The following is a 72089-nucleotide window of genomic DNA, read 5'->3' on the forward strand; positions in this document are numbered from 1 at the left end:
ATTTTCTTTTTCGAGGATTTTTATCCTTGGAACCGACTGGCCTTCCACGCTTCAGACGTTTAATGACATCATGAGTATCTTCCATTTGTTTCTTTGGAATTTCAATTCGAGCAGGGGCATTTGCAACATGTATATATGATTTAGTTACCCCTTTTGTGTCTGCAAATGCATCTGGTATTTGATTTTCTATTCTTTGCAAGTGTACAATTTGTTGTACATCTTTTTCACATTGTTTTATTCTTGGATCCAGATGTAACAATGATGATACATACCATGTAATTTCCTTTTCGGTATGTTTTTGTTCTCCCCCTAACATTGGGAAGATTTCCTCATTAAAATGACAATCAGCAAAACGTGCTGTGAACACGTCGCCTGTTTGAGGTTCAAGATATCGAATGATTGATGGACTATCATAACCGATATAAATTCCAACCTTTCTTTGAGGTCCCATTTTCTTTCGTTGTGGTGGTGCAATAGGCACATACACCATACATCCAAAAATTCTCAGATGAGAAATGTCTGGTTCTTTACCAAATGCAAGCTGCAATGGGGAGTATTTATGATATGCACTTGGTCTGATGTGAATTAATGAAGCAGCATGTAAAATTGCATGTCCCCATATAGAAATAGGGAGCTTTGTTTTCATAATCATTGGTCTAGCAATCATTTGCAGACGTTTAATCAATGATTCAGCCAATCCATTCTGTGTATGTACATGAGCAACAGGATGCTCAACAATGATTCCCATAGACATACAATAATCATTGAAAGTCTGGGAAGTAAATTCACCAGCATTATCCAGTCTAATTTTCTTGATTGTATAATCGGGAAATTGATTCCTCAATTTTATTATTTGAGCAAGTAATCTTGCAAATGCAACATTTCGAGTTGACAATAAACATACATGTGACCATCTGCTGGAGGCATCAATCAATACCATAAAGTATCTGAATGGTCCACATGGTGGATGGATTGGTCCACAAATATCACCCTGAATACGTTCAAGAAACATTGGTGATTCAGTTTGGATTTTGACTGGGGATGGTCTTATAATAAGTTTTCCAAGAGAACATGCTTTGCATTGAAAATTATTATTCTGAAAGATCTTCTGGTCTTTCAGTGGATGACCATGTGTATTTTCTATAATTCTTCGCATCATTGTTGAACCAGGATGTCCCAATCGATCACGCCAATTGGTTAATATCGAAAATTATCAACTACCATGTTTGATTCAATGGGACTTATATTTGTATAATGTAATCCAGTAGGGAGCATTGATAGTTTTTCAATCACATATTTCTTTCCTGATTTATATGTGATAAGGCACATATATTTCTCATTCCCTTCATTCATTGTTTGAGTATCATACCCATGAGAATATATATCATTAAAACTCAACAAATTTTTTTTCGATTGTGGTGAATATAAAGCATCATTGATCAAAAATTTTGTACCATTAGGTAACAAAAATTGTGATTTACCACATCCTTTAATCAAGTCTACAGGACCTGATATTGTATTCACCATTGTTTTTGTTGGTTTTAGTTCCAAGAAATATCTTTTATCTTGGAGGATAGTGTGCTTTGTACCACTATCGGGTATGCAAATTTCAGCTTTGCTCATAGCATTTTCCATATTTGAACTTCAAAAAAAATATGCAATGAAATAAAATTACTGGCAATATATATTAAATATAACACATATCAAAATTATACAATAAAACATTATTCTATGAATACATGAAAAATAAATTATTGTACATTTATATTCTACCATTATATTGTTCATTTTCAGAGAAATCGTTGAGAAAATCTGCACCATCAATATTGTTCATTTATATCCCACCAACATATTGATCATTTCCAGAGAAATCATTCATAAAATCACCAGCATCAAAATGAGTTGAATCACTCAAAAGGTCACTGCGTTTAGTGAAGTTGGTCTCCTTTTCTTTCCCTTTTAATGATTCTTTATAAAGTTTACAAAGATGCTCAGGGGCTCGACAAACTTTGGACCAATGTCCTGGAGTACCACATCTGTAACAAGAACTTTGATATCTTTTTGAGTGATTCTCATTAATACTTGTATTCTCATGATGCCTTTTCTGTGGATAGTTTGGGACGCTCTTTTGAGATGAGTTATAAAAATAACTATCTCTATTATTTTCAAAACCACGGCCTCGACCATGAACACGGCCTCGACCACGACCACGACCACGGCTAATTCCACGTCCACGTCCACGACCTCGACCTCGACCAAAATCTTGTCTATGAATTTAATTTTGGTTCCGAGGTTTAAATTCATTTTTACTTACAGCATTTACTTCGGGAAATGCTGTTGATCCAGTGGATCGGGACTGATGATTTCTCATTAATAGCTCATTGTTCTTTTCCGCCACAAGAAGACAGGCGATGAGCTCAGAATATCTCGCAAATCCACGTACTCTATATTGTTGCTGTAGAGTAATATTTGATGCATGAAATGTGGAAAATGTTTTTCAAGCATCTCAGATTCTGTGACCTCATGTCCACAAAATTTTAATTGCGAGATTATTCTATACATCGCTGAATTGTAATTACTGACTTTTTTTAAAATCTTGGAATCTCAGTGTATTCCATTCATCCCGGGCGGTCGGAAGTATAACTTCCCTTATATGTTCAAATCTTTCTTTTAATCCCTTCCACAAAGCCATGGGATTTTTTTCAGTCAGATATTCACATTTCAATCCATCGTCGAGATGTCGACGCAAAAATATCATGGCTCTTGCCTTTTCTTGTGACGTGCATATGCCATTTTCTTTAATGGTCTCGCTTAGACCCAATGACTCAAGATGCATTTCTACATCTAGAGTCCATGGTATATAATTCTTTCCCGTGATGTCGAGCGCAATAAATTCGAGCTTTGTTAAATTTGACATGGTGGTACTAAAAAAAATTACGATGCATTTTATTAGTTAATAAATATTGCAATACAAAGTAACGGATAAACAACAAGTACAAGTATTTGTAAAAATAAAGAAAACGCACGAGGAGGATATTCTCCGATAAATACAAGACTCGTGAGTATGATAACCAAAATAATTAAAAATATCCTTGAGAAAGCCATCTTCTTTTTTTTTTCGAAAAATTTGATGATGAATAATTTTTAGAGAAGAAGAGAAAGTTGGAGTGATTGAATGTGTTTGTGAGATCATATTTATAGGGCAAAAACTAGCCGTTTTTTACCATTTATGACCGTTGGTGTACAAAAAAATAAAGGTATGTATTTGTATAATTTTATGGTAATAATATGGTATATATAATATTAGACATGTTTAAATAATTATGTATATCATATCATAATATTATAATGAGTGTCATAATTTATTTTGTTTAAAAACCTTATAGGCTTTTATACTTGTCGTATCCCTTACCGGGAGTGTGGGATGTCGTCTTAACATCCTCCCAGGATTTATAACAAGTTTATGAAAAATTTATTTTTATTATTTATAATAATAACATTATATTGTATATTAAATAAATACACAATAAATAAATAACAGTAAAATAAATATTATTACTTTTTGTTTAAAAACCTTATAGGCTTTTATACTTGTCGTATCCCTTACCGGGAGTGTGGGATGTCGTCTTAACATCCTCCCAGGATTTATAACAAGTTTATGAAAAATTTATTTTTATTATTTCTAATAATAACATTATATTGTATATTAAATAAATACACAATAAATAAATAACAGTAAAATAAATATTATTACTTTTGTTACCTTTTTCTTCTGTTTGGAGCTTGGAAAAGTATGTAGGACTTTTAGAGCTTCGTGCTGATAACGTGTTGTGAAAAAGTAAAAATTTATGGTAAAAAGTAAAAATCTCAAACTCTCAAAATTTACCAAACTACACACTTTATAATATTTTTCTCTCTACTCAATTGTGTTTTTCTTCACAAATGAGAGATCTATTTATAGAGTTTCATTACACATAATCCAAAAATAAAATACATCATTACCTACATCATCACACACAAATTTCTAACTTTACAACTCTTATTTTCAACATTCAAATATTCAACTATTACTTTTTCAATATTCAAATATATTATTTCAACAGTTTGAACACTCTATTGGTGTTAAAATATTCTTACAGTTTACCTAAAAACATAGATCTTATTTTCTAATACCAAGAAATGATTTAAAGGATACACACAATTCTTGAAAATAAAGGAAACCTTTTTGGTGTTAAGCATCCCCACAAACCGTATATAACTATTTAGTCACAAATAATGGCATATCATGATAGCATAAATGAAAAAATAATAATAATAAATCATGATCTATTTTAAAATCTCAAATTTTGCACTTGACAATTCACCACATTATAGGAGAATAACACTTCATATATAACATATAGAAAAATTCATATATCTTCCTTCTAGACGACATAGAAGATAGTCGAAGCTTCGACTACGCGTAAAATGATTGTTTTCCCTAAATTCACTTCAATTGTATGACTAGAGGGGGCCAATAAGGAACGATTTTAGGCTTGGCAAGAAAAACGTGGGACTGGTAAATGACACTACCATGAAAGCATCTTTTTACACTTATTTTTATCGTATTTAGATGTACGTAGAGTAGTTATATTAGGACTAAATTAGTGGCTTCTTTGAATAAAATAATATGCTATGATCTATGATTGTCTTTCAGCCTTAATTTATGTATGAGCTCAATACGGGCAAACATGCGCGTGTGCGCGTGCACACACACACACATATATATAGTTGCATGTTTATCGTGTACACCTATATGAGCATCGATGATGTGACATTCATATATATATATATATATATATATATATATTTAAGCTCAAAATTTTAAATTTTAATTTGCTAATATTAGATGTTTAGCTCTTTACACTAAACTTAAAAACAACAAATATTTTTTCCTTAATGACCAAATTTTAAGCTTATATTTTTAAATTTTTACATGCTATTACCGGCCAAATACAACTTATATCCTTCTGTATATTGTTTTCTTTTAATCAATTGTGGACTTCATATGCTTTGATTTTAAAAGTTATACCAATTGATATTACTTATTGTTTCATCTTCCATATTCACGATAAAATCCAGAAAGATTCACTTTTTTCTTTCAATGTTTTTCAACCATTCAAATTCTTTTTTTTTTTATTTTGTGCCTTTTTTGCAATCAGAAATAAATTCGTACATATTTTTCGATTGTAGAATTTATATTTTGTATCAAAGTTTTTTGATTGCACGTTCTGTACTCGTTGTTCTTCATCATTTTACATCGTTGTCCCATCAAATAACATGTGCTTCTGACAGTGTGTAACTTGTATCGAATCTTATGACACATTATTTCGGGCTGTCGATTAACCTTTGCCTTTTTTTCCTTTACTAATTATAAATATTTTTGCCTAGACTGAAGTAAGATCTTGGCTCATCCCTGAATGTATCCATATTGCTATATAATAAATTGAAGTTGGACTGGGCTAAAACCACCATAAATTAATTGAACAACAATTTTTTTTAAAAAAAAAAACCGAATCATTTATTGATTGTAACAAGAGTTTGTTTCCACGAATACATTTAAAAAGGATTAAAATTAGGCATCACCATTAATCATTTATAAATATTTTTGAGGTAATCAAATATATATACACACACACATATGTAAACTTCGAGTATTCTATATATAATTGTGTTTTTAGAGGAAATTGTGACCAATAAAATTCATTGCTCGGTCGGGAAAATAAAAATGAAAATTAAACTTCACTTTGATAGGCCATTGAACCCAAAATATTGCGGTGGTAATTTGAAACAATTGTTGTAGCCATGAGCCACCACTATTTTTCTATACTTGTTATTTTTTGTCCTAAGAAGTTGGACACAACGGTATTATTTTTGTAGAGTGTAACAAATCTACAACGTTGACCGGACGAACGAGCATTATTTTGTTTTGTTTTGTTTTTTATAATTAATGTTGTTAGCCAAAATGGTAAAATCGAAAATATGAAGACAACGAGTAAGGACCGTTGAATAATAAGAATGTAAAGACAAAACACCAAACGAAATAAACATACTATCAAAAGTATAAAAGTCGTGTACATAAGAATAACAAGAAAAATTAAGCCAAACCAAAATCTGTAACAAGAAGAGATATCAAGGAACTGGCATTTAAGCGGGCAGACAAGGAGAATGCATTATCTCCCACTCTGCAAACAAAGAAATAGTGAAGGACGAGAGGGTTGATGAGGAGATTGTTCATTTGAAAAGAATGAAGGCCGAGGCCATAGTGCGGAAGGAATTGGGGTAGAGTTGGTCAATAGGTACACCAAAGAACTTGACGATCTCGATGTAGAAAAGAGGGATGGGGAACTAGAGATTATTTCTAACTTGGTCCCGGAAGAAAGTAGTGTAGCCGGAAGGAGGGTTGTCTCCCCTGTCAGAAGGGCCAAGGATTATGATAGGAAAAGAAGAAGGAATAAAGCCAAGAATCCTAAGCTCTTCGTCCGCTCCCGAGCGCAAGGTGCTGCTCATCGAAGCGAACCAGGGAGTTTCGATGGTCTCGTATCGGAGGGAGGAAGCTAGGGCTTTACACTTACCCTTGCTCTTTTTCAGAGCTCGGGGAGGGCCTGAAGATGAAGGTTTCGAGAAAGAAGGTTTTGACTGAAGGGCTTTGGGTCTTTTCGAAGTATAAGTAGGAAGATGACAAGGGGAAGGAGAAGGGGAGGAGTCGGAGCGCAGCGTGGTGGACTCGTCACTAGGCGAGCCTCACACATTAGCTCCAGAGGTAGAATAGGTGGAATCAGACATTTTAAAGAAAGTGAAGAAGAGATTACTTACGATGGTGGTGGAGGGGAAAGTCGGTGATTGAAGATCGTCGAAGAGGATGAGCGCCAACTGGTACCAGGATTGCTTTGCCAAGACCTATATATCCAGTAGGTCTTGGGTTCAAATCATGGGAAGGTAAAAGCTCTAGTGCCTGGGCTGGAGAAGTCCTATGAGTATTGACGCATGAGAAAGCCCGTGAGGGAAAAAGACCCAAGATCGGGATAGCCCATGGTCGTTACATCACATGTCTATAACTTGAGTGTCCGGTTTGTACAATTGAATTCTTCCGCTTGTTTGTCCTTCTCGTCATTCTCGTTCCCTTCACTTCGACTCTTGCATCTTTCGCTTCGACTCTTGTACCTTTCGTTCGCTTTGTTTTCTGCCCAGTGATCTGTCTTTCTTCCCCCCGCTTCGTCACGCTCAACTTCTCCCTCCATCTTTTGCTGCTCTTTCTCTTTTCCTTTCGCTTCATGTTGTTCACCTTCAGACGGTATTGTTCCCGGCCACCCGCCGTCAATTGCTGCTCTTTCTCTCTTCTTTTCCCTTTGTTTCGCCAACACAACCTTTGCTACCTCAACTTTTCTTATGGTTGTACGAATATGTTAAAAAATCTACTAAATAATATGAGAACATATAAAATTAGAACAATAATGAACATCATCATGAACCATATAGTTAAAACTACCCACATAAATTAATTGAAATATGCTTCAAAGTTATTCATTTAAATGTTGAAATCAATTTCCCGACTATCTTTTTTCAGGTATAATTTCATATACTATATTTATTTCTTTCATTAAACTTCGTTTTTTCCTCTTGAAAATTTTCAAATTTTAAAAAAATTAGCTATATCTTATCTCACTTTTTTTTATCAACCAAATGTTATTTTATATGTTTAGTTTTGCATTACGATATACAGTACAAACTCTTGCTCGACAAAAAAAAATTGAATTCCTTTCAATTTGAAAATTGTTTTATTGTTTGTAACAGTGTTCATTTTTTTGACACACAACACAGAAAAATGATGAATAATCTTGCTTCAACGCCACAAATGTCAAAAATAAATCATGTGATGACTAGCCTTTCTTTTTTATTGAAAATAGTAGCTTTAATCAACACGTATCAATAGTTGTTAATGACTCATCTAAAAAAACCATCTCTTTTGTCATATATAGATATCTACTTACCTTATTTATTGCTTCAAAGTTAGTTAATTATTTTACCATACTTTCACTCTCTTTATTAGCTATATCTTTTGTTCATCATCAAATCTAATGGAAAACAACTCATACTGTACTTGTATCGACTGTGGACAATGTTACTACAACTATCTATTTTAAAAAGAAGTTGAAGTTATGATGAAAAAACTGTTCTTCATCATTTTTCATCGTTGTTTCATCAATTAACATGTGCTTCTGGCCGTGTGTAACTTGTAATCGAACCTTATGACACATTATTTCGGGTTGTCGATTAACCGATGTCTTTTTTACTTTACTAATTATAAATATTTTTGTCTGAACTAAGATCTTGGCTCAGTCCTGAATGAATCTAAATTGCTATATGATAAATTGAAGTTGGAGTGGGCTAAAACCACCATAAATTAATTGAACAACAATTTTTTTTTTAAAAAAAAACCGAATCATTTATTGATTGTAACAAGAGTTTGTTTCCACGAATACATTTAAAAAGGATTAAAATTAGGCATCACCATTAATCATTTATAAATATTTTTGAGGTAATCAAATATATATATACACACACATGTTGGAATTCGCTGAATTCGTTGAATTTTAAACGTGGTGGTTGGCTACATTTCAGAAGACGGAAGACGTGTTTTACGCGTATAAAACGCGTGTTCACACGGACAAGGGAGGAGCTCTATTTATAGAGCCTCCTGTCAATGTGAATACGCGTTAAAAATGCGTATTCTTATTCAACACGTCCCTTCAATTCAGCCGACCACGTTTTTATTTTCAACCAATTATTCTTCAGCCTCTTCCTTTGACTTTTCTGCCGACATTTCTCCCACTTGGAGATTTGATTGAGAATCAAACACATCTCCACACATCCTTTCAATCTTGCCATTACCTGCTGCTTACGTTTATGCTAGGCCACTTGAGGATCTACACCACTCAAACTTATCAGTGTTCACTGGCTTGGTCAGAAAATCAGCTATGTTATCCTTTGTATGGATCTTCTGCATATCCACACTTCCTTCTTCTACTACTTCTCGCACAAAATGAAATTGTACTCCAATGTGTTTCGTCCTGGAATGAAAGGCTGGATTCCTTGCGATGTGCAAGGCAATCTGACTGTCACAAAACAAAGAAACATTTTCTTGTTTGTGCCCGATCTCCTCCAATAACATTTTGATCCATATTGTCTCCTTGCAACCTTGAGTAGCTGCCATGTATTCTGCCTCTGTTGTAGATAACGCCACAACTGTCTGCAGTTTTGAAACCCAGATTACAGCTCCTCCTGCAAGTGTAAACACATAACCAGTAGTAGATTTCCTCTTATCAGGATCACCTGCATAATCTGAATCGACATAGCCCCTGAGTGTAAAATCTGATCCTCCATAACATAATATAGCATTCGAGGTACACTTAATGTATCTAAGGATCCTCTTAACAGTGCTCCAATGCTCTCTTCCAGGATTCGCCATATACCGACTAACTGCTCCCACTGCTTGAGCAATGTCCGGTCTTGTACATATCATGGCGAACATCAAACTTCCCACTGCTGATGCATATGGTACTCGAGACATCTCCATCCTCTCTGCTTCACTGCTAGGACACATCTCGGAGGATAACTTGAAGTAACAGGAAGAGGGGTCGATATTGGCTTACTGTCTTGCATGTTGAAGCGTTGCAAGACTTTCTTCAAATAATTTTTCTGGGAAAGCCAAATCTTTCTGTTACTTCTGTCTCGGTGAACTTGCATCCCTAGAATCTTGTTTGCTGGTCCCAAGTCCTTCATATCAAATTCCCTAGCCAACTGTGCCTTCAATCCTTGGACCTGATCTTTGTTGGGGTCTGCTACCAACATGTCGTCCACATACAACAGCAAAATGATATAATCATCACCAGACCTCTTGAAATACGTACAAGGGTCTGCACTCAGTCTGTTGTATCCAAGGCTCATGATATAGGAATCAAATCTCTTGTACCAACACCTCGGCGCCTGTTTGAGACCGTACAGAGATTTCTTTAACCTGCAAACCAAGTTCTCTTTGCCTTTTTTTGCAAAACCTTCTGGCTGGAGCATATAAATTTCTTCTTCAATCTCCATGAAGAAATGTTGTTTTCACATCTAGCTGTTCTAGATGTAGGTCAAACACCGCACACAATGCCAGCACCACTCTGACTGTTGTAAGCCGAACCACAGGAGAAAATACCTCATTGAAGTCAATGCCTTCTTTCTGAGCATACCCTTTTACCACCAATCTAGCACGATACCGCTCCACTTGGTTATTGCCATCACGCTTGATCTTATAGACCCATCTGTTTCCAATGGCTTTTCTCCCTCGTGGTAGTGTAACAAGATCCCAAGTTTTATTTCTGTCTAATGCCTCCAACTCTTCTTGCATTGCTATCATCCATAAGGATACATCCGAATTTTGAGTAGCCTCGTGAAAACTCGATGGCTCACCATCCTCTGATAATAGACAATATGCAATGTTGCTTTCAGTGACATAATCTGAAAGCCAACCTGGTGGTCTTCTGTCTCGAGTTGACTGCCTCAGATTGGAAACCTCAGACTCAACATGTTCTTGTTCTTCGTGCTCTGGTACTGCTTCACAAGAAACTTGACCTTTGTCCGTTTTATTCTCCACCTGAAAAATAGTAGTTTCTGAATTCAGTGTGCCTTTGTCTCCCTTTACTTTATCTTCCTCGAAGATAACATCTCTGCTGATGACAAGCTTGTGAACAGTAGGATCCCACAAGCGAAACCTCTTTACTCCATCAGCATAACCCAAGAAGATACATTTTCTGGATTTCGAATCCAACTTCGATCTTTCTTGCTCATTGTACAGAACGTACACATGACTTCCAAATGTATGCAAATGAGAATAATCTGTCGGCTTCTCGGTCCACATCTCCATCGGAGTCTTCAGATCAATCGCCACTGAAGGAGAACGATTGATAATATAACAAGTGGTTTTGACTGCTTCCGCCCAAAATGACTTTTCTAGACCCGCAGTCCTCAACATAGCTCTTGTTCTGTCCAACAAGGTCATGTTCATCCGCTCCGCCACTCCATTCTGTTGAGGTGTGTAAGCCGTCGTGAATTGTCTTTTGATGCCCTCATGTTGACAATATGCATCAAATTCGTCACTGGTATATTCTCCTCCATTGTCAGTCCTCAGACACTTGATTTTCTTTTCAGAATCAAGTTCAACTCGCGCTTTGAATTCTTTGAAGATCTGGAAAACATCTGATTTCTTGTTGATTGGATACACCCAACATCTCCTAGAGAAATCATCAATGAACGAGACAAAGTATCTCGCTCCTCCTAGGGATACAACCGGTGCTTGCCAAACATCCGAATGAATCAACTCCAATATGCTTTTGCTCCTGGCAGTAGAAGTGCCAAACTTTAATCTGTGTTGTTTACTGGTAACACAATGCTCACAAAAGGGTAGTGACACTTTTGTAAGTCCCGGCAGCAGCTTCCGTTCTGAAAGAATTTTCAAACCTCGTTCTGACATATGCCCGAGCTTTCTATGCCATAACACTGTTAATTCTTCTCCTGAACCATTTGATGCAACAGCTAGCTCCGCCTCTTTGTGTGTTTCTCCCAAAAGTACATACAGATTGGCAGCAACCTTTTCCGCCTTCATAACCACAAGCGCGCCTTTCACAATTTTCATGATCCCGTTCTCGATCCGAGTTTTGCACCCGATGTCATCCAATTGCCCCAAGGACAAAAGATTTTTCGTCAGTCCTTTCACATGTCGTACCTCCTGTATGGTGCGAATGGTTCCATCAAACATTTTTCTTTTGATAGTACCGACCCCAGCGATTTTCAAGGCATGATCATTTCCCATGAATACAAATCCTCCTGAGACTGGTTCATAATGATCAAACCATTCTCTACGAGACGTCATGTGCCACGTCGCTCCTGAATCCATAATCCATGTGTCACAAAATTTGTGTCTGCCTTCTGCAACAGTTGCTGCTTCGCTGAATAATATTTCACCACTGCCTGAAGTACTGGCCACATTTCCTTGAGAATTTTTATCAATACTCGTACACTCTTTCTTGAAGTGCCCTTTACCGCCACATTTAAAGCAGTAAATATTTTTCTTCTTACTTCTTGACTTTGATCTACCTCGTCTTTGGCTCCCACTGGAGTCACGGTCCATGAATCTTCCTCTTATCATCGGCAAAGCCTCTGCCTGCTTCGAAGTTACCAACCTGTCTTCCTTATTCTTGCGCCGGCTTTCTTCTCCGAGAACCGCAGTTAAGACATCGTCGAATCTTAGAAAGCCCATAAGAATATTGTTGGTAATGTTGATGATAAGTTGATCGTATGAATCTGGTAGACTTTGAAGTAGAAGGTCCGCACGTTCATTTTCCCCTATTTTATGCCCCATGGAAGTGAGTTGGGCAAATAGAGTATTTAGTGTGTTGATATGGTCGGTCATCGATGAAGATTCCGCCATCCAAAGAGTATAAAGCCTTCTCTTTAGAAAAATTATATTGTGTAGGGACTTGACCTCGTACATCTTTGTCAGAGTATCCCAGATAATTTTTGTTGTTTTTATCTCAGAGATACTTGACAAAACTTCGTCAGCTATAGCCAAATGTAAATTGGCAACAGCGTTGTCATTCATCTCATTCCACTTTCCATCATCCGCAATCTCCACCGATGTATCTCCAATAGCCGCCAAGCAATTCTCTTTTCTTAAAACTGCTTGTATCTTTATTTTCCACGGCATAAAATTGCTTCCGTTGAACTTTGTTATCTCGTACCTTCCCGCCATTATGTCTACAACAATTTTAGTAGACCGGCCAAAATAATCCTGCCTTAAATAAAAAAATCTCAAAAAATCTTTTCTGATGTGGAAGATCAGTCTAGGCTGCAACCACAGAGCATACTCAGAATTTAAGAAATTTTAAACCAAGGCTCTGATACCACTTGTTGGTCCCACGTGCGGAATTTGAGATAGTAAAAACCCGAAAATAAAGAATAAACTGGACACCGAGATTTACGTGGAAAACCCCTAAAAATTATTAGGGTAAAAACCACGGGCAAGATGAAAAGAATTTCCACTATAATATTTTGTGGTGTACAACTCACTCACTGTGTTTCCAAAGAGAACACACACTCTCTTAATACAGGAGAACAAAACACCTCACAAATATTATAGAACTAAGCACTTAAATGCTTATAAGATGAGAGAAAACTCGAAGAAGTGATGATTTCAGAATGAAGGGGGGAGCTCTATTTATAAAGCTTCCTGTCAATGTGAATACGCGTTAAAAACGCGTATTCTTATTCAACACGTCCCTTCAATTCAGCCGACCACGTTTTTATTTTCAACCAATTATTCTTCAGCCTCTTCCTTTGACTTTTCTACCGACATTTATATATACACACACATATATAAACTTCGAGTATTCTATATATAATTGTGTTTTTAGTCGGGAAAATAAAAATGAAAATTAAACTTCACTTTGATAGGCCATAGAACCTAAAATATTTCGGTGGTAATTTGAAACAATTGTTGTAGCCATGAGCCACCACTATTTTTCTATACTTATTATTTTTTGTCCTAAAAAGTTGGACACAACGGTATTATTTTTGTAGAGTGTAACAAATCTACAACGTTGACCGGACGAACGAGCATTATTTTATTTTATTTTGTTTTTTATAATTATTGTTGTTAGCCAAAATGGTTAAATCGAAAATATGAAGACAAAGGGTTAGGAACATTGAATAATAAGAACCTCTATGTAAAGACGAAACACCAAACGAAATAAGTATACTATCAAAAGTATAAAAGACGTGTACATAAGAATAACAAGAAAGAGTAAACCAAACCGAAGTCTGTAAAAAATACAGTTTTCGTAAAACAGAATTTTCCCCTCCGGTATATGCTTCGAGGATTAAATCGGACGAGTGTTTCTCAGTATACAACGACCATACCTGTAGCGATGTAGCACAAATCACCACACCGATGAATAAAATTAGTACCTGAATTTTATCAGCAGATCACGCAAAACCACAAGCAGCTTGCGCATAGTGTAAACAGAAGAAAGAAAATAGGAACATGGGACAGAGCAAAAGTTTTTGTTGGTGTGTTTTCGAGTTTGACACATCTTTTATTTATATAGGCTGATTGCATCCATACGAAAAGTCAAAAGTTGTCATAAATAGACAGCCATATAAAGCACCAATAGCCAATGTGGAAGGTCTCTTCTGGGAATTTTTTTAGAAAGGTAAAAGATGGCATAGCTTAGCTAGGTGATTTTTGCCTTGATTGATCTGGCATTCGACGCACACAGGCCGCACTTGTAAGTTTGCACACAAATCAAGTTTTTTCCGATGCAAATCGGTCATTTGATTTGCACTTCCTGCACCTATGTACGAAAGAGTCTCTTGACCGATCATTCTTATATTTTCATAAAGTATAAAAGTTTATCTATTCCATTTTTATTTTTCTATGTAAGACTTACCCACCATTCTCAATTTCTATTCACACAAATCGAAAGTTCATTAACAAACACAAACCACCAATATATTATATATGCATGTGTAATCCAAAAAATCTATTACATTTTTATTTATAGTGGATTACATTTTTATTCATTAACAAACACAAACCACCAATATATTATATATGCAGTGTGCAGCGGATTGTATAAACTTTTCCATTTTGCAATATTTTTATAATTATTATTTTAATTTATAATATTTTTTTAAAAAAAACCCACGCTTTTGTCTTTGTGTAATAAATCAAGGGACAATTGTATTAAAATCCCTAATACCATTTCAAAGTTTGTGTTCAGTCTCTAGTGTAAAACAAATATATTCTCACTCCCTGACAAACCATTTAATATGTTTTAACTCCCTCGTAAACAAGAAATTACCTAATTGACCTCATTTTTAATTAAAACCCATTTTTACCATTTTTTATTTTGTTGAATCCATCTATATTTGGGATTTTATTACTATTACCCCAATCTCCCCCATCGGCTTCGTGAGAAGAAATCTCATGGTGGGTGGTCTGTGTGAAACCTCATTTACTTGAAGCTCAAAGTCTTGAAGACGTCGTGCATAAAAAATTCATCGAAGGGAAAATAAAGTAAAGGTGAGTTTCTTTCCTCAAACTTTATCATTTTTTCGTGAAATTTCAGGGTTTAATGAGTTCGTGAAATTCAAGATTTTAGTGAGTTCGTGTTTATTTGTTTCAATTTAATGATTCTCTTATGTTTTCTGATTGTTATTGTGTGTTCTTTATTGTTTTAAACCTAATTTATTTGAAACATCATTTATTTGAATCAGAATCGATTGAATTTCGAAACCTCATTTATTTGACTTTCGAAACCTCATTTATTTGAATTCCACCAGCCGTATGGTGGGTCTGTGTGAAACCTCATTTATTTAAATTCCACCGATTGAATTTCGAAAATTTAGGGTTTTGTATTATGATTGGTTTTTAGAATAACGTAAAAGCAATACAAGTATCTTGTAGCTTTAATCATATGGTTGCCTTATTTGAATACAAAGCAGTGTAAATATGAATGCATAAATTATTTTTAGATTTCTCGATTAATGCAATTTTATCCTCAATTTTTATGTTTTAATTCTTGAATGAGAAAGTTGTTAATTTAAACTTTTTGAAAATTCTTTAAAGTCTTGAAATGTGCATGTCAATTACTTTTGTATGTTTTTTGTATTAGGTGCAAAATGGAATATGAAAGTGGGTCTTGCAACCTGTCGTTTTTGGGTAGCTATAAATGCAAGAAACAGTTGTTTGTGATTTCAATTTTCAGCGGTTGTAGTTTGATGGACATTTTTGTGAGGCTTGGAAAAAAATGTTCTGAGATTACTTCTGAAGCTATGATTCTGCAATACGTAGCCCCCCAACACAAGATGCACATGACTTTGAACGACGATGATGATGTCCTAAATATGATTCATCTTCATATGCGTATGAAGCTCAGCATGATTGAATTGAGGGCAGAGAGTAAGAACGAACATGTCGGCAACCAAAATATTCGGAGGTAAAATATATTAGATTTATGTCCCTATTTATTTTTGATAATTTTTTTATATTTTAATTTATCAAGCATGAAATTGTGCACTAGTTGAGATTATTGTGGTTATATAATTTGTTTTATGTTATGATAATATAAAAAATGTTTTGTTGTCATGATATGAATTATTTGGCAATACTAATATTATTTACATTCCATACTTTGCATTTTTTTATGTTGTTATTTTTGTATCTTGCACCTAACAAGTTTATATCATATTGGTAGGGGTTGACGAGGAAGACAGACAGAGAAATAGTGGTAACGAAGCTGATGAAGCATCTTTGAGCAATACACTAGATGCTTGGATTAATTGCATTCGTGGTGTAGGTCAAACATTCAAAGATTCTGCTGACTTTAGAAGATTTGTTAAAAATTATGCTGTTGCTACAAGACGTTCATTTTTGTACAGAAAGAATGATAGCGAAAAATTCACTGTTACTTGTACTGAGACTAGTTGTGGATGGAGAATTTATGCTTCTAAATACAAAGCATGCAATATATTTGCGATCCGAAAATGCAATTTAGAGCATACATGTGGTGTGAATAATCTATGTAGAAGAGGACATCCTAGAGCAGAGGCAACATAGATAGCTAATGTGGTGAAAGGAAAACTTATAGGAGAGCCATCTTATCGTCCTTGTACAATTCAAAAAGACTTACAAAGAGATTATGGTGTAGAGTTAAACTATCGCAATATGTGGAAGGGCAAGGAATTAGCGATGCATGATATTCATGGCACATATAAGGGAAGCTATGATAGACTAAGATGGTATTGTCGAGCGGTTAAAGAAACGAATCCTGGAAGTGTTGCTGAGTGTGAGATTGATATCGAAACTAACAAATTTAAACGACTGTTCATTTGTTTGCACGCATGTGTAGTTGGTTTTGTTACTGGTTGTAGACCGTTGATTTTTTTGGACGGGACTCATATAAAGAATAAGTTTAAAGATTGTATCCTACTTGCTGTGTCAAAGGATGCCAATGATGATCTTTTCACAATTTCTTATTCTGTAGTGGACGCGGAGAATGATATTAATTGGGAATGATTTTTTTATCATCTAAGAAGTGTTTTGCTTTCGTTTCAAAGCATTCCATTCAATGACAGACATCCTGGGATTATCAAGGCAGATAATCTAATATTTACGGGCAGTCACCATGCGTACTGCTTGAGACATTTAGCTGATAATTTTGTGAAAGTGGTACATAATCAATTACTTATTTTTTTCTAGACTGATATTTTTGTTTATGTATATAAATATATGTATTTAATCTGATTTTTTGTAAACATTTTAAGTGTTCCGAAGCTATCCAAAACATAACAAAAAGCATTGGTCTTCGGTATTCAAAAAAGCTGCTTATGCTCCATCTTTGCAAGAGCATGAACAACATATAAAAAATATCATGGAGTCCATGCCACTTGCTAAGGATTTTATTGTAAATTCTGAACCACAGAGTTGGGCAAATGCATTGTTTCTTGACAATAGATGGGGTGTTATAAATAATAACATCGCCGAATGTTGGAATAATTGGGTTAAAGCAGCTCGTTATCTCCCTATCGTGCGTATGGTGGACCATATACGAGTGCAGATCATGAACATGATGCACCAACGACGTGAATCAACAGCTATTATAGTTAAAGAATTAAGTCCAAAAAAGGAGAAAGCTATTGGTAGTGTATATGTGGAATCCCGGAAGTTGAGAGTGCATCGGTCTTGTAATTAGAGGTTTGAAGTAGTCGATGGTGAAAAATCATTTGCTATTGACTTGATAGACATGACCTGTTCATGTAGATATTGGCAAATCAACAAGCTTCCTTGCAAGCATGCTTGCGCCGCTATTGAGTCGAAGTCGATGTCGTTTTATGATTTTTGCGACAAGTATTTCAAAATTGAAATGTACCGCCAAACGTACAGAGGAATTATTAATCCCATCCCAACATTTGACATTAATGAGTCTTATCTTGATGATGGAAATGTAATCAATGCTCCTGATGTGAGGAGTCAGCCTGGTCGTAGGAAAACCAAGAGGATACCATCGCAAATCGAATCACGTGTGTCAAAGTGTAGTCGTTATCATAAGAGAGGACATAACAGACGTAGCTGCAACTAGCTGTTATTGTTTCATGAAAATGGTGTTGCAACTTTTTTATTATTACTAACTATCTTACTGTTAGTATCTATCAATATTCAGTATTTTTGTTTATGATTGACACATGAAATATTTTTCGAAACTTTAACAGGAAAAAGAGAGTGCTGGAAGGAGAATCAAGCATGTTGATGCCAGTGAGAAGGCGTACGCGTTCGAGTGGAAGCATTGGTGGTTTACGCATTATGTGATTGTTTTGTTTTTGAAAACGTTGTGAAAGAGTTGGTTTGGTTTGCCTTACTGTCATGTTTTTTTAGTGCTTGTTGATGTCTTGTATTCTTATGTGTTCTCTGGGAAAAAAACTTGGGCTTTAAGTTGTTGTTTATGTTAATCTTTTAAGTTGGAGAATTTATTGTTTTGTTTGTGTTAGGTGTGAAGCACTTCAATATGTATTTCTATTTGTTGTTATTTGTTTCTGGAAGGTTTGGTGTTTCATTTGTTCATTTTTTAATGTTTGGTTTAAGGAGTGTTTCAAATGGTACATATAAATTTTGAACAGATATTTGAGTACAAAAATTGCTTAATTTGGTATATTATGTGTAAATATGAGTACAAATATTAAATAATTAGGTATATTTTGCGCACAAGAAAACTGTACATTTTGTGCACAAGAAAACTGTACTCATATTATACCGGAAATACAAAATACATGTCCAAATTGGAAGTTGTTGACTATTCAAACTTTATTCAAAATTTAATATGAACAAATATTTGAATACAAAATTTATTTCCTTGTGTATACTATATATAAATTGGAGTACAAATATTAAATAATCGAGTATATTTTGAGCTAGAGAAAAGGATATAGTGGGCATTGTGCTCTATTTTTGTATACTAGTGTGAATTGTGCTCTATTTTTTAATATATGTACTCAATCAGACATCTTGTGGGCATGTATATTAATCGAGTACTAAAATTCATGTTATATGTTAAGAGAAACATTACACAATAAATAGGGTATACATGTCTTAAAATCAGGTATACATGTATATTAATCAAGTACTAAAATTCATGTTATATGTCAATTTCATGAATTTTATACATCTTCAATTTGAGTACTCGAATTATGTACATGTATACCTGATTTTAAAACATTTGTACCCGATTTAGTGTGAATTGTGCTCTATTTTTTAATATATGTACTCAATCAGACATCTTTTGGGCATGCATATTAATCGAGTACTAAAATTCGTGTTATATGTTATGAGGAACATTACACAATAAATCGGGTATACATGTCTTAAAATCAGGTATACATGTATATTAATCGAGTATTAAAATTCATGTTATATGTCAATTTCATGAATTTTATACATCTTCAATTTGAGTACTCGATTTATGTACATGTATACCTGATTTTAAAACATTTGTACCTGATTTAGTGTGAATTGTGCTATATTTTTTTTAATATATGTACTCAATCAGACATCTTGTGGGCATGTATATTAATCGAGTACTAAAATTCATGTTATATGTTATGAGGAACATTACACAATAAATCGGATATACATGTCTTAAAATCAGGTATACATATATATTAATCGAGTACTAAAATTCATGTTATATGTCATTTTCATGAATTTTATACATCTTCAATTTGAGTACTCGATTTATGTACATGTATACCTGATTTTAAAACATTTGTACCCGATTTAGTGTGAATTGTGCTCTATTTTATTTAATATATGTACTCAATCAGACATCTTGTGGGCTTCGAAATTGACATAAAACAACTTCACCCAGATAGACTAATACTAGGGATGGCAATGGGTAGGGTATGTGTCTGATTTCATACATCCATCCCTATACCCATTTATTAAATTCATCCCCATACCAATCCCCATACCCATCGGGTATTGAATTTCATCCTCATCCCCGATTACCCAATTATTTATTCGGGTCTAAAAATCCCTCTATACCCTTTTCTATTCGGGTAGGGTAACGGATCCTCCAATGGGTTAGGAGGAAATTGCCATCCCTAACGAATACATGTGAGATACAATACTTCACCAAGTAAAGTAGAAGGATGATATCATTTTATAGTACCATCACTTGATGTGTTGTACAAGAACTTCTAAAGCGTACGAGATCACTTCTCTTCTTGTTGCATTTTCCAGGTGGACATCGGTTATTTTCAGGGTAAATCCAACAACATATTCATCTATATTTTGATGCAAGTACATATCTTATGTTATGAGATACATTACACAATAAATCGGGTATACATGTGTTAAAATCAGGTATACATGTATATTAATCGAGAACTAAAACTCATGTTATATGTCAATTTCATGAATTCTATAAATCTTCAATTTGAGTACTTGATTTATGTACATTTATACCTGATTTTAAATCATTTATACCCGATTTAGTGTAAATTGTGCTCTATTATTTAATATATATATCGTCTATCTATTATGTCAATTTCGAAGCCCACACGATGTCTGATTTAGTATCTATATACTAAATCAGACATCGTGTGGGCTTCGAAATTGACATAATAACAAAGTCGATCGGTATTTTTATATATCAAAAGGCACGTATATTCTGTTCTTGATACATCGATCATGTCATATTATGCGTGCGTTGTTATTTATGCGTAAAACCATGTGTACGATGTGTAGAAGTTCGAGCAATTGTGTTGTGATCACTTTTGAAACCATTTTAGGGATCAAAATCACGTTTTTACTGTTCTGGTTGAAACTGCGAATTTTCAGTCGAGATTTTGAGAAAACTTTCAACTAGAAAATTGTAGAAATTTTCGATGCCCTCTATTTGATATAAAATTCAAGATTTTTGGATGAAAATTGAGTGAGTTATGGTGTTTTTTATGGGACTGCTCAAACTGCGACTTTTACGTAAATTGTGTTCTTGAAGTTTTATTGTTTCAGGCTTCGTTGGGGATCAACGGGTGATCGCTGCTGTGTTTAGGTATATTTGAGTATGAGTTTGGGGTGAGTTCGACACTTCGTTTCGCGTCAATGGTCGTTGGTCGCATTAGAAATCGTAGGAATCAATTGGTGTCAAAATTTGAGTTTACGAATTTGATTGCTTGCTTGGTGTACGTCATCGTTGGAATGTTTTGGGGAGTCGAGTCAGTGCCTTAGTGTCCTAGGATGAGCCTCAGGGTGTTGTCACGGTCTGTGTAATCGAAAATGGAGAGTTTAAGTTTCAAAGTCGCGAAGTTCAGTACACTCGGCGCCCGAGCGGAAATTTCTCACCGCCCGAGCGCCATTCTTTCTGTCCGTGGGTTCTTCCCAGTACACTCTGCGCTCGAGCGGAAATTTGTTACCGCCCGAGCGCGGACCCAGGCGCCCGAGCGGTAAAGTTTTACCGCCCGAGCGCCACCCCTTCTGTCCAAGCATTTTGTTCTTGCTTCTTTTCAAGTTTTAATAGTAAGTGTATGTCTTCTATGGTTGGGAAATGTTCACACGACACTGTAGAGTTTGTTTCGGGGTTTGATGTCATGGGTAGTATGATTAAACGAGGTCGAGTCGCGAGTGAATTAGAATGACATAAGCTGTTTATGCACTTCGATGGTGAGCTCGAGTACCTACGTCTAAGTTATGCAAGTTAAGTGTTGAAATTCAGTTAGCATGTGCAGCAGCGGCCCCAAGTGAAATCCAACGAATCCCGCAATGCCAAGTAAGTATGTTTGACGTGCAAGAAAATATTTTAAGTTTTTGAGGTATGCTAAATGTCTTGTGACCAAATTATGTTTAGGATCGGAAAGCGTTAAATTATGAACGGGGACCAATCCGCCCGTTAAACTATGAACGGGTTAGATCGAGGTTGGAAAGCGTTAAATTATGAACGGGGACCAACCAGCCCGTTAAATTATGAACGGGGATCTCATGTATGTGGCAGTGGATACGTCCCTGTCAGCCCAGTACTGTGGTTTGTCTGATCAGACATTTATTATGTTATGGGTCACTTGCTTTGAAACATGCCTCTACGCAAAATGATGATGTTATGTATGTTCTAGTATGCAGTATGTTTATGACAAATTTTCACGTTATGGCACGTATATGTTATGTACGTATGTTCAAGTTTTAGTACGCAAATTCAAGTTCAAGTATGTATGTGCTACTTTAAAGTTGCATGCGGTTTTATTATGTAGTACTCGCTATTTCCCAGTTTATACGTGTTGAGGCTTTAGACTCACTAGACTTGATCGATGCAGGTGAGTATGTTGATGATGAGACAGGAGGTGGCGACCAGGAGGCAGGCTTGGACTGAGCGGGAGGCTAACTCGAGGACCGCAATGTTTATGTTTTTATGCGAATGTTAATTTACTCTGATTTCATGTTTTGAGGGAAGCACTTTGAGCAAACCTTTTGTGAGCAAATTTTATGGTAGTTATTTTGGACAACCATGTCTTATGGGGGACTTGGTTGAGATATTTTATGGCAAACTTTGAATGTTATTTTATGTTTAAGAAAATTTTTAATTTTTCCGCAAATTTTGAGTATGAAAAGTATGGTACGTTACAATATTCATCTATATTTTGATGCAAGTACATATCATATGTTATGAGGTACAATTCACACTAAATCGGGTATAAATGATTTAAAATCATGTACAAATGTACATTAATTTATGGGTACAATGTACTCAACACATATGTACATTGTAATCAATTCATGTGTATATTGTGATCAATTTGTGTGTACATTGTCCTCGAGTAGTTAAATATTATTCTGTGTTTACTAATTTATGATTAAATATTAGATTAGTTAGATATACTCGATTATTTAACATTTGTACTCATAGTTACACATAATATACCCAATAAAGCAATTTTTGTACTCAATTTTCTCTTCTAAAATGATATGTACCATTTAAAATACCAGGTAACCCAAATTCTGAAAAGTGAACAAATGATACACCAAACTTTCCCAGAAACAAATAAATTTTAACATAAATAGATATTGAAGTGTGTAACAACTAACACAAACACGATAATAATCAATTATGTGTCTTCATTACATAATTTAAACCAACAATTAAACATAGACTTCAAATGTTCAAACTCCAGTACTACTGTAAATTCTTAACCATCAGAATAGTGAGGAGTAATTAATTACTCAAACTTGTTTTTCAACAATCCATTTTCATCAGATAATATTGTGGCGGCCAAACGTGCTTGATAAGTGTCCATCTTCACATCCTATGCATAGCTCCAGATCTCATTTGTGTCACGAAGACACGAAAATCGAGGGTTGCACATTGTTGACGACAAGGTTCTCTTAACACTGGCTTACTTACAAGGTCGAATCCCCATAAGTGACGTATAGAACCAGCCAAAAACTTTGTCTGCAACAAACAATACTTTCAAAATTTAATCTTAATTTGTATTTACATAAACTTTGAACATTCAAAGTAAACTTACATAAACTTTGGCTTTCCCAACTGAGAATGTATCATGCATGGAGTTCCACACTTTAGATATCCTTTCATCTCTTTTGTAAACCAACAAAAACCAATGCCACCTGTCATTAATAGGGAAAATGATGTATCTGCATCTTCTAAATAATTCTCCAGTCAGTTCCTGCAGTCTAGCCATCGTGAAAGATGTCATCAGTGAAAGAAAAGCTCCATAATCATCCCGATGACCATCGATCTTTTCCCATGTTGTTCCAACTTCGTAAGGACTTCTTTCTACACATTGAAGAACACATGTACTCATTTATCTTAATATAGTAAAACGAAAACAAAAAAAAAAAAACGCAAAAATCGGACTGCTACGAACCTGCACCATTGTGTCCATGCAAGAAATCTCAAATCCATGCTGCAAACTTTTCTTTTTCATAATTCTCATGTAAACATTAATTATCTCAGACTCAACAGGATCACCAAAAAGAAAATGACATAATATCGGTCCACTTAAACTCATAACCGCATCTTCCCAAACGACAACACTACAAAATAGAAAATTCATTTTTCATTAAAAAATTTGGGACACATTATTACGAAAATAAGAAGAAGAAACATACGGAAGATCAACGTACTCCAACTCTTTTCTAGCAAGAAAGTTTGTCACCAATTTTCTCTTTTCATCATCAGCTTCTTCATGTCCACAGAAATCTGATCTACCTTGAAACTCATCCATGACAACCTTGCCAGGAGTATTGCATTTCTTCTCAACATCTATAACTTCCTGTCCAAAAGCGGCGATATAGTCAGCCATATAACAGAAAATCCAAACATCAATAACAACAATAGTACTGAAAAACAGAAAAACTAAATTAAACTTAATACAGTCGATTTCGAAATAATTGACACTTCATTTACCTGTTTTGTCACCTTCCTCTTACGTCTTGGTGTTGAGCTAGGTGGAGTCACAAACATGGAACCTTTTTTTTTCTTCACACGATCATCCCTAGCCCTAACATGATCCGCAATTGAAGATTGAGAAATAGTTTTCTTCTCCACTTCAGAAGTAGCAACAAAACTACCACCAATGCTCTCATCAACACAAGCATTCAAAGAATGGGATTCATCTAACTCTTTCTTTTCTCTAGCCAAATCAGAAACAACTGCATTTACCACTACGTCAACAAAATCACAAAAGTTAGCTCTTGCATCATGTGGTGACTCAAAAGTCACATTTTCTTCTGTTTTATCAACCTTCTCCTCAGATTCAACAACATTCTCACGTTTATCCGCCACAGACCTTTTTCCCTTCATTCTACGTCGAACCATTTCACCCTCTAATTCAGCACATCTCTTTCTTAGTATCTTCAAATCATTCATTTGTTTCAGGACAAGTTTCTCAAAACGTTTTACTTCAGATCTATTCGTTTCTTGATTTAAAACAAGATTGATGTCCACTAACAACTTCTCCTCCTCACAAAATGGATGTATGGACAGAACCTATTCACAAATAAAAATAGATACAACTGTCAATCAACTAAACATTAATTTTGCACAACTAGATTAATAAACTAAAATAATTATAAGTACCTGAGTTGAATCTATGTGTTTCAACAACGTTTCAGTGCCAGCTGCATTTAGTGGGATCTTGCTTTTCCCCCAACAAAACAACTGAGGGTAAACATTTAAACCACGCCTTACTCCTAAAACTGGGACTGTCTCATATAACCAAGCTTAAAACAAAAAATAAAATAAATGACAAATACTAAGATCATAATTAGTAAAGCTGAATACTAACCATCAATCCAACCGTGCATCCATCAACATAAAGTTTTTTCCCGATCTGACATATTTCTCGATATAAAAATCGGAAGGCAACATCTCCCCAAACATATTCAAAAAATATCGTAAGATCATCGAGATAAGGAAATATAAATCCAGGAGTGATATAATTGCATGTGGGAAATATTATGCAGTTGAAAATGAACAAAATGAAAGTTCTCACAAAAGCATCAATATCACATTCATCGTCACTTCTTGCAAGGAAAATCAGTTTTTCATAAATGGCTATTCGCTTCGCATTGGTGACCTTGCCGTCAAAATGACGTGTCAAATATTTGGACTCCATTTTCAGGTCCAAGTCAACTAGTTGTCCAATGTGATATAGGCCGAGCACAACAGAGAAATCAGCTGATTTGAAAGGGATGGTAATTTTATCACCAACAAAAAAAGAACATGAATCACCCTGAAATCTGTTTAGAAAATAATCAATCTGCCCACTACTGATAGCAAGGACTGGCATATCAATCCATTTGGCGAAAGGAGTATCATTTATCCGACTCATATGCTGCTCACCTAGAATTGGCTTCAATTCTCCCATCACAGTTTTAAAATAAGGAGGGGAACATCGTGAAAAATATTCTTTACCACTATTCTTCTCATTATAATCATGAAATAGTTTGTCTTCTGCAGTAGTTTCTACATTAAAAAGCATTAAAAAATTAAACAATAACTATTACAAACACAATTACAAAAAAGAATAAGAAACAGAACATAATTGCATATACACAAAACAGAAATTAGCATTTAGACATGTCTATTGATCAACAAATCTAGCCATGGTACTGGCCACAACAGTAGACGGAAAATTCCCTAATAATCACATAAAAATTGAATTGTGCATAACACAAGGAATTTGGAGCAGCAGCTTTGAAATCAAGAACAACTACTAATTTTTGAATTTAATCAAAATTTCTAACAATATTAACAATACAACTAAAAAATTCGAATGAATAACAATATCAAGAATAAAGCCTATAAATTGGGGAAAAAAGTTGTCATAACCTAAAAAACAATAACACTTTCAAAACCACAAAAAAGTTTCCACAATTAACAAACCCTAGACATTGACGAAAATGTGGTTCTCGTTCGTACCTTGCTTGGATTTCTCGTTCGTACCTTGCTTCGATTTCTTCTTATTTCGAGTTCTTCGACATTCATTCGAGGTGCTAGCTTCTGCAGATTTGTTTGTCTCCGTTTTTTTTTCGCCATTTGCTGCGTCTCAGTTGAAGCTTCCCTCTTTGTCGTGATATCCTTTCACTCGGCCGAACAAGCTCTGAAGAAGAAGGGAGAGAAGATATAATATAAAGGAGGGTAGTAATGGGTTTTTATTAAATATGAGGGTAATTCGGTATTTGTCTCTTCATTGGGGAGTTTAAACATACAAATACAATTTGTCAGGCATTGAATATAAATAGATTAACTATTGGGTACTGACCGTAAAGTTCAAAACTCCAATAAGAATTTATGTGCAATTTGCCGATAAATCGAAATGGGCTTAAAATAAATATCTTATGCAAAAACTAAAAGCCGAAACATCTCGTATTTTTTAAAATTTGTGTGAAAAAAGGTTAACAAGTTAAAAACATCTATTTGATGTACAATTTATTCCTAAATTTCTGTAATAAAATTTAATGAGCTAGTCAGTTAGCTAGAAACTATTTTAACATAAAAATTCACATTATCAGCTCATTAATCAATTTTACGAGACGAATTTCGTATCCAATCTGACACATAAAAAAATATTATTTTTTATTTCAAAATATTATTTTTTCACTCCAAATATGAACCTGATTGACCCTCTTTTATTGTATTTTTCACTCCAAATATGAACCTGATTGACCCTCTTTTATTGTACAAATAGCTCTTTAAGGACATGTTCAACAAACCTTAAAAAAAATTAAAGAGACCCAAGTCAAAATTGATTTTTGCATGTAGTAGAAATAGATATTTGAATAGCATACTAAAATATTCAAATATTTATCTATACATATATTTTTTACACAAAAACTACTGTGAGAATGTCTCACAAATCAATTTGGCGAGACAGGTCTCTGAACGATCCAATTCATGAAAAAATATTATTTTTTATGTCAAAAGTATTACTTTTCAATATAAATATGGATCGAGTTAACTTATCCTTGAGACCATCTCATGGATATAAATTATTGAGATCGTCTCATAAGAGATATACTCTATTTGCTGTCATTGAGAGAAAACACAAAAAAAAAAACACACACACACACACACAAATATTTATAACGTTTAAAATGCTATTTTTCTTCTCCGATCACTTTAGTTTTCTATATAATGTCACAAGTAAATGTTTGAAAACCACTCATAACAAAATATTTGTTCTTGTTGAGGTTTAACAAGAAGTTTAAGATATATATGATTTTTTAGCTTATTATATTTTCACAGTGGAAAATTAGCTTTAAATTTCGCATATGAACTTTTAACATGTCATTTTTTCATTTTTTATTTTAGTAAATATATTAAAATCTGATTTTAATAAAATCTAACTTTATAAGAACAAACGAGGCAATATAGTCTTCGAGTTAACTTAACCAAAAACAAACGAATCATCAACTCCTTTTTTAAAAGAGACGGTGCATTTTAATCCAGTGCGAAAAATATTCTCTAATTTTATAGGCAAAAACTTGTGTGAGACGGTCTCACGGATATTATTTGTGAGACGGATCTCTTATTTGGGTCACCCATGAAAAAGTACCACTTTTTATGCTAAGAGTATTACTTTTTATTGTGAATATGGGTAGGGTTGACCCGTCTCACGGATTATGATCCGTGAGACGGTCTCACATGAGACTCACTCAATTTTATATATGTTACGTTATAGGAATATACACAAAATTATTTTTATCATAAAAATGGGAGAACAACGTTTTTATTTATGAAACTTTCATTTTTTTTTTTTTTTTTGGTTTTATTATCAATCAATTCACAAATTTAGGCGAATAATTTCCAATTTTTTCACTTTTGATCCTTTTAATCGAAATGTCAATATGATATCAAAAAACGATAACATGACAATAGAAAATGATGATGTAGAGAGCCAGACATCGCTGGCTTAAAACAGATCTAAGAACTCGTTTTCTTCTGACCAGAAAAAAAACAAGCAGTATTGAAACCTTTGCACAATCTTACAGAACTGTTTGCACAATATTTGATTTGCGGGTGTGCTAGGTGCAAAAACACACCAATTTCTGTAAAAACAATGAAAATCTAACGTCTAGGAATCACGACGATTATGGACACTAAATTTGACCGTTCGTTACAGTCTCCTAAACAAATACAACACCAAAATGAAATAAAAGACAATAGAACTTGATGAAATAAACCCCCAACATGATATGTATCAACAAATCAGTAGGAAATTACAAAACCATGAAAAATATAACAAAATACAGTGCTAGAATATGTACGAGTATGCTAAAATATGACTGGAAAAGCATGAAAAAGCTTGATTAAATCTATGAGAATTCTGCAGGAAGTTGCCTAGAATTTTTGCGATGTGTGTTGTGTGTCTTCCCTGTCCGATCATTTTCTTCTGAATACTGAGCAGTTCTCTCCACACTCCCATGATCCACGATCTTCTCCTCTTTTCTTCCACGATCTTCTTGACTTATCTGAATAAATTTGAATCGATGAACATCTATCTGTCACATGTGATGGCCTTTCATAATTTAATTGGGCCTTTTTAATTAAATTGAACTTTCATAATTAAATATTTTAGCCCAAACAAGAACTTCAAAACAATAACTCTTATTATTGCTAAACAAAAATCAGTAATTTAAGTATAAAGAAAATTGTGTTTGGACAACCATTTTACATTGCATAATTTACAAGGAGTGCAAGTATAGATCAAAACCACTTGTTGAGCCCGTATTTAGAGGTTAGACTTCGGTCCTTTTGAAGTTTGAACAAAGAAGCGGGAACCTATTCGCAAGTAGATTTTGATGGCTATCCACTTTGAGAAGGCTTGATAACACCAGCCTAGGCTTCAAATGACATCAAAATCAGGAATTCGCAGTGGAATGGTGCCGGCTGACGTTCTGATTTTCCTATGTGTCAGAAGAGGTGACTAGAGTGTCGTTCTCAGCATCTTCGTTGGTGTTAACAAAAATATGCGTGGTGTTTCCTAAATCTCCCACATCATCATGCAGGGCACCGGAGAAGGTTGAAATGGCCGACGATTGTCCTCTCAGCAGCCTCAACAACATCGTATGCATAGCACTAGATTTCATGATTTCAAACTTGTGATCTGAGGTGTGTTGCTGATTAAACCGGCCATGAAGCTTGGAACTAGTGGAGTAACAAGTTTTACAGAGGTCGTAGCCTATTTCCTCTACATAGTCTTTGCATTTGTATCTATCACCAATTATCGGATACATCTGCATGCATGTACGTACAGTTTTGGAGCATGATACAATATAAATCTGTTAATAACATGTGACAATAGAAAGCGTGCTAATGGAACTTATTTTGAGAAAGAAAAGAAGACTAAATGAACTAGAAACCTTGCAATGTTTTATTGTCAAAAATGTAGAAGAGTTCCAGGTGAAAGTTCCCAATCACCTTGGCTCCTTTGCTTTTAGATTGTATCTCTCTTTAATGGATTTTCTTGGTTCGATAATACTTTTACCATGTTGGAGGTTAGACCCTATCCTCTTTTATGTACCTAAGTTTCAGCTTTATATATATTTTTAGATTGGGACTACAAAAAAGATTAACAGATTAACAAAGAGAAAATTACTCCAACTGCAAATATTTTAATAGCTCAATCAAGTTAGCAAATCAACAGACCCCGCAAGCGTCACAACCAACCCCAATATGGACTTTTGAGATAGCATCCCGCAACGGTAAAGGATCCTCTCCTGATGAAAGTGGAAAATGGACTTTCTTTTTATCAGCATCCGATGAGCCTTAAAACCACATGTTTGTATCGGAAATATTGGTACTCAGATGCACAGCGGTGGCATCAAGATCGTACAGTTGTCCACAAAAAATGAAATACTTTTCAATGGCAGTAAGAAAAGAAGACTTCAGAAATTTTTGTCCAACTTGCTGCCAAGAGACAGATTTAAGAACAAATGCTTCAAACGTGTGAAGCAAAAATATAAACTGTAATCTTTCCCATAAATAGTCATCCATAGAAATAGGAAAATTCTCTGCTACTAATTATTATTTTATCCATTTCATTCTACGGACTAAAAATTTCTTTTTTATGCGTACAGTATATTAAAAGAACACATGCAAAGGGAAAGTGCAAATTGAACAAAACAACCATAAGATACCTAGGAACACAATCAAATTACTAAAAATAAGCAATGAAATCATAAAAGCACTTAGAGTCTCGCAAGGAAATTGCTCTTGTTTCATCTGTAGACCTTTACGCAACCCATATTCTTTAGGGAATTGTTCCTCCAGAAAATGATCAAACTCCAAGCATACTTTCGGAATGTCACCCGGATGCGGATGTTGACAAACTTCACACATGATCATCTCATTTGTTCGAGGGAAAATGCAGCATTTACAAAATACTGCAAAAAATATTGCAGGTGATGTGGTTTAGACTTTAGAGGAACGGTATAATTCTAAAGTTGAACATGAAGTATTTTACTTTTCCCATTAAAAGATCAGGAAGCAATGGTGTCAACAAATCATACCGTGACCACAATTAAGAACTGCAGGCCGGAAAAGCACCTGCTTACAGGAACTACACAATACTTCATCTGAAACCAACTTCCAAGTTCTAAGATTACTATTTCCGAAATTCGTATTTTTATATTTGAACTGATAACATTAGTTGTCAAAGTATCTTCTTTGGAACTTGTAAGTTTGGCATGTCAGTCTCCAGGCGAACTGGATCAGGTCCAACCTGCTCCAATCTCCCCGGAATCTCTTCTTTTAATATAGAACATGGATTGAGTGATGAATCAGCTCTAGATATGCATGGTTGCAAAGAATCAGGAGAATGGATCACAGGGTCTTCTGGTTGTACTTTGTCTTAGGGAACAATAAGTTGGGGCGACAAGTAGTCCATTAACTTCTCATCTTCTGCAGCGTGAAAAATCATCAAATTGCTTAAACTACTTGCCCAACTTGCATCCATTATTATCAACCAAGTACTAAAAGAACTATAATACAGTAAAGCTGACATAAAATTTGGTTTCCTCTTTTCTAATAGGCAACATGATACATTTTCAAGAGCATCAAATGAAGTGTTTGACAAATTGAAGGAAATTGATAATACTGGTTCCTATATATTGAACAACGGGACTTGTGCAGACCATTCATGGACTTATGAATACACCAGAAACAGGAGATATGACCACAAGCTGTGATATATGAGAGGAAAAAATTAGTTACAAGCTAATATACCAAGGGGTTTTGCATAGGTATAACGGAATAAAACTTTGCATAATACAACAAGCTTGTATAGAACATCTATGCAGAAGAACATGGAAGAAAAAAGTTTAATTGCCAACATAACTCACTTGAGAAATTTCTGAAGAAAACATGGGTGCATACAGCTGGAAGGAATGAACATTGAACAGTAAAAGCAATTTGAACATGTCCACGGAATTCTTGGAAACTTCAAGGACTACATAACGGCTTAATATGCAAACCAAGCTGGTTTCTATCCATTCACAACAATAAAAACTAGAAAGAACAAAGTGGAAATAACTAGAAGAACGTCGTGACATTGCATATTTTCTGCTCTGCATATGAGCCTCATTATCATCGACGTTTTTTTAACCATTTCTGCACAAAACAAAACAAAATAAAAAATATTAATATAACAAATTAAAAACAACGTAAACTTCTAAAAATATTCCAAACAACGCGTACCATCAAGATTAGTAAAATAAAAAAATAAGACAAACAAAAACATGAAAAGCATATTAAAATTGATGACAAACACTTGTTTGCTATCACAAAGAAGAAAAAAAAGAGCAAATGCTTGTACATGACTTGAGCGAATGATTGTACGACCTACCATTTAATTATAAACAATAAATTCATAAAATAACTACAATTAATTTTAAACTTTAAAAACAAATTGAACTTAAAAAATTCATACGCTATATTAACTCCAATGACTTCAACATATTTTCGTGCAACAACACAACAAAATATAAGCAAATGTTGCCTCCACATAAATCATAATTTATTTAACAATTGCAGTCAGTCTCAAGCATATTCAATGGAAAAATATAAAGAAAGTGGCTTGTTAATTTACCGCCTCTCCTTGAAAACTTTCTAACTCCCTATATTATATCGTAACCATACACACGAAAATTATTAAAAGACCGAAAAAACGAAACACATAATCAGAAAAAAGAAATTATAATCAAATAGAAACATATACAAATATATCATGCAACTTGCCAATAGGTCCATCCTACTAACCCTTCTATCATTATGCCACAATCGACCTCATCAAAAACAACAAAAATAATTACCTTTCTCACCCATGCTTCTCACCAATTAGCTAATCCATTCTAAAAGAATTGGCAATCTCAACATCTACATAATATTGGTTAATGTAACAAAAATGTATGATAGTTTGAACCTTCTTGAACAGGGAAACTCATCTTTAAACTATTAATCATAATAGTCCAAATAAATAAATAAAACGCCTACGCATATGCTAAATCTTATTCCAATCCATTTCTCACAGTCATAAAACTACAGAAAAATGAGAAGCACGTCAAAATCCACAAATTTCTTAAAATTTCAACTTTACAGAGCATAACAACAAGCGCACCAATCAATTCATGATTATATCTTGACCAAAAATGACAAGTACTAGCAAAGTTATGAAAGCTAAAAAATGTCCAACAAAAATTAGTACATAAACATATATCAAAGAGATCACAAACTAAGGTATTTCTTCAAACAAAAGTGGACAATTTTTTTTAAAAAAATTACCATGAAAATTTCGAAAAACAAATTCCTCTGGTTCCAACCCTCTTCTTGTAGTCACACGCATAAGGGAAGATATGTGTGCTTTTCGAGCCAATTTTTTTTTTTACTTCCAATTTTCTTTGCCGTCTGTAGGTGTCGAGGCAGTGGGTTTTGGTGGCTAGGGATTTACTATCGAAATCGTGAGAGTAACATAAATCAATAACAAATGTGGTAACATATATCAAATTACTTGAAAAGGCGAGCAAAAAAAAAAAGAAGAAGAAACTCATTTTCTTTGCTTTCGTGATTTTCCAAAAAATCGGTTGCCGATGTCACTTGGTTTTCTTCCTTCTTTCTACCTTATGCAACCCCATTTGAAATCTTTGTCATCTAAACCATGGGTTTTGCGTGGCATGTAGTCTTGAAAGAGGTGGTAGAAGGCTAGGGATTCTTTGGTTGACCAGAAAGAAAATGGGAGAAGTGAGAATGAGTTGTGTGATAGAGAGAATGAGATTTGAGATAAGAAAATATAATATAATAGGAGAAAATGAATAAAAATTGAGGAGGGAGTTTAAAAAATATTTCTCTTTCTCTCAGGTATTGCAGACAAATTTCGACTGAATTTGGGACTGAGCACAAAAAAGAGTTTGTGGTGGCATTTTTTCCCCCAAATTCCTCTTATTTTAATCTACTTATATTATTTATTTAAATTTAAACTTTATAATATTTTTTAAAAAATATAATAATTATTTACTCAGTAGTTTTGGGTTAGATATCTATTACTAATCTACAATCTACATATCATCTAAAAATAGATATTAAATATGCAAATTTTTTTAGTATAGTTAAAATAGAGTAGTCTTGACTATAAAGTAAATGAATCAAATCGAATATGAATAAAATTCTAAGGCTTGAATTAGTTATTTTGTGCTCCAGCTCGATTCAAAGTTTTTAATATTAGCTCAAAATACTCGAAAATGTTTGTAAGATACTCGAAAATAAAATTTTGAAATATATTTATTTAATAAATAATTATATTAGATTAATAAAATATTAAAGGTCGCAGGCGGTCGGGAACTAACTAACAAAGTAATTTTGACTCGGATTCTGGCTCGGATCCAAATGCGAATATGTTTTGAAACGTCTACTATTTAAATTTTTTTTAAGCTCTTTCGAAAATACTCAAACACATGCATGCAATAGAAGCAGTCAATCATGTATTTTAAATTGTCTCCTAACCACTGAATAAAAGTAAGTGCAGTTAATTAAATCTTAAAATGAAATCAATCTCCTAGTCTACTGTTTTAAAAGAACTCAACGTCTTTCAAAATCATCAACGTTTAAAGAGATGCAAAAAAATTTAAAATATTGTTTACACCCATGACTCATGATCATAATATGCAGAAAACACAAGGTCCTCGGGTTAACGCGCCCACTCCCAGCTCTGCCTACTCAGTCTTCAGCGCCTCCAGTCTCCACATCATCATACTCACCTGCATCAATAACACATACTGAGTCTAAAAACTCAACACACTTGAACCATGATAGCAAGTACATATACATAATATGCAACAGTGAAAAGTACTATCATTAAAATACCTTTCATGATCTTAAAATTATGAGCTTAAACATAACGTGTCAAAGCATAAATTTGCATAACATATCTCATCATGCCAACATATACGTGTTCTTTTTCTTTATTTGAATTCAGATAATTAGTTGTGATTTTCGTATCGACTCTAGTCAATGGATCTATCCACATATAACTGCTGTACCCAACAACAGGGACATCAACGACGGTATTACCCATCCACTGAGCCTTGGCATTACATGTACATGTTCATGTTCGTGTTCATATTAGTCACAATCAACTCTCATCCTTCAAAACATATCATCGTATTCATTACTTATAAAAACATGGATATACGTAAATTTCGTTAAAATCAAGCATACGACGTATTTTCATAAATATTCATGTTCATAATATCATATACATTTTTAAAATGAAATTTTAGTGATGAGGGCGCTGCCAGGAGTGCTAAATCGACTCGGGGTGCAAAATGACTATTAAAATGAAATTTTAGTGATGAGGGCGCTGCCAGGAGTGCTAAATCGACTCGGGGTGCAAAATGACTATTTTACCCATGGAAACCCTAATTGACCATTTTACCTATGGACCTCGAAATTTCGACCCGAAGCCAACCGAACTTAATAGAACACCTCAAAACATATTTATAATAATTTCCTAGACTTAACCTCGAGCTCGTCTCGTAACTTTTACGATTCGTTTTAAAACTTGAACTAGGGTCCCGGTTTTAACCCGAATCAACTTGAAACTTAACCAAACTTTCCAAAATTTTAACCTTGACTTATTCATACCCTACCAGCCCCTAAACAACCAAATTCCAGCTATTTTGAACCCCCTAATCTCGGCTGCAACTTGTTGGAAAATTCTGGACTCGTAACCTAACCCTAGTTGCACCGCTGAGACAAATCTTCGACCCTACGCCTAATCAAACATGGACCAGCCTCGAACCAACGCTACCTAGCCCACCTATGGACCCTCTTGGACCAACCTAGCCCACGCATACAGCCCCATGCACCCGACCATTCAGACCCCATAGGTTCTGCACCATGACCTGGTTCAACTCCCCATACGGCTGATCTCTTCCCATAATCCGATCGAATCCCAATCATCATCAAAACCCTAGATCCACTCGTCTCTCTCTATGGTTCGAACCAGCTCCATCTCTAGCACCTACACACCTTCAATCTCAACATGTACAGCCCTTGAAAACCGTGATATATCAACCCATTGCACAAACGCATCAAGGACATGAGTTACGTATAAAGAAAAATGCATATTTCGTGTCGAAATCGTACCAAACTTACGAAAAACGATAAAACTAAAATTTCTCATGAAAAAACATACAAACCAGCATATGTTTTTACACTCGAAAACCTTGATACAATTGAGTTAAACAGGTACCGGAGGGACGGGGAAGAGATCTTTTGAAAAACCTTGGGAGAAGTCCAGGGGATTGCTGCTGAACTTTTCGAAAATATGCTGCTGAAGGTTGGGGAGGGGGCGACCAAATTGAAGGGTGGAGTGTTTAGGGTTTTGAAGGTAGGTTTGGTATAATATAATCAGTATAATGAGTCTTTAATTAAAAATAGTGAGATTAATTAGGATTTTAGGCCCATTAAGTATTAAAATAGTCTCATTAAGCCCAAAAACACTATCGTAAAATATTTCGTTTAGGTACGTTTTTGAAAATATTGTCCGAATACTCAAAAAATCCTCTGTTTTGCTAAAAATCGAATACCGGTTTAAAATAAGACTTGTTGAGTAAATATATCTTAACAAGGCCCATTATCGAAAATCATCTTTATTTACACCATATATTAAATAATTAAAAATAATTATTTAATAAAAATATTTTTCTTTAATTGTTCTCTTCTCTGTTCTTCGTTCGAGCGCGAAATACTGCTAAAAGCCTTGTATCATACAATCTCAATGAACCAAGAATTAAACATATATATTCATGTTAAAATCATGCATTAATGCGTTAAAAATAAATTAATTAAAATACATAAGAAGTTTGATAACTTGCATGCGTGAATCTTCGAATTTTTGGGATGTTATATGTTTGAGATAAACTCAAATTCGATAATATATATACGAATCAAATATTTTTTGAACCCCAAAAATTTCAAATGGAAGTTGCCAATGGAAAAGGAAAGCCGACGGAGTAAAATCGACCCGTTTCTCCCTCCCAAAACCCTTAACTATAAAAACCAAAAATGGTTCTTTGGAAAAAAAAAAATTAACGTATTTATATCAAAGCGACCGTTTACTGTGATTGCCCAGGCCAGACATCTGCAAGCCTTGAACTAAAATTCACGAAGAACGCCGACAGAATTATCATCGGAGAAAGAGAAATGATCAGATTTGGACGTCTAAAACGTATTGTTCGATTTTCGCCACCCCTCCTAAGTTATTCCGGTAAAGAACTGTACATTAATCCGCCCTCCATTTTTCTTTTATGTGCTTTGATTTTCTTTTTTCACGTGTTGAATCTTGGACACTGGTATCTGTTTTTTCCCCTTTCTTGGCTAAAGGTTCTCCATTTCGGTTAACTGCAATCGGCCGAATTGGCGGGCTGTAAGGAGTTGGACTTCTTGAAATTCTTTGTCTATCTTCATATAGCGGAATACGACCATGGTTTTCTTATTTTTATGTAGCCTTTTCCTATCTTCTATTGTGTTCTCGCGATCTTTATGCGTGCTTCTGGAAGTGAAATACGAAGCCTGGGCAGCTTATTTCAGGTATTCAACTGTAGCAGAAGCAAAACATGAGCTGCCCTCGGCCATAGATGTTTTCTCCTTTGTTCAATCATCTCTTCATAAGCCTAAAGGTGAGTGTGACTGCATTTTTTTCTTTTCCTTTTTAAAACTCTTTAAACGGCTTTCTTGTACTCACGTTGTTGATATATTTATCAGTTGTGGCTCATTTAATCAGACTATGATGGCTCGATTCAGTTCTTCTACATTTTTGCATTGTATATGATTCTCGCTTCAATTTTTGAGAAGCAAAATTACAGCTTGTGGTCCACAACCATGACAGCTTTTGGTTGCCTCCGAATTGTATTATCTGTGTAATTTGATTTTATCATGAGAGACCAAAGCCTTGTTTATTGGACGTCAGCAATTTTATTATAGTGAAGTTTGGATTCAACTTGATCTTTATACTTATGATCTATGGATGCAACTTGTATTTTCCTACACACTACTCTTTTTTTATACCCACATAATAGTACTTGCACAATTATATATTTTGAGGACATGGAATGTGTTGGATGAGAGAATATGTTCTAGGCTGGTTGGATTCTGAATGGTGTCGTGGTGTTTGGAATTTACTTAGTGATGTGAAATAACCATTGTTTGGATTTTTTTGCGATTGCGGTGCATGTAGGCAACTATATGATCTATATAGTACATTTGCAATAATTCTACTAGTCATTGTCGATACGACTGGTGGTGGCAATGGTGCTGTCACTGGCCAAGACTACTGCTTACATCTACGAATTTTGTAGCAGCTTCAACAGTATGGGTGTTTCATGCAATAATCCTCAGTGAATTATGTGCAAAATGACCCTCCAATATAAATGATTTGCAGGTTCTTTGCATTACTGGCTGAATCGCGTTTCGGATTGCAAAAATTATTCAAGGAAGATGGAATTTTACTTGTTCTTGTTAGTGATTATGCCGGCAATGGTTTTTCTTCCGATCCAAATACTTTCAAAATGTTTGAGAATGTAAAATCACTTCACCGGAGGTAATGGAATTTTTATGTTAGATAAATTTGTTGTGGCGAATATGCTATATTTATAATCTTTAATAGTCCAGGTACCCCTTCCTTCAGGTTCTGGCTTTGCAATATGGCAGGTCAATAAGCTTCAATCATATTTCTACAAGCTTGATTCAAAGTTTCTTCAAAGAATATATTAATTTCCCTATTCTGTTGTCCAAGAAGAATAGCCTTGAGGTTTGTGATGTACATTTGTAGTTGATCGGATTGAATCACCGGTCCTGGCCATGGAATAAGATTTCATGTAGATTTCTTAAATTTGTTTGTGATTGAGGCAAGCCTCCAGATATTAAATTTAGTTTGATGATGAAAATTCTTAGAAAGACTTTCCAAATGCAAAGCATTGATTAATACCTTTGAAATAATGTGGTAATTTATTTTGTAATAATCTATGGATCGAAAGATCAGCCCATGTGCCATTACTTGATTAGAGAAATTGAAAAATTACGTGTTCCCGCTCTGTGTAAGGTCCACATCATCATCCTGATCAGCAAGTTGCACTTTACGCTTAGATTTTCTATACTTTCTGCTCCATCTGTTTTTTACTGTTGCTGTAAATGAATTATTTAAAGCTTGTTTATATATATATATATATATATATTCGAAAATATAAAGAGCCTTTTACGTGGCTGACTTCGAAGGATAGCAGCAATCAGATGCAATATAAAGAGTCTATTTTGTATTCTAATAAGGGAAATCTTCTTAATTCCATTTGTAGCATGTTATCTTCTATGTCATTCAAATTGATGCATGGATTTCTTTTTGTTTAGCCTGTTTTCTTTCCAAGTCTTTTACTCTTGCTTGGGTATATTAAGATGTTAAAGGAGCCATGCTACAATATATCCAAAGGGTTCTGGAATCCTTTGGTCTACCCTGCAAGGAATGTAGATTTTGAGGCACTTGATCAATGTAATAGTCCTTTTTTATTTATTCCTTTACTCTGGCCAAAAAACGTATGTCAAATGAATCGTGTCGTAAAGTCTAAATATGTTTCATTCACTTAGTTTTATAGATTTTGTAGGCACAATTGGGTGATTTATGTAGACATTAGCTCATAGGGTAAAAAAGTTCTTTACCATGAGCTAGATCATTCAACATGAAGATTGCTTTCTTTCCTTCTGATGTGCCAGTTTCATTTGTTAGTTGTTATAATTTCTATACTACTCCTGCACGTGTAGTACCTTGCATTAATATGTTACTTAAAAGAGAACATATGGAGACTTTTTTCATCGGGATTTTTTTATCAAAGATATTTTCTGTAGCTGATGATCTTTGCTTGTATTCAACTACTAATTAAAGATGAACTTTCCAATGCATCTTTTCTCATTCGAAACACAATGGAAAGGGGAAACAGTGTCGGACAAAGGATTTACACAGTTTTGTCTTTTTTCTATTTTTCTTGCAAGAAATTGATTTTGAATAATTTTCTAGCAATAATACTTTGTAAAATTTTGAATGGGACAATTGATTACATTTTTATTAGTCTTTTCTTCTTGCAGCACTTTTTTTTACTTAAAAATAGCTGGCCGACCATGGGGGGGAGGGAAGGGGTTTGGAAGAGTCAATTTGTTTGGTTAATTGTTTTTTCTTGTTTTCTGTCTTTGATGAATTTTTGTTGTGAAATCAGAAATATGCTTGATTTATCCGATTGGGAATTATCTTATACTTTCTATTTGTCATTTTTTTGCAGCTATTCAAGAGTTGAAGGAACAAAGTATTAAGGGAGCTTCTATTCATGATATTAAAAGTACTTGGGTAAAGCCTGTTGAAGTTGTTAAGGAACTAGATGTTTGTTCCTCATCATAAAATATACTTTGGTCTTTCCCGGTTAGAGGCTTCTTTTACTTTCTGTAAATTTCGCCCTTATAAGAGGTTGGAGGTCTGGGAAATCAATAAATGATAGAGATCATGATTACTAGGCGAGTAGAGTGCTTGAAGATATTCGTTTATTGTTCAAGTGTGTATTTGTTGAAGGGGTTTCTCTATAAGTTGTCGTTTCTTTCTTTTTCTGTTTTGTTTCTTTTTCCCTTTCAGGACGTGGCCTGAGGGAGAAGGGGGAGAGAGGTTGTTTTACTGGAGGTTAAATTGGTGGGTAATGGCAGGTTCCCGGCTGTTTCATTACCATGGGAGGATGTTGGTTTATTTGCTGAATGTTGGCTTGTTGGAAATTGGAATAATTTGTTGCACATTGTTTCTAATGAGGTTCTAGAACTGGAATCAAAGACAGTGATTGAGGACTGAGATAGAGCGAATAAACAGAGAGTACTTTCCGTGCTTAGCATCTCACTGAATGGGGAAGTATTCTGCTGTTCCTTGGCAGCAACAAAGTTTTCTCTGGGAACTTGGACAGTTTAACCATTTTATCTTCTTTTATATCTGTTTTTAACTAACACATGGGTGCTAGCAATTGAACTATTTTTTGCCTAATCACGTCGCACTAAAGATGGAAAAAATAATGAGGAATTTCTTATGGGATGGAGCCGATGGAGAAAAAAATTGCCATGTAGTTGGGTGGAAGCAAGTTTGTAAGCCTAAGGATAGGGGAGGTCTAGGACTGGGAAATATTTGTTTAAGAAATAAAGCGTTGCTTGGTAAATGGCTGTGGAGAGGATCGGTGGAGAGGGACACCTTATGGAAAAAGGTAATTATCAGTTTATATGGTTATCAAGAGAATGGATGGGACTTGGGGTTGGCGGGAAAGGCTACGTTCAGAAGTCCTTGGAAATGCATTTCTCGGTCATTCCCGGCTTTTCAACAGTTGGTTAGGGGAGTGTTCAGAGAGGGTGACATCATTCGTTTTTGGGAGGATGAGTGGGTGGGGGGAGTCTCTTTCAGAGAGAGATTTCCATCTCTATTTCTCATTTCAGTTCAGATTAATAAACCTATCAGCATTTTCGTAGATGAATCTTCTAGGGTCATCAATTCAGGTACCAATTGGGATTTAAGATTTAGAAGAAATTTGAGCGAGTTGGAAGTAACTGAGTTTGCGGGTCTCATGGGGGTTCTAGAGTTGGTTAGGGTTCAGTGGGGTGTAGGGGACTACAGGATGTGGTTGGGGGAGTCATCGGGTGTGTTTTCTGTTAGCTCTTTTTATAACTCTTTTTTCGAATCTACAAATCCTTTGTCTATTTCTTTTGTTCGTAATATCTGGGATGTTCCTGTACCTACAAAGGTCCAAGTGTTTTCGTGGATAGTTGCTTTGGACAAATTACAGACTTGTGACGCGATGCAAAGAAGGTGGCCGGGCTGTTCTCTTAGCCCAAACTGGTGCTGTCTCTGTAAGGAAAAGGAAGAAGATCAAGACCACTTGCTGCTGCACTGTTCATTCTCTTATAGCATGTGGTTAAAGGTGATCCAAGAAATGGGTTTTATGTGGTCATTTCCGAGGAGGGCAACAGATATGTTCTTCATGGAACCAGGATTGCAGACAACGAGAAAACACTTGAGATTCTGGTCTATCATTGTTCTTTGCACATTTTGGTCGATATGGATGGAAAGAAACTCAAGAATTTTTCAAGACAAATCGGAATCGTTGGCTGAAGTTTGGGAAAAAATTAAACTCAGGGTGGCAGGATGGACGGTTGTATTGGATGAATTTAAAGATCTTCATTTATCGGATTTGGTTAGAGATTGGAAATATGTGTTGTTATGATTTTGGAGATTTAATATTGTAATCTTTTAATTGACTCTGCGGATTTCTTATCCGCTTATGTAAGACTTATCATTTATTTTAATATAATTATGTTTTCTATCAAAAAAAAAAAAAAAAGAGGATTACATATATTTTATGGATTCTATGGAATTAACCCACAGCTGCTCAAAATGATACATGTATAAATTCTTTATAATCTCCTATGTTCCGTTAGGTTATCAGGTGCTTTTTGAACATTGTATATCATTGAACCTGATGAATGCACTGCTATGTGTCATATAATTTTCTTTTAATCAATTTTAAAGGGGTATGAGCATTGAATTAAAGAATGATCTATTTTATAAAATCACAAATAAGATGAATAGTGTATAATACTTTCTATTCTGTAAACATCATGTTCTATAAAGAGAAAATTAACAAAAGAAGTTTCAACTGAAAAATAAAAATAAAGTTTCAAATGAAGAATGAAAAAGTTTTATAATCTATATCTTGGAAGATCTCATCACAAAAGGAACCATTACCTTTTCTAAATAATATTATTTGTGGTGGCCACCAAGAGCATAGATAATTGTGGAGATACACTTGTTAAATTAGGTACATCTCATCATTTTCCTACGTCGCTTTGACTACATTGTTTTGATTTGATTTGATTTTTTTTTCTGAATGAATCCTACTTCATTCTCTGGGAAAAAATGGGAGAATTCCTATGCAGCACTCACTTCTAACTTTGTAAGTGACACTTTATGTTTGCTCTCTTTCTATTACCCACTCTAATGATTTAGTCATTTGGTTGGTATCTGTCTGTTTATTTTGTCAATCAATTATGTTTTGCTTTCATATCAGAACCATGCTATCAGGAGAGCTGATTTGGAGAGGAGGTTCGTGGAGACTGTTTTTCCGGCGACAGCTGATGGTAAGAAGTATAAAAGTTTTTGGAAATGGAATCTGGTTAAGGTATGGCCTGGAAAGTGAAGTATGAAGTATTCAATTCCAAATCATTTTTGTTTCCTTGGCTTATGCTGAAGGCATCAGATAGTGATCTCATTGTACTTAATCAAAGGTAGCACACATCTATTGCTTTCATCTGATAAATTGTAGCTTGTGTTTCTCTATTCACTTGAAGTTAATCGGATGTCTTTAGAAGTTATGTGGTAACTTCAGCATTTTTGGCACCTTCTTTTGTCTGACATTTTATGGGGTATTTGTGGCTTTTGATTCTTTTACACTTTAATGCACAAGTGGGACAACTGATGGAGCATAGAGCATGATGCCACTTTGTAAAAAATTTAATGAAGTTTCTTTTGCAAACAAGTGTTGGGATGGGAGGATTGCTCAAAGCACAATAGATACTTGGTTGAAAGTTACTATTGTAGAAGCACTAAATTGAACATGAATGAGGCTAGATATGATCATTGGATATTTTTCATGAGAACTCTGATGTATATAATTTAAAGAATGCATAGTAGTGAGTTGGAGGAAAGCACCAAAGCATGCCAATGGTGTGAGGTTTTGGTAGCACATCTTACTTTGTTACAAGGGTTGTGTTATGGCCCTCGGTAAATGATCTAGTTATATGACAATTGAGTAGTTGATCGTTAAGCTCGTTGATTTGTTTGTGGCTTTTTCTGCTGTTCCCACCTATCTTGAATGTAGTAAGTTTAGAGGTTTGTTTTCTCAAGAGACTCACGATCTTGTTGCTCAAGAATTTGAAATATTACTTTTTTTTTATATCTTATTTCACTTATTTTCTCCCTTAGAATACAAATAGGATACTATTTGAACAAGGAAACCAACGACTAATTATGCAACAAAATCAGAAAGCACATATTAGGAAACTAGAATCCTATAGTTTTAAAGCTGATTGAAATCGTTATTCCTTGATTGAAGTTGGCTGACATCCCTAATTGTTCTCTTCGTTATCCCTTGACTGGAGCTGGTTACTATCCTCCTGGTTGGGCCTCCTTGTTGGGCTGCTGGTTTGGATCATTATTTGCCCTAATTCAGGCTTCTTTTGTGCCTATTACATTGTGCTTTTACCTGGTCTATCTTTGATCATCCCTCAACATTATCCCCTGAATAAAGAAACAAATTATCCTTTCATCACTTGTATCACTTTCATGGACAGTTTTGGAACTCTTTGGGTTATAGACTTGGAATCAAACTCTATCAGGGAAGCTGTAAAAGGTATCGACTTATTTTTCCCTCTCCAGTTATGCGTTCACCATCATTTTGATTTATTGACTTGTCATTGAACTGGTAGAATCTTCAAAGATTTTGGAGATCTGTGGTCAGATGATGATGGATAAATCTATTTTCATGAGGCATGTGCCATCTGATTGGGCAGGGCAGCAACTTGCCGCTACTTATTCATTTGATGGAATTCCGTATCCCGGGCTTATGTCTTCTATAGCTACTTTCCAGGACCATATTGTATGCTGTGATACAGGTACCCAATCTTGTTAACTCTGATAGACTTTTTATCCTTTTTACATCAAGTTCAATTTTGGGTCTGTGCTGACGAGTTTATGTACTGAAGTTGGTTGGACAGTTGTTAAGTTCGATAGAGGAACTGGTTCAGCAATAAACTTTCCATTCTCAAATTTCGGAGTCCTTGGGCTTCCTTATTGGTTTGTTCCCCCTTTAGAACAAGTCTATTCCCAGTAAGAGAAATTTGCTGCGACCTATTATTGTTTTCCTCTGTTATGGTTTTGTTGTTAGCTTAACCTGTATTTTATCCATATTATCAGTGGGGGAGTGCCAGGACTGGAACTTGATCATGTACAAGAATTTAATTTATTTAGGTATGCTGTATATGCTTCTTTACATGCGAAGAGGCAGAATTTCCTTTCATTGTTGATACTCATTTGTTGGTTACTTCCTAATGATCAGCAGTGTTAACTTGCGCCCCTTCACGTTCAGAATTTCAGTTTTCAGTTATGCAGGCTAGCCCCCATGAGTATTTAACTGTTGGCAAGTTTGATCTGCAGCCATTGAGATATAACTAGCCTTTGGCACCAAAAAGGCTATACGATTCATTTAAGTTGATCGCTTGAACTCTTCATCAGTGTGTCTATCTAAGTGCCTTTCTTACATTTCCCCTGCATATGATCTTTTAACTTAAAATCTCTCTTGTAACACACCTTTCATCATTTACATGAGATTTGTTAGTATGTGCCTTGTTTACTATTTCTAGTTATTTAGTAAACGAGTCTCATGCCTGTAAGCCTCAGGCAGAGTTGACATAGAGTTATATATCACTGTGCCACAACAAACCGAACTAGTAGAAGAACCACAAGAAGGATGTATATGGTGTCTAGCCAGAGGAGCAGCTGCTGAAGTCTCTGGAGTAAAGAACAAGCCCGCATCAAAAGAAAAGGTGTATAATTTGCTGAATCCTGGCACATTTTATATTTTAATCACTAAGTTCACCTTTTTGGGATGGTAGTCGCTTTGAAATTTATGCAGTTGGCTTTGAAATTTATGCAGTTGGCTTTGTTCAGGTTGGCATTGCTCAACAATGGTATGATGAACTCTACAATCTTTGCTATTCAACACCAGTAGAAGAAGAGTTGAGCACAAAAGAAGAAAGCAAGCCATTCGTGCAAGGGGTTACCTGCATTGGTTGCACAATCAACACTAGTCCTGGAACAAGTGAGGTAAGAATTCTCCAGTTTCTTTCTTTCTACTATTAGAAATTCTTCCAGGTTGCCTTTAGATGGAAGGATTTGGATTCGAGGATAAGATTTCAAACGACTCCATATTGGGATGAATTTTAAATCCACTTCAATGGCTCAAAAAATGCTTATTTGAGATTTGAAATCCATTTCCAACTGGATTTATTCAAACAAACCTATGAATTTGTTATTATGGATTTGAAGTTTCTAATTTAATTTCAAATTCATCAATCCAAATGTCACCCTAGGATCTTATTCAACACAACTAAAATCGAAAAGAAAGAACTATGGTTAATGTATTTGTGGAAAGATATATATTTATTTGTATTTTATTTTATTGTGTGATTCATTAGTCATGGGATATGACAGATTTGATAGACTCCTTTCTAGAACTTTATCTAAGATTTCTATATAACCATGTAGTTGTGTATCTTCTCTGAAGATAGAAAAAATATATGAAATTTATATTATGTACATGGTATCAGAGCCTTCTATTTTTGGGTCAGTAATTATATAGGCTTCGTTCTTCCTTTTTACCTTCTTCCATTCAGCGTAGCAATCCCGATCATCCATTACTAAGATGTTGGAAAGCCTCTCAATCTGAAGAGGAAATTCATGACTCACAGGCTGGCGAGTTACATAACATCCAGGCAGTTTACAAGTTGGATGGAAAGAATTATCTTAAATGGTCACAACTTGTTCGAACCATACTGAAAGGAAGAGGAAAGATTAGTCACGGGTCCAAAACCAAGTTTGGAGGATCTTAGTTTTAAAGCATGTGACGAGGAGGATTCCATGATAATGGCAAGGTTGTGGAACTCTATGACAACAAAAATTAGTGACACATGCATGTTCGTGCCTACTGCCAAAGACATTTGGGACGCAATTCAGCAAAATTATTCAAAATATAAAGATGTGGTTCAAGTCTATGAAGTCGAGGTGGAAACAGTGGAAAACAAGGGAAAAAACTGTCACCGAGTATGTCAATCAATTAAAAGCCTTATGGCAAGAACTCGATCACTATAGAGTGATTAAAACAAATGCTCAGACAATGCTGCTGTTCTGAAAGATTTTATTGAACGAGATAGAGTTTATGACTTTTTGGTTGGGCTGAATCCTGAATTCGATCAAGTAAGAATTCAGATTCTTGGGGAGTAGGAAATATCGTGCTTCAATAAGTGGTGGCGATAGCTCCACTATGGTGGTTCATGATGGCCTCAAGTCAACCAAAAACACTGACCGGGCACGAGGCAGTGGGAGTGGGAAATTTGGACGATTCAAGGCACAAAGTCGAAACCAAAACAGCAAGCTGCGGTGCCTTCAATGTAGGAGAAATAATCATAATCTTGAAAATTATTGGAGAATTCATGCAAGCCTCCAAACCGTGAATCACAATTCAATAGAGAGAACTCACAAGTGAATGGTCATGCCCATATTGGGCAGCAACACAGGATGAATCTTCTTCAAAGAAGATATTCTCAATCCCGAAGAGATCGAAAAAGTAAGATCACTAATTGGCAGCCATGAAAAACCTTCAGGTACCTGTTCATTGGTATATTCAGGTGAGTTTGCATTTTCAGTTGGCTTAAATGTCTTGGGTACAGCCTTCGCCAACTCATGGATCATGGATTCAGGAGCCACCGACCAAATGACCGACTCATCACGTGTTTTCTACATATTCCCCATGTCTAAGCAGCAGGAAAATAGCTAATGTAAATGGTTTCTTAACCATCGTCGCAGGTCAAAGAAATATTACAATTAATCCATCTTTAACCTTAGAAAATGTTCTTCATGTTCCAAGCTTGACCACAAACATTGTCTCAATCCAAAAACTTACTCGGGATTTACTATTGTGGTATTTTATCACGATTATTGTTTGTTTCAGGAGAAGGATTTGGTGAGGATGATTGGACATGCATGTGAATGAGATAGACTCTACTACCTTGAAACAACGAGCCAATCGAACATTATCAAACATCACTTCATCGTTCATTTGTTTCAGAATCTGGTTTATTATAAAGGATAAAATCTGGCTTCATCGACTAGGAAATAATAAATTCATGTTATAACCCTTTAGCCTGCTTAGCCGAGAAATGGCGTCTAAGACGTTTATGGGTGATTTTTATGAATTTATGTTTCTGAAGTGAAACTCGGTAAAATCCTCTGTTTAATTTCTTTGGTATATCTTTAATAAATTCTTTATGTTTTGTAAAAGTTCCAAATAAAAATCTTATATTCATTATTATTCTGAAATTTAAATTTCTCCTTTTCTTAGCTCAGTTTGAGTTGACAATGGTATATAGGATGGAAACCAATAATCTCCATGTGTGCGAAAGCCACTAAGGAAAAATTTGGTAAAACAACGCCACGTATCAGATTCACTTTGATTCCAAGCCTCAGAGGTATTGGTTTTCAGTTTATATACCATTTTCAACTCAAACTGAGTTAAGAATATTAGGAAATTTAAATTCCAGAATAATAATTAATATAAGGTTCTTATTTGGAACTTTTACAACACATAAATGATTTATTAAAGATATACCAAAGAAATTAAACAACAGAGGATTTTACCGAAGTCCACCTCAGAAACATAAATTCATAAATGCCTTAGACGTCATTTCTCGGCTAAGCAGACTGAAGGCCTACAACATGAATTTATTTTTTCCTGGTTAAACTTGAACCTTGTGTTCACCATTTCCTGGTTCATCTTTTTACCTTATGTTATAACCAAAAACTCTTATATTACATTAAATTCCAAAAATTTAAATAAATATTTTATTATCTCAATTTAATTCCAAGTTACAAATAAATATTGATCATGTCATAGTAAGGTAATAATTTAGCACGAATGTTTTAGCTTGTCATTCAAGCTAATATATGAAATATAAAAACAGAAAATCAAAACAATGTAAACTTACAAGGTTGTAATCAGAAAACTTGAATCTTTTATTTCTTCAGAAGGGTTGTTTACAAGAGAGAATAGAGGGCAGCAAACTCGACCGTGTTCTTCTAAGAACACAAAGCATCCTACTTATAAAAGGAAGAGATGGACATGAAACCCCGGATTCCAACTCAAGAGATAAACAGTACAATGCTTTTTTTAAAAGCAAATAATAACATGGTTACAAAATTCAAAAGTTGATATTGATAATGCCAATAACTAAAGTTGATAGTGATATTCCACCAATTCCACTATCATCTAATCGTCTTTGATATTATCTTTTATTTAATTTTTCAAATTTTCGAATATATCACTAATATGAGAGAAATTGGGAATATCGTCCTCTGGATCTTGTGCGTCTTGCATTTGCATAAGAGGAATAAATTGATTCTCACTTGATTCGAAAGCCATTGATTTGTCTGATTTGGAGTCAGAACATCCAAAGTTCTTATAAAGATCTTTCCTCATTTCATCAATGTAACTTCAATCATTTTTTTTTTGAATAAATCTCAGAATATTTCAGAGTCAGAATCTTGAATGGCTCATTGATGCTTTCTCTTGCTCTTGTTTATTATTGAAATCTTTCTGGTATAAAGAAATTTTTTCCTCCTTCTGTTGAAAGTTTCATAGTCATAAGGCTTGCCAGTATCTGGATCATCTCTTAATAATTTGTTCCAAAATTTTGTGGAACAGACTCTCTATAAACAAGGAATGCTTTCATCAGTATAACCGAATTTTGGTTGTCATCTCCCGATCCATGGAATTCCAAATTCCATAAAAAATAGACATAGAGTCTTTCCATCAATCCATTGTTGAGAAAATGATTTTTTTAATCTTTAGAGAAACATGTAACCAAGTATTCATAGGCTTTATAAAGCTTCTGATAAATTTTTTGATGATGGACCAAATATTTTCCACCATACGAAAAACCAATTTGGAATCGGGTAATGGAAAACATTTTCACATATTTTTAAAAACCATATATGTTTTCTTTTCTCATTTTCATAAAATAGAGTTTTATTAAAACTCTCAACATAATCCCAAAAATTGAATTTAAAACTCATTTGATGGCTTTGAGATCAATAAAACTTTTTTTCAATTAATGGAGATATACCTCATTCTTCAATAGATATAATCTTTTGGTAATGAACTTTGAGAAGTTATAACTTTCTTTCTGCTGAATATTACTGTAAAAATGAGTTATTTCAACACTTTTTATTGATAATAAAAGGTTTTCACAAAATTCTCTTTGTTTGTAAGAACCATATACATATGATGTATTGGTCAAATATCTCTCCATGATAGTCCACGGAGTTTTTTCCCATTGAATATCTTTTTTTTCTATAAGAAGAATTAATTCACGATATTTTGTCTCTATATAAAGAGCTGAGTCATCTTCATCATCTTTTATAATGTTAGCTATGATGCTTGAGACTGAGAATCTGTATCATTTCTATGTTCTGTTTCAAGAATTCTTGAAATTCATTATATAACTCATTTTGCTCAGTATTACTGGCTGATACCATGCTGGGCAATAATATTAGGAGGTTTTTCTCTACCACCTCTTCTTCTATAAGAGGAATCTCCTCTTCCACGAGAATCTATATCTGTAAATAAGAACATTAAGATAAATATTCTCTGGTTAAGAAATCTGGTAGTGATTATCTTCACTTTTTTTGTAAATGATTTCAAAATCAAAAGTAGCTAAATGAGCCTGTCATCTTGCAAACATTTGCATAGAAACATCATGTTTAAAATCTTTATTAAACATAAATTTGCAATCAGTTTTTATAATAATTTTTTGATTATATAAATCATCTTGAAATTTTAAAATACATTTCACAATATCCAAGATTTCTTTTGCTACTGTGGAGTAATTTTTCTAGACATTATTCCATTTTCCAGAATAAAATCGAATAAGATATTCTTGTTTTGTTTTGGGGTATATTTGTTTTAAATTTCCTCCAAAACCTATATCAGAAGCATCTGTTTCAACAATTTTATCTTGTTGGGGATTTGCAATCATAAGACAAGGAAGATTTTTAACCTTTTGCTTAATATTTTTAACAGCTTCTGTATGTTTTTCAGACCAGGGTAAATGATTTTTCTTTAATCTATCATATAAGATAGCAGAATCATTTATTAAATTTTTTATATAACGAGAAATATAATTTAAACTTCTTAAAAATCTTTGTAACGTTTTATCAGTTATAATATCAGGAAACTTTGAACCAAATTCAATACTTCTTTGAATATGAATTATTTTCCCTTTTTCAATCATATGACCAAGAAATCTAATATTAGTTTGAAATAAAATCATGTTAGATTTTGATATGACAAGACCATTTTGATAACAATATTTTTAAACATTTCTAAATGTTTCAATATCATTTGAAAAGAATAAAATATCATCAATATATTCAATTATAAAATTGCTATAATTATAAAAAAAATATATCATTCATAATTTTTTGAAATTCTGAAGGTGCATTTTTTAAGCCAAATGGCATTACTGTCAGTTCATAATGTCCTATTGGAACATTAAAAACAGTTTTATATATATCAGATTCTTTTATTTGAATCTTTCAAAATCCTGATTTTAAATCAAATTTTGAAAATATAATTCCATTTACAAGTCTATCTAATAAATATTTTTTTATTAGGAATAGGATGTCTCATCCATTTTAAAACCTTATTAAGAGGTTTGTAATTTATTACTAATCTAGGAAATCTTATTTCCTGCTCAGAATGTTTATTGACATAAAAAGCCGTACATGACCAAGGAGATTAAGAAGTTTTTATTAAACATTTTTCTAATAATGAAAGAATTTCATTTTTACATAATTCTAAATGTTCAGAATTCATTTGACAAGGACGAGCCTTGGTAGGAATATTCTTTTCATCAAAATTCTCTTTATATGGAAGAGAGATAATATGCTTCTTATGATTCCAAAAATCATTACATATTTCTAATGAAAATTTATTATAAATAATTTTAATTTTTTCCTGTAATTTTTTGTAATTTATCATCTATAGTTAGAATTTTTACTTTTAAAGAATTAATTTAAAAAGTTTTTCTATCAATCTTTTCTTGTAATTCATTTAAAATTCTATGAACATGTTTAGTTATGAACTGAAAAGAAATAGGATTACCTTGAAAAGTTCCTATAATTCATGTTTCATCAACATAAGTTAAAGGATAAATTTGATAAATAAAAGGTAGACCAAGTATAAGTTGGCTAGAAATATCTTTTGCTAATAAAAATTGGTTTGGATACAGTTTTTATCTTTGCAATTATATGCTTTTGGTAATTTATAATTTATTTCTAAAGGTTTTCCTCCTGGATGAGAAAAAGAATGAGTAGTTTTATGAAAATATTTCGTAGGAATTAATCATTTCTGTATAACATTTAAATCTGCACCACTATCAATCATAACAGTGAAATTTTTCTTATAAGAATTATCAATTAATAAAGTAATATTAGTATAACATTTTTGAGATATTATCATACTTAAAACAGATAAATGTTTTAGCCCAACATTGATTAGCATAATGTCCTAGGTTTTTACATTTTTTACAAATTATTAATTTATTTTTTTATTTTCTGCTTTCCGTAAATCACGACTTTCTTTTTTTTTCTTCTTTTTCTCTTTTTGTCTTTCAGACAAATGTATTTTCTTTCTATAAAGTTTTTCGTCTTTATCTATTATTTTCTTCTTACTTTTATTAGGTATGTTCATACCAAATTGATCACAAATTTACCTAATTGTTTTTTCTCAAATAAATTTTGTCTTTATTTAATTTTAATTCATTACAGAGAGTTAAACCCTCTTGAATACAAGTACTAATTAACTTTCCATAAGTATAATTCTCATATGGAATATAAATATCATCTTTTCTTTAAATTTTTTTTTATTCTTTCAACAAATAGAAGAGGTAAACCATCTATAGATTTGGCTTTCCAAAGACTATTATTACAGTCTGTTATCTCATATATTCGAGATAAAAATGTATCTTTATATCATCTAAAATCAGTAAGTGTTTTAAATTTTAGATTATTTAATAAAGTACGAATTTGTTCATCATTATCAGTAAATCTACCAGTAAAATGTTCAATCATTGTCATTATTAATGAATAAACTAAATTCTCTAATTGAATTTGATTCTCAATTTTAATTGAGTTAAGAATTTCATCTTTATGAGATTGATTTAAATAATTATCCCACCAACCTTTAAGTTGGCTAGTAAATCCTGCTATAATCATTTTAGCAATATTTATCATTATTGCCTGAAGTTTTACACACAGTGTTGTACATAAACATTCTGTAAGCAGTATTATAAATTTGCTTATCACTAAAACCATCAATATTCCACTCATAAATATTTTTCCCATTATAACTATTGGAAAAGATATATTCTTATTCTTCTAAAAGAACATCCATTGAAGTAAGGTGAGCACAGGTCGGGTTTCGGGTAGTTCAGATCGGGTACCCGATTTTTTCGGGTAGAATTTTCATTACCCGAACCCGATTCGATTCTGGACAATACCCGCCTTCTCGGGTACCCGATAAGGTCGGGTTCGGGTTTTTTTTTTGACAAAATCACATTTTATCATTTTGTGCTTATCAAATAATATGTGACGAGAAAATAGACTTATCAAAATAATATTGTCTCGTGAATGTCTACAAAAGTTAAACACAAAAAAATCGAGCATAAACTATTTAGATGCATATATAAGAAATTAACAAGTCTAATCTTGAAATCCAACTTAGATCTTCACAAAAAAAAAATCAGAATCAACTTCTTGTTTGAATTTCAAAATATCATCTGAAATGTTTTATCACATGCATAAAGATTTAAATTTATTAAAAAAAATGTACATCATATAAAAACAAAAAATAAAGTGTATCAATAATACTTACATCCCATATGTTTTTTTTTTTCAAAATGGGTTTCTAATTTATTAAACCGGACTGATCCAATGATAAAATCATTTATATTTTTTTTATTTTTAAAAAATAATCGGGTACCCGATCGTGTAATTCGGGTAGCAATTCTATACTCGAACTCGATCCGACAAAAATATAAACGACCCGAACCCGAATAATTACCCATTTTACGCGACAATTGCACCCGATCGGATTTGGGTCGGGTGGAACCCGAAAAACCCGATCCGATTGCCGACCCCTATATTGGAGTGGGTCTGTCATAATAATATTTATTTTGGGTAGGTTTATCTGCTCATTTAATTTTATTAATTTCTTCATCAGAATGAATATTGCTATTATTAAACTCTTCATTAAGAGTATTTAAATTAAGATTCTTAAAATTTTCTTCTATTAATTTTTCTAAATCAGAAACATAAGACTTAATTTTAAATCTTTTATTTCTGAAGGGGATTGAATAGAAGAAGTTGCAATAGAAATAGTATTAGTTTATTCTTTAAATTGTATATGAACATCTGGTTTAATTTGATTAATAGCTAAAATAATTTTATCAATACGATATTTAAGAGAAATTATTTCTTCTCTTATTATCGTAAGATATAAATTTGTATAATTTTGTTTTTCAATTATCTGATTAATATGTTTAACAGTTATTTGTAACATATCATTTTCAAATAATTTTTAATAAGCATTAAAATTTAAAATTTTATTATTTTTTTCTATAATAAAAGATTGTTGAGCAGGATAAACAGATTTTTGAATATATCCTGAAGAAAGTTTATAATTTCTTTCAAGTATAGAAATATAATCTATAATAAATGTTTTAAAAAACTAAATAACAAAATATATTAATTTATTTTGGTTTTCACAATATTTATAAAATTCTGAAACAATATATTCAAATTCAATATCTGAAAGATTCTCATTTGGGTAGATAAATGCAGAACCTTTAGCTATAGAACCTTTAGTAAAATCTATTTTTGATTTACTATCCATTAAATACTAAAATTCATTTCTGAAACTATATCAAGTTCTCTAATTTTTTGAAAGTCACTTTTATGAACAATATTATTTTGATTTATGATTAAATCTTTTACTGTATCTTGTACATATGATTCTAAATCTTCTCTTATTTGAGAAGTAGAAGCTCTAGGAGTTTGTGGTATATCTACCATATAATCTAGAGGTGAAATAAAAGAATGACTAGATCTTGATCTAACATAAACAGAATATGGTAATATTCTTCTTTGTTCATTATTGAACTGTATTTGAACAGATCATTCATTGGTTTATATGACTTGCTGTAAATCTCTATTTATTATAGGATTTCTAGGAACAGCTTGTTCAATTATCCAGTTTTCTGGAAGTTCAATTTCTTCCCATTTTATAGATCCACGAGTTGTAATATTAGATCTATTAAAATTAGTTTCTACAAGAATAGTTTTATTTAATTTTTTTTATCTATTCTTTTACACATAGGATTTAGTGTAAATAATGGTTTATAATAAATACGATAACAGATACATATGACTTCTGTTCCAGGATTATAATTATAACCACGTGTTTTAACATTTAATGTTAAAGAGTCTAAGATGTTTATATCTGACAAAGATAAAGATAAATTAGGATAAACATACAAATATACTGGACCATGTGCCAGACTACATTGAATTATTCTCATAAAAGATTGTTTCCAATTTAAATTTCTACCATCTCCTAAAACTGCTATGAAGCTTTCTGGTAAACCTTCTAAAGTTAAAGATCTAAAAGCAATTTGTATTAAATCTATATGAAAAAATCTATAATTTTTCCTATAAGGTAAAATATCTTTATTATTTAATAATCTAATAATCATTTCTTCATTATGAAGAGGTACCGAAGATTATGTAGTTTTAACTACTTGTTTGAAACAAATTCTTTCAAAAATTCCTAACTTATAAATCATTTTAGATTCTATTTTAGGAATAATCCATTTATTCAATAAATCTAAATTTTCTAGTAAATCATATTTTTCATTTAAATTATTTTGAACAGTTTCTTTCGTGCTAAAAAAGTTTATATCAATAAATTAAGAAGATTGTAATCATTTTTATTTTGTTAGGATATTTCATAAGTCATTTGGGTTTTGACAGATTTGATAGATAGATTTCTTTCCTTCTAGGACTGTATCTAATATTTCTATATAGGCAAAAACTTGTGTGAGACGGTCTCACGGATCGTATTTGTGAGACGGGTCTTTTATTTGGATCACCCATGAAAAAATATTATTTTTTATGCTAAGAGTATTACTTTTTATTGTGCACATGGGTAGGGTTAATCTTTTATAAAAATGCAAGGTTTATCCTCTAAATTGATTGAGTTGCCTCTCTCGTCCAGTCTCGCAACCTTTTCCGAATCCCGTTACACAGATAAGAGCTCCACACTTTATTTAACCTCTTTTCTTTAAAATTTTCTGATATATCCAGGTTATCATTTTAGCTTCCCTTTACTTAAGGCTGAAAAAGAGCACAATTTCGACCATTGAAAGTCGCAAAGACAAAGTGGCAAAAATAGTCGAAAATATGGACCCGAATACACGATTCAAGAGAAATCTACTTGTTAAGCTCCTAACAGCATCAACGAGTGACTTAGAAGGAACGCATTTTCTTGAGACATCTGAGATCGATTTTTTCGACCACCCAGAAGCTGATAATTTAAGAGATATGATTGTGTCCGAATCCTCGGTAAAGGTTGAGGTTACCTTAATAAGAGATTGTTTCCTTGCGGGCTTATTTGAAGTGATCGATGGAGGTACAAAGTTCATGTTGCGAGTCGAATGTTGTCTCATTTTGTTTTGGGTATTATTTTGACATTCACAGTGGAGTTACATTTCTATGCTTTTAGCTTATTTATTATTGTCATTATTTTTTGAACTTTTGGGATTATTTTTTAAAAAACATGGTACTAGTTTCATTCAAGAAGCATGGTCCACAATCCACCGTTTTGATTAATTTCCTGTCCTGCTAAAAATGTAGAACCAAAAATAAAATGAAAGAAGAGGGCAAAAAAGGTGAAAAAGAAGACGGAAATAGAGGTTGTGAATGAATTGTGTCGGACCCATTTTTTATAGAATCAAGTCAAATTGGGTAGGCATGTTAGATACACCAATTAATTGCAATGGACAACAAACTTTATTCTGCACAATTAAATTCACTGCCTGATAATGCTTGGATGCCTTTGTGATACGCATGTAATTTCCATGTGTTTTCGCAATCACACACACATATATATCTGTGATTGAGAATATATATATATATATATATATATACGAATTTGTTACTCTGCACACCAGGTGTGTAGGGTAGCATGAGCACCGCCATGATTGATCAGCCTTTTTTTAAAAAAACAAAACAAAAAATTTTGTGTGGTTGTGGGCGTGCCGTGCCACGTAGGCAGGCGCCCACAGGTGTGCAGGAAAAGAGTGTGCAGGGTATCATTGCTTTAATATATATATATAGTACAACTGGTCTGAGTATAATAATAAAATGGGGTTTTAAGGTAATTAATAATCTATGTACATATATGAGAAGTTTTTTAAAGAAAAATACAATTTTTTTTCTGAGGATGCATATGTTTTTTGGAAACATATATTTGATGGATTTATCATCTAAACTAAATCATGCTCAGTGGCCAATTCTATCCTACTTCGGGACATTTACTTCCTCTTTACATTTTTTCAAACACATGTTTTTTTTTTAATTATTATTATTACATTTCACACTACTTTAACCAAAAATCAACCAAACTAATTTCGTTTCATGTATATAACATGTGTTATATTATTATTATTATTATTCTCAAATTTTAAAACTTAATATTTTATATTTAAAAATTACGTGAAATTTTTATTTAATAGTAAAATTTTTACGTTTGAGGTTTGAGATTTTTATTTCTATTATTTTTATTTTTGTGTTAGAATCATATAAATTGTAAAAAATCAATATGTTAAAATTTAATTATTATAAGAAATTCTATGTTCTACTCATTTATAAACGTTAATAAAATTATTGTAACTATTTTTAAATGCGAGACGTATATATATTATTTAGTGACAGGGAGTAAATATCTCGGAGTAGGATAGAATTGGTCCTTTTTAATAAACTAATAATCATTTCTGTGAAATTAAAGACTCGAAAATATTTATCCCCAGGATGTGTGACGTACTATAGACTGGTCCAGCCAAAGCAAAATTGTGAAAAGGTGTTTCCATCATTAATCTTTAGCCAACATGAATTTCTGACACCCCCTCCCCTCGTTAACTATGCCCCATCACATTCTATATTAGCTGGTCACTCAGCCCTAAATATATGATAATAAAAAGTCACTCATACCTTAGCTATGATTAAAAATATTCAAATTGTAAATTAATATATGAGTGCTACTTCATTGGTGTATACGGAGGTGAACAGGATATCAACACCATATATAAGATTTAAACCAACTTTCATATCCTTAATTCTTTACTCGAAAAACAACAAGATTCATCATATAAATGAAAGATTCCATAGCATCAAAAAAACAAAGAAGAAGAATAGCATATAGATCATGTATAGGGGATTATATATGTCTCGATCTCCATATTAATATATGCAATCAAATCAATAACAAAAGAAATAAAGAAAAGCGGGATTTTCCATATCGTCTTCTCCACGGCAGCTGCATCACCAGGGGCTAGGTAGCAAGCTTCATAATTTAATTTACCTGTTGGAAATAGGGTTTGGTCCACTGGGAACTTCGTGATCACTTGTTTCGAACCGATTATCTCTTCCTTTGGGATTCGAATGCGTTTCCCCTTTTCTTGTGTGGAAATCGTTCATCGTTTTCACAGATGAATGACCCGAGAAAATGGTTTCAGAGCCGGAAGTACTTGAGGAGCTCACAAGTGCAAGAAACATGAAGAAAATGAACAAAAGCACAAGGAAAAAATGGTGGGATTTGGTGGAGATATCAAGAATTGATGACGATGAGTTGATTGTTGCCATGCAATTTTGGAAATTGAAATTTTGGAGAATAACATTGATAAAAAATGTCAGTACATATATATATATATATATATATATATATATATATATATATATATATATATATATATATATATATATATATATCCGTGTGTGTTCTCTCTTGACCCCCGACAACAGTTTTCTTAGCCTACTCATCTAAAGTGTAATAGTTTCATGTTAGATATGCATAATTTAAAAGTCGATATTTTACTTTAAAAATATAAATAAATCCATAATTGGAAAATTTATATTTTTGTGATTTCATAATTTTGAGTTTTAAGGTTTCTATTTGCCCCCAAATAACATTTAATTTATAAGTAAAAATAAGATTTCCAAAAGTATTTTTCGTTAAAATTATTATACATATTTCTTATTTTAATTTCTCATTAATCCAAATACGTACCTAAAGTATTATGCTTAACATGAACGATAATAATTGTGTATATCAGATAAGTGTTTTCTCGGATATTGCAACATCGTGTGAAAACATGCAGCGGAATAATATAATACATAAATAATTAAAATAACACAGTGATAATCATGACATAATTGTGCGATGTCTCAGGGCAAAATAATCATTAGGAAAAAGAATCGAGTTTACAAAACCAATACTTGTGAAGAAACAAAAAATTATTTTCCTTAACAAGTCAATGAAGTAAATTGTATCATAAAATGTTAATAACAAAAATAAACAAAACACAAGAATGCAAATATGTGTGGTCGAAATTCGGAGTAACAAAATAACTCTTCAATCAACAGTTAGTACGAGTGTTGTTTTCAAATGTCTCCAACATTTTACGACCTTCGTCTTTGCGAGTTCTTCTGAAAATTCTCTTGTGTATTGCTTGTCTCACTTCTCTAGCACCTTTGAACGAGGCTCCTGCTGTGTATCAATTATTCTTCAATATATATATATATATATATATATATATATATATATATATATATATATGTGTGTGTGTGTGTGTGTGTGTGTGTGTGTGTGTTGTTTTTGATAGGCTTGAATAGATTCCAACAAAAAAAAAGGAAAATAATCTTCCACTAGGAAAAAAATTCTTCCAAATAATAAAGATCAAATATAGAGTTTAGGAACTCAATATTCTAGAAACAAAAAATTCTTATGCACAATCTTATAAAAAAGGACAAGAATTTAAGAGATAAATTTGCGTGTTGCAAGGCAAGACATGTTTCTTTTAGTCTCTCATTTTTTGTCTTTCTAGACAAAATAAGCACAAACAAGTCTATTCAAGTTAATTCAACTCCATTGATCGCCTTCTGAATTAAAAACATATCTCTCCTTGAATTTGATCGCATTAGCTTTACTGTTGTTACCGGTGTTTACAGCACGAGGAAAAAACATTCATCAATTAGCTTCCACTATCAAAGTACCAGAGACATGTAATATTAGTTCTCAAACAAGTATAAATAACATGACAATTAATTTTAGCCTGAGGTACCTAACTTATCAAGTTCGTTTGTTGGAAGTGTTACGGTAGGTGTTGTGGGACACTTTGTTCAACATCCAATTATCTTCTCAGGACATGTGGCATTGTCTCAACTTAAAACAATATGGTTTGATATGACTAGTTTTATGAATATAATGACAAACAAAGTGGCATCTCTTTTGCTTCGGCTTCTAAGTGGAGACTTGCTTCTTTGTTGGGAAAACTTTGACAGTAATAGTAATTGTAGGTATAGTTGATGTATTGCTGCATTCTCTTACGAATACAGTTGGTTTTGATAATTTTCCAACTTCAAACACACTGTTGTTGAAACATAGACCAACCTTACCATCCTTTCCCATAATCAATATAGAGTCAAGCTTGGTTGTGCTTGAGTTAAACTTAGCAAAAGTTTGAGTTGTTGTTTCAAGTTCGCCCTTGATCTTGCACAATTCCAAATCCTTCTTACTTAGTATTATTTCAATTTTGGCCACAACACCTTTTAGCTCAGTATTTTCCTTTGTAAGATTTGTGTTCAATTTATTTCTCATGATCCAATCAGCATAAAACTTATATATACTTTCCTGGGTGATTTCTCCGTCACTAACTTCCAGATCCTCTAGATCACTTGAATTTCCAGAAGTTGTAGCATGGAGAAATACTGATTTTTGAGTGATGTTCCGGCCAGGTGTTTCAACACCAGAGGCAACACCCAGTGGATTGACTTGCAACCAGCGTCTTTCTTCCAAAAGTGCAGTTACGAAAGTGTGACTTTCTTCTTGATTAGATTCTTTCTTCATTAGATTCCTCGTCACTTAAAGATACATTCAGTCCTTTATATTTGTGAAGCCTATTCGCACATTCATTCACATAATTTCTAAACCACTACAAGAAAAACGCAAAACGAAAACGGATATTATCCGTTGTCGTAGGTGGTTAAAAACTGTTGTAATTGATGGTATTGTTGAAAGTGTGTTCAACGACAACGGTTTAAAACCATTGTTGTAGCTATCATATTGCGACGGATTTGAAAAATCATCGCTAATTAGCAACGGTTTATAATATACCGTCGCTAATTTTAACGACGATTTTTGACAAAGCCATCGCTAATTAGCGACGGTTTAAGATATACCGTTACTAAAATTAACGACGATTTTAGACTAAGTCTTCAATAATTAGAGACGGTTTTTTACTAATTATCGCCGGTTTAGACATAATTCGTCGCTAATTTTTTAAGTCAAACAAAAAAATTACTTTTATAATTTAATAAATCTACCCAAAAAACTTACAATCTACTAAGCTAATATTATTCATGATCTTAACTAACAATTAGAAATTTTACCAAGAACTGAACCGAAAAAACTTACCCTAAATCGAAACTAAAATCATCTAAGAGAGAAACATTTATCGTTGATGTGAAGCGTTTTGGAGAAAAATGAATCGAAACGCGGATAATAGACGGTTGTTTATTAAATAACGATGGCTTTTGTATAAATCGTCGCTATTTAAAATATTTCGATGGTTTTTGTTTAAAATGTCGCTATCTAAAATATTGTGACGGTTTTAATAGCGACGGTTTTTTTTAAAATTGTCACTATTTTAGCGACAGTTAAGCAAAATCATCGTTAAGTATAGCAACAGTTTTAACAAAATCGTTGTTGTTTGTCCAAAAAACACGCTAATCCTCGACGATTTTCTAAAATTGTTGTCATTTGTTCCAAAAAAAAACATTCTAAAAGACAACGGTTTGTAAAACTGTTGTTTTTTTTTTTGCGTTTTTTTGGGGGTAAAAGACAACGGTTTTTAGCTTAAAAAATACTTTTTAACAACGGTCTTCACTAAAACTGTTGTTAAAATAAAACTGTTGTCTTTTAAGTGTTGTGTATTCAGTATTTTCTTGTGGTGACCATTGCACTCTATACATTGCACATAATCAAACCTTTTAGGATCAGCTTGATTCTTACTTTCATTCATTCAACGAAATTTTCCTTGGGCGGAGGAGAACCTTTGATTTTTTTCCCAGACCAGTTAGACTTGAAAACTTAGATCGTTGTCCAGCTTTCTTTTTCTCTCTAATATTTTTCAAATAATCTCCAAACTTCTTCCTGATTAAACAGATAGAGTCTTCACAGAGATCAGACTCATTGACTTCTTGTGACAATTGAAGAAGATTGATGTAGGAGTCATCAGAAACTTGGAAAGCAATAGTCTTACCTTTATCCTTCTTTCGTAAGTCTGTGTTCATCTCAAATGTATGAAGCAAATTGATCAAGTCATCTAGTGCGAGATGAGTTGTATCTCGTGCTTCATCAATTGCATACATATTGATATTGAAATGCTCCGAAAGTTATCTTAATACATTACTGACCAATCTTTCATTTGAAATTGGATCACAAAGGCTCAACGCTTCATTGGCTATCTCTCTCAAGCGACAATCATACTCGATGATTGTCTTAGTTTCTTCAATGCTCGAACTTTCAAGTTTAAAGGTTAACATTCTTAACTTGGTTCTTCTTACACTTTTAGATCATTCACAATGTTTTTGAAGAATTTCCCATAAATTTTTAACAGAAACACAGTCAGTGATCAGACTGAACATGTTTATATCAACTGATGTAAAGATGACATCCAATGCCTTTGAATTGTATTTTGAAATTTGAACTTCATCAGTTGTCCAATAACTTTATGGTTTGATCAGACTATCACCATCTTCATCAACTCTTTTCGTTAGAGTCCAACCGTTGATAATTTGTCGCCATGATTTTTGGCCTATGGATTTGATTTAAAATCATAATTTGAATTTCCAAATAGCGTAGTTGGATCCATCCAAAACAGGTGGTCGTAGGAATTTTGTTGATACGAAGTACAATATGTACACCTCAATGTTGTTAAACACTCCAACTTCTAATAGTTTTTTTTTAAAAAAAATACAATACCTAATACCTCCAATGATTAAGTTCGTAAATTTATAAAATAACAAAAACCTAATGTGAGATAGTCTCACGGGTCAATTTTGTGAGACAAATATTCAATTTGGAACACCAATAAAAAAATTTTATGCCAAAATTATTACTTTTTATTGTAAATTTGGAAATGGATGAGCCATCCACGAATAAAGATATGTGAGATTGTTTCACAAGAGACATTCATAAAATAAATATATTATTTTGATCACTATTAATTTCATGTATATATACTAAATATTAAAATTAATGCATATATGTTTCATTTTGTTTATATTGAAGAACAATTTTTTCAAAATTTGAAAGAAAAAAAAACTATATAGTATTTTTAACTTTTAGATTACAGCGTTGTTGGTACGATAAATTGGAGAAAAATACCCAAAGTGAAATTTTCTTTTTAAGTTCAGTCCCTAGTAATTATATTTTAATTCTGCATTCTCTGGTGAGATAATATCATATTTTCACCTTCCTAAGTAAATAATGTTTTTTATTTTAAAAGGAAAAAAAATCTAAACCTAAAATATAGCTTATAAAGTACCATGTTTTGTCTCAAAGTGTATCACACTATCGAAGATCTAGTATCATCAATTCATGCAGACTATATACCAACTTAGATTTAATTAATACCATTATTCTATCAAATAACAGTAAATGTATCATGTATTATATGCAAATTTAATGCAATGATATGAAATAAGATATAAAACTAAGTTTTAGTTTCATCACTTATCGTAATTTACCAAACAATCCGTAATTATTTTATCACCTTCTGATGTCATGTTGCCACAATTCAAATATTTTTATCATCTAATTTTTTTTCCCAATGTGAACAATAGAAGTTGTGTACAAATTAGTTAGAACTTTTTTTTATATAAGTGTTATGTTATCGTACGTTTGTGACAAATGATATATATGAGATGATATTGTCGTTGTGTATGTTAAGTTGCACCACATGCTCGTGTTCATTGCACCGCAATATAGCTTATAAAATATCACGTTTTGTGTCAAAGTGTACCACATTATAGAAAATCTAGTACCACAAATTCATACAGACTATATACCTACTTAGATTTAATTAATGTCATTGCTCCAAAAAAGGTGAAATCGCTCACCTTAGGCGTCCCTCACCCCTGGCCCGACATGAATGTGAGAGGAGGTAAATCATGGTGACTCAGCCAACCAGCAGCAGCTAGACCTTATGCTACACTACGTAATTAATGTCATTATTCTATCAAATAACAATAACTATATCATGGAAATCGATGGAGATGAGTTAGTGTGGGGACCCGGACGCTAGTCATCTTCTTAAACATCTTTGGGACTTAATTATCAATTAAGATAAACATGGTCTAAAAAATTTTTATTTTTAAAATATAAGTGCGGAACGTAATGGAATTCAACTAATATACATCTCAGTATAAAAGTACAATAATGTACAACAATAATTCAAACTAGTCTAAGGTTCAACTACTAAATTTCAAGTATTAAACCAGATCTACATTAAGTCTGGAATCACTACTCTAAACTCGTCTTCTCTCATAATCTTCTTGACCCCGATCTTGTCCCACCTGTTGTCATGCACACATACAAAACAAGACAACAGCCGGATACTCCGGAGAATAAATCCCAGTATAAATAATGTATTCATGCAGTTAACTGAATTAACATAAAAGCATGAATTATATCTTATCACGTGTAGCATAATCAAACAACATGTATCAATATCAGTCTGTAAATAAAACATGAATCGTAATCTACGAAACATAAATTGATACGGATCTGCAAATCAAATTCTAGTATCAATATCTAAGACTTGACTTATCTCTCATTATAATCTAGGGATATCGATCTAATTTAGACTTTGGTATGCTGTATCGAATGTCTACAATAGACGTCGATCTACATCTAAGCTCATCGATACACCGTAAGTCTAGAGTCTCAACGGTTCTGACAAAGACTCGGCGGTTCTGCCCTAGCTAGGCTGATATGTCCTAGACTCAAACTCTGACTCTACTATCATTCAATAGACTAAACATATCAATCTGATAATCTGCAAATATCAATGCAATAAATAAAGTATGTGATTTTGGGAAACTCAAGTCAACCTAACTCGAGTTGTGCAATCCCGAATCAACATTTATTTATATCTTTGTCTTCCCGGTCTGACGAAGACGAAGTCATGTATTTCAATATGTCCATACCCAGTCTGGCAATGACAATTGCATAAATACAATATCAATATACAACTTATTCAAGATCTGTTCTGATCAATACTCAATTCAGTATATAATCCGATCCATATCTAAACAAGGTACAAGCTAATTCATATCAACGATATCACGATACAATCGAGATCATTACTGAATCTGATCAATCTAAATCAACTGATGTTTCGACGGCATAACAATACAGTCTCAATAATCCCGTCACTCTCAACATCACAGAGATACTACCAGAATTCATAATCAGTATCAATACAATTCATAATCTCAATATCGGTACACTCAAATCAGTAATAACACAACTCTGATATCAAATCTCAATCAATTCAACTATGAAAATCATAAGAATTGTATAACCAGTCTATTCTTTAATCTGACTTCAATTATACAATGTTTACTGTAGTAGAAACACCATATCTGATTCATATCAACTTCTGACAATATCATAATTTCAAATCATATCTAAACGTAATAAAACTTACGTCTAATTGTAGCTTGTGTGATAGGAACACAGTACTGAAGTCGGATTTAAAATCGAACGGGCGGATTCTTCGTAAATCACAAAATCTTACGTGAAGCTTATCATTTCTCCATAACCTCGTTTCCTTCCTCTTTTTCTTGTTTTTGAAGAAGTAGTATATATATATATATATATATATATATATATATATATATATATATATATATATATATATATATATATATATATATATTGAACCTCTCCTGGCGCTCGGGCGGTCAAAATTACCGCTCGGGCGCCAGATGCTCGGTCGGTTCAACATCTTGTCCAACATCTTGGCTTATACTGTAACGATTCCCTGCTTCTTCATCTGAATTCCTATAACCTCATTTCTGTCAATTAATCAACGTCTGATTACAATAATTAAGCCTCGGACCTTACAGTTAGGGATTTACGTGAGAAATTATTGAGGAAGAGAAGAAAAATGGTGTAATGGAGGAAATAAAATTAAAAACAGAAACAATGAATTAGAGGGGAAAATTTGATAAAATAAGAAAGAGAGTGAATTCAAAAAAAAAAATTGTGCATCAGGAAGTGAAAAATACAATTTTATGACATAGGGACTGAATGTGATGGGATTTATCTCTACTTTTCCCTTGTTAGTATCCCGTGATTTTATAAGATACTGCCATTAATTTAAAGAATTGAAATTTCTTTCATGGGACAAAAAATAAAACATAAGAAAACATCACATAAGCCAAAAATAAAATATAAATTAAAATGAAATAACATAATAGTAACAATTATTTGAATGAATCCTTATAACTTCATTTCCTATTTCAGTCATCCTATATATCTATATATATATATATATATATATATAATCTGTACGTATTTGGAACGATAACAGTAATATGTAAATTATAATTAAGCGCAGAAAAAGAGGAGCATTATTTCATTGTATTTTCTGGAGACATAATGCCCAACACGTACAGCTCAATGAAAATGGCCCGAAATAGGACGTTGTCTCCGCAATGGCTGATCCATGGGTCCCAAATTTCATGAAAACAAACACGTACTTACATTTGGATGCTTGCAAAAAAAAAACACACACACATATATATACATACACACACACACATATGTATGTGTGTGTGTATATATATATATATATATGTATGTATGTATGTATATACATACATTAATAGTTGAAATAATAAGGGTAGTTTATAGTGCGAGTCGTGTTCAAAACGTGAGAATTTACAATGGTATAAACATCACATTAATATTTAATATTATTTGTGATACTCACGGAAAATTCAGAGTCCGATTCCAGCAAGTGTCACTAGTCCAGACGCAGGTTTTGAAATTATCCTGAGCTTGAAATCACAAATAAGATCGTTAGGAGGAGACCAGGAGGGTGTCCTGGCGTAACCCCTCCTACGCTCAAGTCAGAGACCGGGGATATATGGGGGGAGCAGCTAAGGGCGCTCCTGAAAACAATATATTCAACTGAACACTTAAACCTGATATTTATAGGAGAATACCTGGGCCATTGATGGGCCGGTCTTCCATTCGGACTAGGGATGAGCCAAAGGTGATGAGCTCATCCATGGAATATCAATTTGAAATAATCAGGTTTCATATATGTAGGATCAAACATTTGTTACTTAACCAAAAATTGTAACTGACAAAGATACAGACTACAACAATATCAAAAATAAATCATCTAAGCATCTCTCACATACACACAGGTACCAGATGTAGATACAATGAGGGACATACGATATGATCAGTCGTTACTACTAAACAAAAAATAAATCCACTCAAATATTATATAATTTTAAACTTTTTAAATCTTAAAATATATATCGTCCATTACGAGTAGAGACAAACTCCTCAATTTAATTAATTAGTATCTATCGCTCATAAAAGAAAAAAAAAATTGGAATATGTGTGGAAATAAAGCAAGAAATGAGAGCATACATACACCCATAATTTCCATGAATTTATTAATAAAAATGTCTTTACAAATCACCAAAAAGAGGGAATGATTTGGAAATTATGAGGACAAGACATCCTCAATAAAAGTGTTTGGTATTCATAAAATGTCAACAATTTGAGGTAAGCCACGAGCTTTCCCTTTGAGTCAGTTGTCGTTTATTATATTTTCAATGCATGTTGTTTTATATAGATAAGGAATGGCGAAATGTTTTTTATTTTATTTTTTTGTTAAGACATTCAAGTGGGAGATTTTTCGATTTTACGTGAGTTAGAACACATGTGTCTTCTTTAAAGGATAAAGATTTATGATATTTTACTCAAATGGTGGTGACTGACGAAAAAATTGAATTCTTCCAATTTTTTATTTTTATTTTTGGGTTATACGACTCTTCTTGTTTTATTTTTTCGGAGTAACAAAATACGTATCTTGCAAAGAAAAAATCTAAATTAATAATTTTTGTATACTCTCTAAATTTTTCCATATGAAGATTATTTAATAACAACAAATATTGCACACATAGAAAAGTTAATTCCATAGAGATTAGAGACGCGATGGGTACATTATTATTATTATTATTATTATTGCCAATGGGGACTCATTAATTCTCAGAGACTGGATAGAATTGCATCAATCAAATCCCACACACCATTTTAATTATTTTTCTGATAAAAAATTTGTAAGAAATTAATAAATACATACCTGATACATTGAATGGACATAAATTTGGGCTATGTTTGGTAGCTATGATAAGAGAATGATTATTTAATAATCATTCCATTATCTCACGTTTGGTTCGTTTTTTTTATTAATCTACATGACATTGATTATGATTGAAAGCTCACACTATTAATGTTATTTGTGTGATTAAATATCACTCCTCAAAAGGAGTAATAATTAATAATTTTGAATAGTGATCATGATAAGATTGTATATTGATTATAATACCCTTGAATTATTTTCTTCAATATAATATGAAAATTAAAATTATTGAAAATTTAAAAATTAATATAATATTTAAATTTTTATTATATTTTTTAAAAAATTAATTTCATATATTTTAATTATTTTAATCATTTTAAAGAAAATAAATTGTAATGCAAATCTTAAATTAAATTTTTATAAATTTGTAATCTTTTTAATTAATTTTTTTATAAAAATAAATATTTTTTTCAATTCTAATTTATTTTTTAATGATTTAAATTAATTTTAATATATTTAAATTATAATTATAAATATTTAATTATCTATCCAATTATTTTAAGAATATATATTTAACTAGCATTTGAGGCATTTTGGTTATTACAATAAAATTTACAAAATTAATCCATTATTTTAAAATCATATCAAACATCATATTATTTATCCCACCATACTATTTGTAAGGCCCGGGGCCGAAGAGGGCGGGGCGGGGCGGGGGGGGGGGGGGGGGGTTTGATCGCCGGTGCCATCAGTTGCACGGACAATGAGCGGCTCTTGGCAGGCTTCTAGGTGGAGGGAACATGAATGAACCGACCCACACGGAATGAGAAGGATTCCGAGACTATTCAATGTAGTGGACTGTACAGTTGAAAAGGACTTAAAAGATTTGATTTGTACTACTCATATCACGAAGGTGCATCTTCTTTTCGGTTAGCTCATCACATAAGAACTTCAAATTAAGCGTGCTTGACTTAGGGCAATTTTGGGATGGGTGACCTCCTGGGAAGTTTCCTAGGATGAATGTGAGTGAGGACATAAGCACGCTGGAAAGACTCGTCTTGATACAGTGAGGACAGTCGTCGAATATGGGGCATTACAAGTGGTATCAGAGCCGACCTCTCTTAGTACGGTGTGGTTCGGGGACGAACCAAGCGGAAGCTGGTGGGCATGTAAGGCCCGGGGTCGAAGAGGGCGGGGGGTGATCGCCGGTGCCATCAGTTGCACGGACAATGAGCGGCTCCTGGCAGGCTTCTAGATGGAGGGAATGATATGTTTTGTTTAAGATTCATGTATTGTTGTGTTATTTTTATTATGCACTAATTTTTATTTATAGAGGAATGATGGAACAAAACTAGAAACCATATGTTGAGATTTATGATTTATGCTATATAAGTTTTCTTATTGTTCATTTGTGTTTTTCCAATCTTAATGCTTTCAATTTATTGGCCATATCTTGAATGATTCTTATGTTTATAAATTATCACTTGGAAAAGAGAATTTATAAACAAGACAGGGAAAAATACATCAATGGTATTTATATAGTTCGGGAGGACATTTATTGCTATTGAAGCCATAAAAAGAAGTTAGTGCTTATTGTGTTATTTAATTATAGATTGTTGATGAGACGTTACAATCCTTTGTTAGATAATTAGTATCTACTTAGCACTCGGGAGAGGGAGTAGATAATTATAGAATTCTTGGCTAATGAATAAGAAGGACATTTATAATATAGTTACACAAAATAGCACATGGTGGATAGTTGCGTGAAATCGGACCTCTAGATCTTTATTTCCATTGTTGTTCAACTTTGTTTGGTAATACAATTAAATTTATTTTCAATCTAGTTATTGAGGTGAACAAATCTGTTAATTGAATATTCTAAATAAAATCGAGACTATTTTAATTACAATCATTAATATAAATTTAGAAATACATTCCTCGTGGGATCGACACTTGTACTCAAAATTACATTTTACTATAACTTGACGTCGTGCGCTTGCGAGCAATAAGAAAACACGCAACAAGTTTTTGGCGCCGTTGCCGGGGAGTGTCAAATTTGAATTTATATTATTATTGTTACCAATTAGTCTAGATTTTAATCTAGAGCTGTTTTTATTGTAATACATTGAACATTGATTTGTTTATTGTCTTTGTTTGACAGTGCATGCGAAGATCGCAAAATCCCGACTTGCTTATCTTTGATCCTGAAATCGAAAGAAACGCAAGAAGATTAAGAAAGGCAAAAAGATAAGAGATTCGAGCAATGGCCGAGAACAGAGATAATGAAAATCCACCCCCTGCAATTCCTATCAGAGATCATTTTAGGCCGGTACTGAATGCTCATTATTCAGGCATAGCACGAGGAACTATTAATGCAAACAACTTTGAGCTCAAACCTGGATTGATAAACATGGTTCAATAGAATCAGTTTGGAGGAGCCGCTACTGCAGATCCTCATTTACATCTCAGAACATTTCTTGAAATTACTGACACGGTAAAAATAAATGGTGTTTCTGATGATATAATCCGATTGCGTTTGTTTCCTTTTTCTCTTAGGGATCAAGCAAGAGGATGGCTCCAATTGCTTCCTTTGGGGAGTATCACTACATGGCAGGATTTAGCAACCAAGTTTCTTGCAAAATATTTCCCACCTGCGAAGTCTGCACAGTTGAAAATTGTGATAAGTACTTTTAGGCAGACTGATTTTGAGCAATTATATGAAGCATGGGAAAGGTATAAGGAGTTGTTGAGGAGATGTCCAAACCATGGTTTTGAAGATTGGGTACAGATTGAATTATTTTACAATGGTTTGAATGGACAAACAAGAGGCACTGTTGATGCAGCAGCTGGTGACACGATATTTGCCAAATCACCCGATCAAGCATATGATTTGCTTGAACAGATGACCATTAACAGTTATCAGTGGCCGTCTGAAAGGTCAGGAGTAAAGAAGCAAGCTGGAATTTATGCCATAGATCCTATTACATCACTCACCGCTCAAGTTTCAGCTTTGACAACTTAAATTGCAGCAATGAATAAAGCTAGTACATCAGAGGTTGAAAATGCATCTGTTGTTACTGAAGAACCACATATTCCTGATGAGGCTCATTATATCAACAATAGGAATTTTGGTGGTTATGGAGGATATCGAGGTAACCCTCCCCCTAACACTTATCATCCTGGTTTGAGAAATCATGAGAATTTTTCATATGCTAATAATAAGAATGTGTTGAATCCTCCACCGGGATTCAATGCATCAAAGGGGGA

General features: G+C 33.3%; 4 protein-coding genes across 13 annotated transcripts; 2 read left to right on the top strand and 2 right to left on the bottom strand.

The window, feature by feature from the left end:
- Positions 1 to 23664: 23664 nt before the first annotated feature.
- Positions 23665 to 26116, bottom strand: LOC140812412 (uncharacterized). The gene is made up of 6 exons (XM_073170673.1): positions 25432 to 26116; positions 25224 to 25366; positions 24552 to 25133; positions 24254 to 24417; positions 24010 to 24178; positions 23665 to 23918 (listed from the first exon to the last, which is right to left on the bottom strand). The coding sequence occupies exons 1-6, from the start codon at positions 25448 to 25450 to the stop codon at positions 23838 to 23840; spliced, it is 1158 nt and encodes a 385-aa protein (XP_073026774.1). The 5' UTR covers positions 25451 to 26116; the 3' UTR covers positions 23665 to 23837.
- Positions 26117 to 29234: 3118 nt separating this feature from the next.
- On the bottom strand, positions 29235 to 31605 carry LOC140807939 (E3 ubiquitin-protein ligase PRT1-like). The gene is made up of 6 exons (XM_073164902.1): positions 31541 to 31605; positions 31372 to 31435; positions 31160 to 31286; positions 30833 to 31033; positions 30297 to 30415; positions 29235 to 29884 (listed from the first exon to the last, which is right to left on the bottom strand). The coding sequence occupies exons 1-6, from the start codon at positions 31603 to 31605 to the stop codon at positions 29555 to 29557; spliced, it is 906 nt and encodes a 301-aa protein (XP_073021003.1). The 3' UTR covers positions 29235 to 29554.
- A 5600-nt stretch (positions 31606 to 37205) lies between these two features.
- On the top strand, positions 37206 to 40581 carry LOC140830816 (uncharacterized). The gene is made up of 6 exons (XM_073194310.1): positions 37206 to 37410; positions 37527 to 37822; positions 38584 to 38742; positions 38814 to 38952; positions 39591 to 39684; positions 40466 to 40581. The coding sequence occupies exons 3-6, from the start codon at positions 38711 to 38713 to the stop codon at positions 40579 to 40581; spliced, it is 381 nt and encodes a 126-aa protein (XP_073050411.1). The 5' UTR covers positions 37206 to 37410; positions 37527 to 37822; positions 38584 to 38710.
- Positions 40582 to 42544: 1963 nt separating this feature from the next.
- LOC140830823 (uncharacterized) lies at positions 42545 to 46064 on the top strand. 10 transcript variants are annotated; one of them, XM_073194341.1, is made up of 9 exons: positions 42583 to 42606; positions 43140 to 43156; positions 43271 to 43340; positions 43453 to 43487; positions 44553 to 44611; positions 44688 to 44873; positions 44964 to 45087; positions 45175 to 45803; positions 45928 to 46064. In XM_073194341.1, the coding sequence occupies exons 1-8, from the start codon at positions 42598 to 42600 to the stop codon at positions 45323 to 45325; spliced, it is 651 nt and encodes a 216-aa protein (XP_073050442.1). In that variant the 5' UTR covers positions 42583 to 42597; the 3' UTR covers positions 45326 to 45803; positions 45928 to 46064. The 10 variants fall into 10 exon arrangements, with proteins under 10 accessions (XP_073050472.1, XP_073050486.1, XP_073050456.1 ...); XM_073194394.1 differs by lacking the exon at positions 43140 to 43156 and having other exon boundaries at positions 42557 to 42606; positions 43285 to 43340; XM_073194323.1 differs by lacking the exon at positions 43453 to 43487 and having other exon boundaries at positions 43271 to 43381.
- The last annotated feature ends 26025 nt before the right edge of the window (positions 46065 to 72089 follow it).

Source organism: Primulina eburnea, chromosome 1, assembly GCF_022965805.1.
Source record: "Primulina eburnea isolate SZY01 chromosome 1, ASM2296580v1, whole genome shotgun sequence".
Classification (NCBI taxonomy): domain Eukaryota; kingdom Viridiplantae; phylum Streptophyta; class Magnoliopsida; order Lamiales; family Gesneriaceae; genus Primulina; species Primulina eburnea.

Bases quoted from the DNA above. Each gene is read 5' to 3' on its own strand.
- LOC140830823 (XM_073194323.1), top strand. The intron at 44,874-44,963 runs GTACCCAATCTT...TATGTACTGAAG, and splicing joins TATTGTATGCTGTGATACAG to TTGGTTGGACAGTTGTTAAG. The intron at 45,088-45,174 runs GTAAGAGAAATT...CCATATTATCAG, and splicing joins TTAGAACAAGTCTATTCCCA to TGGGGGAGTGCCAGGACTGG.
- LOC140807939 (XM_073164902.1), bottom strand. From the start codon at position 31,605: ATGGATGCAAGTTGGGCAAGTAGTTTAAGCAATTTGATGATTTTTCAC. The intron at 31,034-31,159 runs GTATGATTTGTT...TATTTTTTGCAG, and splicing joins AGTTCTTAATTGTGGTCACG to TATTTTGTAAATGCTGCATT. The intron at 30,416-30,832 runs TTATGATTTCAT...TGTGGTTTTAAG, and splicing joins TTGCGAGACTCTAAGTGCTT to GCTCATCGGATGCTGATAAA.
- LOC140830816 (XM_073194310.1), top strand. From the start codon at position 38,711: ATGTTTGAGAATGTAAAATCACTTCACCGGAG. The intron at 38,743-38,813 runs GTAATGGAATTT...TTAATAGTCCAG, and splicing joins GTAAAATCACTTCACCGGAG to GTACCCCTTCCTTCAGGTTC. The intron at 38,953-39,590 runs GTTTGTGATGTA...GGGTATATTAAG, and splicing joins CCAAGAAGAATAGCCTTGAG to ATGTTAAAGGAGCCATGCTA.
- LOC140812412 (XM_073170673.1), bottom strand. The intron at 25,134-25,223 runs GTACTTATAATT...ATTTGTGAATAG, and splicing joins AACACATAGATTCAACTCAG to GTTCTGTCCATACATCCATT. The intron at 23,919-24,009 runs GTTCGTAGCAGT...TTCAATGTGTAG, and splicing joins GCATGGACACAATGGTGCAG to AAAGAAGTCCTTACGAAGTT.